We start from the raw sequence: 72,089 nt of genomic DNA on the forward strand, positions 1-72,089 counted from the left end.
AATGTCGAAGAACGCAGACGCCATTTGTTCTTTGCGAGCATACGCCAGCTGAATATCTGTTGAAAGCAACGCAAGACAATCATTCGTCCCTTTGGCACGGCGGAAGCCAAATTGAGTATCTGATAGTAGACCATTTGATTCGACCCAATGGTCTAAACGACGGAGTATCATTTTTTCCAGCAATTACATACAGGATAGCATTGCAATCGGCCTATAAGAGTTGTGATCAGAAGCTGGTTTCCCTGGTTTTTGGATGGCGATCACCTTCACTTGCCTCCAATCCTGCGGTACAATGTTTTGCTCCAGGAACTTATTGAACAAGTTCAACAAGCGCCTCTTGGCATTGCCGGGTAGATTCTTCAACAAGTTGAATTTGATTCTATCTAACCCAGGCGCGTTATTGTTACAGGACAGGAGGGCAACTGAAAATTCTGCTATCGTAAAAGGTGATTCTATCGCGTCGTGACCCGGAGACGTATCGCGAACAAAGTTTTGCGCAGGAACAGAGTCCGGACATACTTTCCTGGCAAAATCAAATATCCACCGACTTGAAGACTCCTCGCTTCGTTGACCGTTACGCGATTCCGCATTCTTCGGGCTGTGTTCCAAAGAGTGCTCATCGATGTCTCCCTCGACGTCTCGTTCACGAACCGACGCCAATATCCGCGTTTCTTTGCTTTAGCCAGGCTTTTAAGCTTGGTATTAAGCTTCGAATACCGTATATAGTCGTCGGGTATACCTCCCTTCTGGTAGGCCAAAAACGCGTCGGATCTTTGCGTGTAGACATCGGAGCACTCTTTGTCCCACCACGGAGTTGGAGGCCGCTCTTTGATCGTTACGCCGGGATATTTCTTCGTTTGGGCTTGCAACGCGGCGTCGAGGATTAAGCCCGCGAGGATGTTGTATTCTTCAAGTGGTGGGTGATGTTGAATCGACTCGACCGCTTTTGAAATCATTTCCTCGTATAACTTCCAATCGACATTCCGTATGAGGTCATACGGAATGTCAATTGGTCGCATGCGAGTTGAACCGTTAGTAATTGAAATAAGAATAGGCAGATGGTCGCTACCGTGAGGATCGAGGATTACCTTCCATGTGCAATCCAACCGTAGCGACGTCGAACATAAGGATAGATCCAAAGCGCTTGGGCGCGCTGAAGGTTTCGGGATACGTGTCATTTCACCGTTGTTCAAAATAGTCATGTCGAAGTCATCGCAAAGGTTATAGATTAAAGAGGAGCGGTTATCATTGTAGGGGGAACCCCAAGCCACACCATGAGAGTTGAAGTCTCCCAAAATCAAACGTGGCGAGGGAAGAAGTTCTATTAAATCAAAGAGCAACCGTTGCCCAACCTGTGCTCTGGGAGGAATATATATTGAGGCAATACAAAGCTCTTTTCCTTGTATTGTCATTTGACATGCGACAACTTCGATGCCTGGAATCGAGGGGAGGTTAATACGATAGAAAGAATAGCACTTTTTAATCCCTAAAAGTACTCCTCCAAATGGGGTGTCTCGATCAAGGCGAATAATATTAAAATCATGGAAGTTGAGATCAATATTTGAAGTAAGCCAAGTTTCACAAAAGGAAAATGCATCGCATTTGTTTCTATTTATTAAAACTTTCAATGAATCCATTTGGTAAAATACTTCTACAATTCCACTGTAAGACAGAGATAGAATCCTTCGTATACGCAGATGAATTAGGCATCGAAGGATACAATCGCTGCAAGGAGGGGCCATTGGGCAGTCAACTGCTTCAAAAATGATCTAACTGTTGGGAGGAATTCTGTAAGGAAAATTTTAATTGGATCGGGTACATTGAAAGTTTCAAAAATCCAGTCCACAATGTCAGAAAATTTCACTAATCCAGAGTTTGTTTCATCAACTGGGAGTGCAAAAGGAACAACTGGGGTTTTAGAATTTCCTGGCAGTGCTGGGAACTCCTTCTGGGACTTTAAATTTGCAAGCCCAGGAGGAGTTTGCTTCGGTTTTTCCGCAGCACTGTTTGGTTTGTTTGTAACTTTTATTTCACTTTGGGAAATCTTAGGACCTTTTCGGGGAAGTTTAGGAGAGGAAATATTTTTCCTCTTTCTAGACGCCCCAGGATTGGCATAAGTTGTTCCCGCTGGTGAATCGTCAGAATCGGTTTCATCAGAGGACAACAGATCAAAGGGGTTCGATGTTATGGTAGAAGTGGTCACGGTCTTCTTCAGCATCTCAGCGTAAGATCGCTTTGAACGCTCCTTAAGTGACCGCTTGATTTTATCTCTGCGCTGCATGTACACCGGGCATGTGGAGAGCTCATGCTGATTTTCCCCGCAGTGAATACATTTTTCAGCATTTACACTGCAAGAATCGTCCGCATGAGTTTCTCCACACTTGCTACATCGTGCCTTATTGCAGCAGTAGGCGGCTGTGTGGCCTAGCTGCTTGCAATTGGTGCAATTCATAACACGGGGTACATACAATCGCACAGGCAGACGAACCCGATCGATCGAGACGTGGCTACGGAGAGCAGATCCGGCAAACGTAACACGAAACGAGTCTGATGGAGTCTTTACCTTACTGACGGATGATCTTTACTTTTACGTCGTGACACAAAGCATTTCTGAAGCAGCCAAAACCGCTTGCCAAGATACACTCGACCGACAGACTCGAATCGGTTATGACACCGTCGATCTCCACGTCTCGTGCGGGTATATAAACGCGATACTCGCGTGTGAAAAGCTCGGAGCGAGCAATAGCGTTGGCCTGTTCCAGGTCGCTGACCACGACACGGAGCTTGTTGGGTCTGACCTTGGAGATTTCGGTTACGGCCTTGTACCCCTCCGTCAGGTCTTTTGAAATCTGCAGGATGTTTAACGGTTTCGATTTCGGTCCTGCTTTTGGCCGAAAGAAAACAGTAAAGCTGCCCTGAGATCCGTCCGGGTAAAGCCTGGGGCGAGGGGGGACTGGAGAATTAACAGAGGAAGGGTTGGCAGGAGGGACAGGGTCGGAGGGGTTCGGGGATGGTGGCACGGGAGGCGAGGGATCTACATCCATCGCGCTAAATCTAGCGCACTAGCGCCGACAGAACACGTACCTCTTTACCTCTCCTTTCAGCAGGGTTGGTTGTCCGAACGGTCGAAGCTGCAGCCGTTACAGCCAGCAGCACCAATACAGCTGCTCCAAACAGCCACCAGCAGCGAGCCGGGTGTGTGATCACTCAGCACAGCGACACAACTCGCTGTCAACTGTTGGCTTCTTCTTTTTCCTCCTTTGTGTTGAGATTCTCGTCCACTGCTGTAGCACAAATCACTTAGCAGCCAAATCGGCTTACGCACCAGCAAACAGCCACGATGCGAAACAGTTGCACAAAGGCGGGCGACCTTGAACCTTCACTCGACCAGGCAAACAATGCCAACACTTGCTCGCGCGTCTTTTGTTTTATATTCTATCGGAGCGATCACCAAACATGTCCTATACTGATGCGTGTTCGGCACAGAATGACCAGAGTCTTAATAAATATAACAATGTTTGAGTGTCAATTTAATAAAATGTTCGCTCTTTTTACTTTCTGCACGAATTTATCCAAGGGTTCGTTGAAGTCGAATAAATGTTCAACACGAGAAAAAATTCGAATACAGGCTCACTATATCCAAACGATGTACGATGGTATGGGGTCTGCTGAAATCCAATTGAACGCAAAGCGCGTTGTGAAGCTCGAAAGTTCACAAGAGACAAAGGCTTCGGTGAGTCGATTTCTCCACAGAGCAGTTTGGCTATGAACACTGCTTGATGCAATCTCCGGCGGTGCTCGAGAGTATCCATACCAATCAAGCGGCAGCGGTTTGGATACGGTGGTAAGTTAGCGGGATCACGCCAATGAAGCTCCCGTAATGCAATGCGGATGAATCGTTTCTGGATGCGCTCAGTCCGCAGGTTCCAAGTTAGCTGATAGGGAAACCAAACCAGGTTACAATTCTCAATCAATGGACGTACTAATGAACAGTACAGGGCCTTTAAGCAGTGAGGATCTTTAATATCGCGGGCGACTTTACAAATGAAGCCGAGCTGGCGTGTAGCTTTTGAAATCAACGTAGCGTGATGCAGGTGGAATGTAAGGCTACTGTAAAGTAGAACACCAAGGTCCTTTACATGATCGACCCTCTTCAGTTCCAAACCGTCGATGCGTTAGTCGAAGAAAATCGGTTTTAGGATACGATGAAAAGTTATAACTTCCCATTAAGAAATACTAACCACGTGCCAGTTCTATCGACACCAGAAGGAAAACACATTCAAAAATTCATGCAAACGGCGGCAGTCTTCAATAGCCCGAACTTCCAAAAACGATTTCAAATCATCTGCATACACACGCTTGCAGCCGTCTCCTAGCAGCAATGTCACGTCTTCGAAAAACAGTGCAAATAACAAGGGCCCCATGTTGCTTCCTTGGGGAGCTCCTGACTTGTTGATATATTGCATATGTCTTCCATAATATTGCTTAGCTTCACAGTTTTAAGAACGCTCATAAATTTGTTTTTTATTGACTTTCATAACAAACAAATTCATAACCTGTGGAGTTGCATGATAGTCCCTCTCGAAGCTAGGATAAATTTCCAAGCTGTAATTTCATTTTGAACAGAATTTGCTATGGCAACCACGCCATTAGGTTATGATTGGGGCTTGTATAAAACTTGATGATCGGAACATAGCCAGACGAATGCACAGTTGTCTAAACTCGAAAAATCGTGATCGTTTTAGATTTAACTGTGAAATATTGATTCTATGCGCCCAGTATCTTCAGCAAGTTTATTCTACACTAGCTGACCCGGCAAACTTCGTTCCGCCTATTTTTGTGTTTAATTTAATAATTTTCGACATTCCAAATTCATTTGTTTATTTCGTTTGAAATTATTGGCTTTATCGGAATGACAACATCCTCGACTTTTGCCTTTAGTACATCACCTCTATTCCGGAAATACTCATATTGGGTGGTATTCAGTTATTTTCGTTGTTTTCCAGAAACTGAAAGTGGTCATCTTCGAATTCAAAATGGTGTCCAGAGTTAATGCTAGGCTTCTATACATTATTTCGATTACGGAAATATTCGGAAATACTACATAGTTTTCGGCTGTTTCCCAGAAGTTGCCATCTTACAATTCAAAATGGTGTCTGAGGTCAATTTTTAGCTCCATGCATCATTCTGGTTTAAGGAACACTTATATTGGGTGGTATCTGGTCACTTTAGGCTATTTTTCAGAAACCGGAAGTCACCATCCTGGATTTTAAAATGGCATTTGGAGACAATTACTGGCCTCTGAGCGTCGTTCTGGTTTAAGAAACACCCATAATAGGTGTTATTTAGTCATTTTCGGCTGTTTTCCTGAAACCGGAAATCACCATCTTAGAATTCAAAATGGTGTCTGTGGTCGATTCTAGCTCCTGTGTATCATTCTGGTATCGAAGCATCTAATATTGGATGGAAATCGGCCATTTTTGGGTGTTTTTCAGAAAGCCATCTTGGATCTAAAAATGGCATTTGGAGACAATTTCTGGCCTCTGAGCATCATTCTGGTTAAAGAAACACCCATATTTAGTTGTTTTTGGGTCATTTTCGGCAGTTTTCCAGTCAGAAAAAGTCGCCATTTTACAACTCAAAATGTTGTTTGGGGTCGATTTGAACAATATTGGGTGGTATTTGGTCATATTACACTGTTTCTAAGAAACCGGAAGTCGCCATCTTGGATTTAAAAATGGTATTTGAAGACAATTTCTGGCCTCTGAGCGTCATTATGGTTGAAGAAACACTAATATTGGGTGGTATTTGGTCATTTTCGGCAGTTACTCATTCACCGGAAATCGTCATCTTACAATTCATAATGTTGTCTGAGGTCGATTTGTGGCTTCAGTGCATCATAACAATTCCGGAAATACCCATATTTGGTCATTTGCCGCTGTTTTTCAGACACCGTAAGTCGCCATCTTGGATTTCAAAATGGCATTTGGAGACAATTTCTGGCCTCTGAGCGTCATTCTGGTTGAAAAAACACCCATATTAGGTGGTATTTGGTCATTTTCGGCAGTTTTCCAGTCACCGGAAGTCGCCATTTTACGACTCAACATGTTGTCGGAGGTCGATTTGTGGTTTCAGTGTATCATCACGATTTCGAATAAAACAATATTGGGTGATATTTGGTCACATCCCGCTGTTTTTCAGAAACCGTAAGTCGCCATCTTGGATTTTAAAATGATATTTGGAAACATTTTCCGGATAGAAACCGGAAGCTTCCATCTTAAATTTAACAATGGCGTCTGGAGTCGAAAATTTTTCTTGCTCTCAAAAACCTCAACATATCAAATTTGGTTCTATTTGTTTGTTTATTTCTCGAGATATGCATAAATTTGTATGGAACCCCTCCTTTCAGAAGAAGGAGGGGTGTCAAAACATTATAGACATCTTTGTTACCCCTGAAAATATTCACCTGCCGAATTTGGTTCCATTTATTTCGTTAGTTCTCTAGATGTGCAGAAATTTTTGTTTCATTTGTTTGGAACCCCTCCCTCACATAAGAGGGAGGGGTGTCAAATCATTATAGACATATTTGTTACCTTAAAAACATTTACATGCCAAATTTGGTTCTATTTGGTGGATTGGTTCTCGAACTGTGCGAAATTAGTGTTTCTTTTGTATGGGACCCCACCCTTTTAAAAAGGGAGGGGTGTCAAACTGTTATGGATATATTTGATACCCCTAAAAACATTCACCTGCCAATTTTGGTTCCATTTACTTGGTTAGTTTTCGAGATGTGCATGAATTTGTATTTCATTTGTATGGGACCCTTCCCTTCCAGAAGTCTCGAACTATCTTAGTCACCTTTCTCCGCTCCTAAAACCCCTATGTACAAAATTTCACGCCGATCGGTTCGGTAGTTTTCAAGCCTATATGGAACAGACAGACAGACAGAGCTGCATTTTTATATGTATAGATAACTAGGTCTTTCTTTTGGCGTTTTCGGTTTTTTGATTTCCCCCTGGTAGTTAGATATAAAAACCATTTTTTTTCAATTTTCAAAATACCAGATTGCTTTCTGCAGCAAAGTTGTAGGAAAATCTCTAAGAAAAAGAATTGCTGAACACTGTAATCTTCTATCTGTAAATCTGATATGACGGAATAGAGTTTTACGAGGAACACTCCTCAAAATTATTTTTTCGTCCATAACTTTTTCTGTAATCGTTGAAACATTTCAAGAAGTTCGTTATGCTAAACCTCACATTTTTGTACAATATATTGGTTTGATAATTTCATTTGTTGTAAAGATATTTCTAGTTTTTTTGCTGAAAATAGCCATCGTGGTATGGTTTCACCATACATATTTCATGGCATGTGTTTTCACATGCACATAAACAATTTAAAGGCAACAATATATTTATTAATCAATCACAACACAACATTCACAACACTGTCGGAAATTTTCCGTGGATCAGACACCTACCAATCGATTTCTGAGACTTTTTTACTCAATATAAGACATAACTAGACTACCGCTTTTAGATATTAGCGCATTATCATTAATGCTCCGACATAATCGATATTATTCTGTTTTATGAAATAAACCATGCCAAAACCGGCTTCGTAGAATCACCGTCTTGAGCTCAGTTTCTGTTCGATTTAAGATCTGTTTTTTTAAAGATGGGTAAGAAGATGTTAATATGTGTATAAACTCTTGGAATTTCGATATTTGGTCGTAAAACAAAAAAGCGTTGAAAAAACATCGAAAATTTCCGATTCCTAAAAAAATTCAAAATGGCGCCATTGTATATATTCAAACTTGGGGAAATTATTTCCGCATCAAACTTCACTAAAAAATCAAACATAGAAATTTGTTGCACTGTGTAATTTTCCTCCGATTTCGATTGTTTTAGCACTACAAGATTCAACCATTTATCTACTTTGAAATCTGTGTCAGCGGTGCCCCAGAAGAATTTTCACATTTCCGGATATTCAGTTTCCCAGGGATATATTCCAAAACAGACAAATTTTATGAATATTTGAAAATAATGTTGGTGCAATTACAATTGATATCTTATGTGAATACTTTCGGAATCAGGACAATGCTAATAAAACCGACGAACAAAGGTACATTTAGTTATTTCATCTATAGTCATTAAATAACTCATTGAACCTTTACTCGTCGGTTTTATATCGTTATACAAATCATTTTGAGCGATTTTAAACAATTTTGATAGATCTATTTCGTTAAACGAGGAGTAATTCATTTTACTATCAACTAGCTACTCACAAAGAAAAGGGGATATAATTGTTCAAGTGATCACCATCATTTTTCTCTTGCCATAAATATCATCTCGTGATTCTTATACTTTGTATTCACACTTCGTTTCATTCAGTTCGCTGTTGGTAGAGCTAATGCAAATTTAATTTTTGAGAGAGAAGAAATTATCTCATCGAATATCCGAAATCGTTCACTCGGACTGGTAACGTACGATAATTGTAACAATCGACTAAAGACGAAGCTGTCTCACACGCTGAAAAAGATCAAATGTTTATCGTTGATCACCATCATTGGTTGCTATAATAACCCATTTCCCATTACTCATTACGATGTGATGAAAAATCACTCATTACGATGTGATGAAATCCTTTTTGCCGCCGAAATGGTTATTCACAGGCGAAAAAAAAGAGCTCAAAGTCCCTTGGCTTCAAAACATAGGAAACCCAAGTTTCTTTTTTTTTTAATCATTCACAAAACAAGTAGTCGTTTATAAATATCTTGGCTGGTGACAACTAATACTGAAGCAAATTTAGAAATGAGCCATTCATCAATTCAGTATCTTCGAAGGGTTTTGGCCTTTCATCGCATTCAAAGTGACGGAGCCAATCCCAGCATGTTGAACGTTATCGTAATTTTTTTTGACTCTCGATGCGCTTCAGCCTCTTTCTCTTTGAATCAAAAAAGAAAATAGTAACATTTTTCGCAAATGACATTTTTTTTGGTATAAAATCGTTCAACTTTTCACTTAACTAAAAGTAAAAGTAAAATAACTGACCTGTGTAAACGGTTTGATTACTATGTGTCTCAGTTTGGTTAATAACGTTTTAGATATATAACACTTTCTACTGACGCCATCCATTGACAAATAGTGACATGATATGCACATACCTGTGCAAAGCGAAGCAAAGCCTTGGTGCTACATTCCGATTCGGAACTCGACTGGCTTGTTAGGCCAGCATCGTACCTCGAGGCCAGCTGGGAAAACTGTGCATGTTAGTTGCACAAATTGCAATAATTCGGTAATTTTTTTTTGTTAACTCTCTTTTTTTTTGTTTTTTGTTAATTTTATTATTATTATAATCATGAAAATTCTGTTTCTGTTCTTGTATTTATTCTTGTACATTCTTCGAGCTCTGTCATTCGTCAGGCTCTTTTCTGCTAGTTTGGATACATATATAAAATAAATAAATAATAAAATTTAGTTAATTTTGTATGTTTTGGAAAGCTTTGCGCTTCCTGTTAAATCTATACATTCATTAGTTTTTTTTAATTAACAAAATTCTGTTTCATAAATGTTGTAAATTTCAAATCGCTGGTTGAACAAAAATATTCTCAAGTTTCTTGAATGCTGTGAGTTGTAAAATCGCTTCGTATTTTCTATATTTCATTTTATATCCTTTTTTTTTCATTTTTTTTATTTTCCATTTTATTTTGTTTAAATCTCTTTTCTTCGGTTCTTTTTCTTTCGTCACATTATCGCTATCCTCGCTCTTGTTGCAATTATAATGCAATTCTGCAGTCATTACCGATTCAGCTCGCTAACCTTAAGCTGAAATTCTATCCAGAACTTTTTCAATTTATTGCTCTACCACAATGATCCACAGTGGTGTCAAGGGAAAGTTTATTTGTACCCCTTTGCAATACCCTCAGTGAAATAAACAGAAGCCGTTCTGCTTCTGCACTCTAATTCAAAAAGTCTACTCCAGAGCATGTGAAGTGTTTTTTGGATAAAACAAATCCTGTTATTCAAATCACATCAAACTGACACTGCGAGGCTGTTGAAGGAACACCACTATCCCGGCAGGACCAAGCTTCCAAAACAGAGAACGGTGGGATTCGTAATTGTGTTAACATGTGCCCATGGCCGCCTGGGAAACGGCAATGTTCATTTGGTGAATATAGGCAGAATTGAAAAGTTGGAAAAACTCATTTAAATTGGAACACATTCAGCGGTGTTGTTGCAATTGTGCTTTTTGCACGCATGGGAGCGAAAGTTCTACTCGTACGCTACCGCTTCAGCTTGGTCTGGTGGTGAAACATTTTTTTTTTGTGAATTGCACTTTAAAAATCAATGTTTACTCAAACCATTTTTCGTCAAGGTATTAATTTGTTGAAATATATTTTTATAGTCACTATTTTTATAGTTCACTCGTTTTATAATACACTTTTCGATCACCACAACATCATTAGAACTGACTAGTTCCGTCCTGCAGGTGGTGTTGTCATTTGAAGCAATAGTGAACCATCGGACCAGCAGAAGCAGGACAGTAGAACGCTTTGATTTTACCTTTTTGCATTTTAATAGTGTTGCTGTTTATAATTATAAAACAGTTTTCCGGTGCTCTGTTTTTTCCTCTTTCAACTGTAAGTGCTCTCCAAATAGACGGGTGAGTGTAAATCTGTGTATTCACACTCGACTGTGAAGCACTGATCCGAACAATCTGCCAACAGCAATGATGGAAAGTGTTGTGGAACCAGTGATGCTAACCTTTTTAAATATTCTGCAGTTTCTCTATTTTTTGATGGATGTCTAGTGTTGATTTGTTGGGAGTAGTTAAATTCTGGGAAATATTACAGACCGCTAGGCAACGTTGTGTTGGTTCAGCAAGCAATTTCCTTTGCGTTTATTAATCCGTTCGCAGGATACTGTGGGAGATTTCGTTCTGCTAGATGCATTGTGCTGTGTGCGAAATTGAAGAATAGCTTAATGACATTTACATAATTGATATTAAGACTCAGCACTTGTACAGCGTTCGGTGAGGTTTGACCGATGGTGTGGCCGGATGCAAAGCAGCATGTTTCTCGTGCTCTCCGGGCTCAAAATCATCTGTTCAAACTGTCCGGTTCAGGTTAGAGGTACGGCTCTGCCAGCTCTGGTCAAACTGACGACAGGCGGTTGGTATTCTGCAATTATGCTGATTGTCTGTTGACGAGACTATCAGAATGTCCTTTGCAGATATCCCGTACTATCCGTTAATTGGTGGTATTGCTTCTTTCAAGTTAAGTGCATTGAAGACTTACAGTATAGTATTATTGAAAATCACAAAGTGTAAAAACCACTCGGCGTAAATTAAATCACTCTCGTAAATTTTCTTGATGTGCGCCTAGTCGTTTAAAACGAACCACTTTTCATTTCAAATCATGAATAATTCACCGTTTAACTAAATTATTTTAGTTAAGGTATTTTTTACATTTGCGTTTTTACCAACTTATCGTAATGTATCAGTGTTCATAAATTAGCTAATTAAAACCTTCACAAGCTCTTATCCTTAGCACATGAATTTTTTCTTCACTTTTTAATAAATATTAGCAAGAGCATGTTTCTCACCGCAACACAAATGAAGTGAACCCCTGCCTCGTCTACACACACCCACTTTCGATCTCCGTAGCCTGATAAATTAGTCCAGTTGTCTGTATACATGCTTCGTCTCAGTTTACTTAAGCACGGCTCCATCCATATGCATATCACCTGTAAGCTTGTATGCTTATACAGTCATTAGCATAAATGTTGTTGCAGTTAATGCCTTTTACTCGCGCAGTGAACCGTTTATCCTGCCACCCTCCCACACCCCAACACTGGGGTGACACAGCACAGCAGTAAACAAACCGTGTGACAAGTGCTAATTAGTGCTAATTTTAATCATTTACGGTTGATCCGGTTACCATCACGTCACACGGCAACCGGTGTCGTCTCTATGCGGCGCGTTGGCGTTGTCGTTGTGGAACGTATGTTTATTCATAAGAATCTTGCCGCATGAACTGTGGGAAAAATGTCGAACAGTCGATTGCAAGGATTAGTGCTAACACAACGCTCTAAACGTTACACGTGTACCATCATGGGTAATATTATATTGCTGAATGTAATGTCCACATTTGGTTTGCACTGAAACACCGCGATCGCCTATTTAATTAGGGATAATGTAGGATATAGCTAGTGGGACGTAAATAGGAAACCTTTTTTTATTGAACGGCAATCGATTGGTGTAAAATTGAAAACCTAATCCAACGTTAATACGAATGCTGCCTCCGGGATTGGATTTAAATAAAATAAAAGATTTCAGTGTGATTTAATGGCATTTGCTCATCAAAGGGTACTTTTGAAATTGATTTAACGCAGATAAATATTTGACTTGGGTTTCTTGCCACCAATGGACGAATTGAAAATCTCAAATGCAAGTACAAAGTGCTACGAACTTCAAAATCTCTATCAATCTAGTAAAGCGGGCAATGCAAAAAATATAACAAGGATGCATAAAAAACCCAAAACGTTAGTTCGTTAAAAAAGCTCTATCTTCCAAAATTATATTCGAAATCATAAATATAAAATCTGCAACCTTAGCTCGCAATCTTGCATATTCACTAGTTTAAAATCTCAAATTCTTAGCTCCTATTTCTCGGCCTTTCGTTCTGGACCCTCAAAGCGAATTGTTTTGCCCATGATGCAATTCCCGAAACAGTTTGTTTCGAATTTACTGTCATATACTAAATCAAATACAAGTATCACTGTTAGAGTTTGCAATTCCGGGAACGATTTCCCGGGAAACCGGATATAACAAATATTTTCCGCGTCCAATGCCGGCCTAACACTCAGTTTTCTCTTCAACAAACTGAAAGAATTGGACACCAGTTTTCAATTAAGTGTAGCAAAAGCTGTAATCGGTGATTTAAAAGTATTCTAGAAATCGAACATCTGCGATGATTCAGCAGACTTGAGCAAAGTTTTACAGAAGGTAATAACATTTTTGAGTTTAACGGAAAATTTTCAGCGGATCTGAAGCGATTGTTTGACGACATGTAGACCCTTAGCTCTCCTCTTCTGCAAATATATGCTACAAGATCTATCACGGATTTTTGATGTTAACTTGGTTTTGTATTTCATTTGTTTTTTGTTTTTCATGCGAATTGAGAATGAAATTTTAAACATTTTTTTCTTTGACTTATGAACTTCATTTAAAATCACATTTTTCGAAAAAATTTGTCCGTTCCCGGTTCCGGGGAATTCCCGGGAAATGCAATTTTTCATTTCCGTTTCCCGGGAAACCGGTTCCCGGGAATATTGCAAACCCTAGTGGCAAATCTGTAGGGTTGGTCCATGGAAGCTGACGAAGCGCGAATCGTATGAAATGCTTCTGTACTCGTTTTGGCGTGTTTGGCGACGCGTGAAGGAGATTATTTGACATGTCTTTATGTTCACGTTCATCCCATTTTCGTCACACCACGACAGGAGTTTGTCGATGTCAAGCTGCAGGGATGCACAATCCAGAACGGATGAAATTACTCGGAAGATTTTAAGATTGATGACAAACGGTAAACTAGATCGTTTATGTACAGGATAAAGATGAGAGGTCCGAGGATGCTCCCTTGTGGTACAACAGATGTGACATCGAATGTTACAGAGGCTTCAAGATCTACTTGGACAAAAGCTTTTCTTCCAGCAAGGTACGATCTCAGCCATTCAGCTATCCAGCATGGGAAGCCCATATATAGCAGTTTTGAAGTAGAATACTTCTCTCAGGAAGTTCGGCTACATAGGGATGTGACATGAAAATCTAAAACCGAAAAAAGTGAAAAATATGTCCAATCCCAAATGCTAATAAATCGGTTAGTATTCGATGGATTTCCTTCGTTCTTGCAACAATAGATTGGAAAATCTTCTAAGATTCTTCCCAAAATAAGATAATTGTAATTTTATTATTCACACTATTGTACTATTGAAATTAGTCAAGCAAAGTCAAAACGAAAAATTCGACCTCTGATTGGTCGTTATATGCTTGCTTCCCAAGCACGGTCGACAGGATTATATACCTTGCAATTGAAAACATGTTATTTGGCCTATACAAGAGCCTGTTTCAGCTGGAGCCGCTCATAATAGTTCTAGACAGCGACAACAGCAGTCGTCATTCCTTAGCAGCAGCACTAGCCCTGTGGTTGGTCACCACGTCTCAGGAGCAGCGCGGTTTTTCTCAGCGTGTGTCGCCAGACAGCCATTATTCCCCCGTGTTGTTTCCCCGTGCAGCATGAAGATTGCTATCAGGAAATCCAATTTTGGACATCAAAATGCTTTTTTCAAGGCAAAGAAAGAAGTCATTGAAAGTTAATAATTTTTGTTGACGCAAACAAGCATTCTGTGTTGCATCCTAGCAATTCAAATTTGTCGCACCCGTCCAATCTACTGAATGTGAAATAGCTTCCACAGTGCATGTTGTCCGTGTATCTTAATTCCCCCAATGTTAGGGCAGCTCAAAGGTTGTAATTAGCAACCGATTTTGAACCGCAACATAATTTTTTCAAGGCAAATAAAAAAATAATTGAAGGTTAATAATTTTCTGGCATCAACACAAGCAGACATTCTGTGCGGGATGCAATCAAATTCTGTTGTAGTTGTCTAATTTTCACTTTATTTAGTAAACCCCCCACGGCAGGGGCAGCGCAAAGGCTGCGATCAGCATAACCGACATTGAATAATAAACTGCCCTGTTAGAACGCATTCACAAAAGCAGTTAGTTCGAATGCAGAGCTAATATGAAGACGATTCAATCAATCAGCATAAACAGAATTTCATCGTCTCCCAGCTGCCAAGTTGCAACATGATGCAACACGCAACAGCGAGCAAACGAAATCGCTTGATGTTACAAACCGCAATAAGATACGGGTTAAAACCGTTGCGTGTGTGAGAGCACCATCGGTGTTTATTCGCTGGATACACAAATCAAATGCGAATTGTGGAATAATTCGTCTAAAGAACATAAGGAAATGGGAAACCTGAACTGAAAAGCGTGGCCTATTACGTAGCACCCTTCGGCTATAAAAGAGTGTTTCTGGGAAAACTAGCTACATTCATTAGTCGGAAGGTGAACTGGATGGACCGTCCACAACGTTGACAGCAGTAACAGCAGATATCGGCACTCAGCAATAACAGACCATAGCAGCGGGTTGCGCTTGTGGTTGCCTTCAAATTAAACAAATCACTTGCCCTGTGGTTGGTCATCACGTCTCAGGAGCAGCGCGGTTCTTCTCAGCGTGTGTCGCCAGACTGCCATTATTCCCCCCGTGTTGGGGCAGCATGAAGATTGCCATCAGGAAATCCAATTTTGACCATCAAAATGCTTTTTTCAAGGCAAATAAACAAGTCATTGAAAGTTAATAATTTTTGTCAACGCAAGCAAGTATTCTGTGTTGCATCCTAGCAATTTAAATTTGTCGCACCTGTCTAATTTACTGAATGTGAAATGGCTTCCACAGTGCATGTTGTCCGTGTATCTTAATTCCCCCAATGTTAGGGCAGCTCAAAGGTTGTATTTAGCAACCGATTTTGAACCGCAATATGCTTTTTGACGTAGAATTACGTCTTACGGCAACATATACAGGGGACCAATTTCATTACAGGGATCCAATTTCAAAAACCAAAAACATCGAGAGCGTCACAAAAAGCACCTGACTATCTGGCGGCTGTTATGGAGTTTTCGGTAGCTGCAGAATTATTGGAAATGGCAGGCAATTCTACTAGAGAAACCGGGAGATCTAGAATCATCGGCGAATGGTTATCCGGAATGATAATAATTGAACAAACTTGCCAGTGTTGTTACTGTTGTGAAATATAATAGTACCTTTTGGTGCTCTTCAACTATGTGATTAAAGTAGGTAAAATTTTTCATCATGTGTAACAGACGGAAACCGCGAATTTCAGCATTTGCAAGCGAGAAAAAATTCAACATTGCCTCAAGAACGTGTTGGTGGCCCTGAGAAGGACCGGTTATAATTTTTACTTGTTCTTGTGCTGGATGACAGCTGATAACAGAAATGCAGCACTTACGCTCTTGCGTCTTAAATTGAAACGGTTATATTTTGATACCTCAGCAGAATTTTGACCGTCATACTCATGTCTACCATCGGCAATGTCAAACACGCAATAATCTGCTTTCATACGACACGGGGACGGGAACATTTTCTTCAACCAAGCTGCGCAACACGACACAAAACATGTTATTCTGTTGCTTCAATGAGAGTGCTATCGGTCCGGCTCGACAGAATGTCCACAAGAAATCATTTTTGTACATCCGTGCTACGAAACTGAGGAAAAACTTTAGAAACTGAAAAAAAGGTCAAAAAAATATCATATGATCGCTCTGAGCCAGAATAAAGTCACACATATTTTTCAAGTTATATCATTCCACCACGTACGAAAAATAATTCATTCCTATTTTTCATTTCCCAATATAAGAGCCTGTTTTAGTCGAAGCCGCTCATCTCATAATAGTTCTGAACAGCGACGACAGCAGTCCTCCCTTAGCAGCAGCGGGAGTAGTGCAGTGGGTACCATCGATAGCGGCCACAACTGTGGCATGGCTGCGGATAAGCGCAGCAGTTCAGCGGATCTCAGCATCGATAGCAGCTGGGCTAGCAGATGCAGGTACAGCGGATACCAATGGCAGCGTATAGCGGCCACAACTGTGGCATGGCTATGCATAGCGTAGCTGTTACAGCGAGTATATCAGCATCGATAGTAGCAGGGTCAGCTGATGCAACGACACTCCCTTCACTAAAATGCTGTTTCAGTGTGGTAGCGGGCAGCATCAGCAGCAGGCTTGCATGAAGTGAATACATCAGCCAGCAACTTTCTCTAAGGCCTCTGCCACAGTAGACGCGGAAAGCGGCGCGAACCGAATCGCTCGGCCGTAGGTTAATGTACAGCTCTACTGATGGCTGACATTAACCTACAGCCGAGCGAATCGGTTCGCGTCGCTTTTCGCGTCTATTATGGCAGAGGCCTAATGGGAAAGTTGTATCATTTTGTTCAGAAGAATATTACTTTCGGTAATATTACAGAGATGCGATTGCGTAAATCCGATTTTGAATTGAACAATTGTTCTTTTGAGAACAAATTGAACACTTATTTGAAGAGTTAATAGCTTTTGGTACCAATAGCAGTATAGTGACAGCCTCAGCGGTAGATGCAGATGTAGCCGGTACTTCCCTGAGGCCGATGTAAAGGTAAATGGGAGCAGCACGGCGAAACAGTTCGGGTTATGCTTAGACGCGCGTCAGTTTTCGTTGTTGATATTCCCCACATGAGACGACGCGCTTTCGTATGATAGCGGTGGTATTAGCGGTAGATGCATTTGCCAACACTTCCTCCAGTAAAGCCGTGTCTAGCAGGGGGGATCTTTCTGTCAAACATCGTGTAACCAACATATACGGCAACATGGCGTTTGTTTTGGTTTTTTGTTCTTTTTAGTCATGAAATTGATCGATGTAAAATATTATAAAATTCGAACGTTTTATTTTATCAAAACTCGAGAAACCGCAAAAAACTTTCATGAATGTGTTGGTAGTGATTTTTCCCCCATTATTGTTCATAGTTACAAACATCATGGACCAACAAACGTCATGGACCAGAGTTGATCTGCGATAACGTACACATATATGAAATTTGACAACAGTGAATCCCCTCTGGTGTCTAGTTTTCAATGTGAAAACACCTTTCTTATTGTGTTGACCGTGCGCCTTAGTCCTCACTATCAAGGTAACACAGAGATGTAAGATAAACACTACATCCTATGATAAATTGAACAATTGTCCTTTATAAGGACAACAAATGAATTAATGAAGATTTAATTTTGAAGTAGAATACTTCTCTCAGGAAGTTCGGCTACATAGGGATGTGAAATGAAAATCTAAAACTGAAGAAAGTGAGAAAAATTTCAAATGCTAATAAAACGGTTAGTTTTCGATGGATTTCCTTCGTTTTTGCAGTAATCGATTAGAAAATCTTCTAAGATTCCAACCAAATGCATGAAATTGCAATTTTATCATTCGAACTATTGTACTATTGAAAATTCTCGAGCCTTGTCAAAACATAATATTCGACCTCTGATTGGTCGCATTCCCAAGCACGGTCGGCAGAGTTATGGACCTAGTAAATTGGGAATACATCATTTGGCCTATATAAGAGCTTCATCAGATAATTAACAGGCATTTCATCGGATATTAAATTGAACAACTGAAATTTGAAGAACACAAATGAATATTTGAAGAGTTAATATTTTCTCGTTTTGCGCTATAATCCAAAGTTATTTATCTTCATCTTCATGCATACTCTGACTATTATTACGTGTTTGCGTCGCTCAGTGTTTGGCTACGGTCATGCAGAACGCAAATAACGGCGCGATGCGATTCGGCAAGACGAAATCTGTTGAAATGTATAGCTCTACTTCGCCTTAAAAAGAGCTGTACATTTCACCACGGTAAGGCGAATCGCATCGCGCCGGCATTCGCGTTCTGCATAACCGTAGCCTTTGTTCCGTTCCCGTTCAATGATGTCGTATTAAATGTGCATATTACAATTCGGCAGCACTTCAACTTCTCATTTGCACAAAATTTGAAAATATTCAATGAACTTCATTCAAAATATCAAACAAAAAGAAATTACAATACTGTCAATGAACGGTTAGCGTTTATTAACTAGAAAAAATGACTGACACGCAAGCAGCCGTGTTATTATTCTTGTAAAAGTATTCTACTTCAACCTTGCGGTCGTGGCTTTGCATACAACCTTCTTGTGATTTTTTCGATTATTAGAGTGTGTGGGACCACATCAAAGGCCTTCGAAAAATCGACATAAATAGCATCTACTTGGCAACGGGCTTCTACAGCAGGGAACAGTGTGTTGGTATAATCCATCAGGTTGGTCGTAGTTGAACGGCGCGCTACAAAACCGTGCTAAAACTCGCTGATTAACGGCTTAGCGGCGTGTTCAGGAAACCGTGGACTATTGTTTCAAAGACCAGACCCAGACAGCAAAGTAACGATATTCCACGATAGTTTTTAACTAGATTAATATCACCTGATTTGTGAATTGGAATCATCTTGGCAGTTTTCCACATCGACGGGAACGTACGCTCAGCGAGGGAACGATTGAAAATTATCGTTAACGGTATAACTAGTCCGGGAGCACAAATCTTTAGCATATGTGGCGTCAATCCATCAACGCCAGGACCTTTTGAAGCATCCAGGTTGTTCAGTGCTTCGAAAACGTCCCTATCAGAAAAGCGGAATTCAGGAAGATGCACTTCATGAGTTGGTGTACGCCGAAATGTGTCCGGGTTGGAAGCGGGAGAGGTGGTTCGAAATACGCTTTTGAAAAAGCCTGTAAATGGGTTAGCAGCTTCCTCAGCTGTGCTTGCATGACATCCGTTTAACTTAACATTCGATGGAATGCGTTTCGATGATTTCTAAGTCCTAATAAAAGCCCAAAATTATGACGGGTTCAGTTTCAGATTTGATTGCAATCTATTCACGTACGTTGAATAGGTCGTCGCCAGGAGACTGGAATATTTACATTCGATGTGCCGAAGAAACTGGTTGTTTTCTTCGGACCTTGTCCTGAAGAATCGATTACGGGCTTTACGGAGCTTGTAGCGCAGGCGACGCAGCCCAGGAATCCACCAAGGCAAAAGAGGATGCACCGATTTAGCGACGAGGAACGAGTCTTTCGAATATGCCATGAAGTGTATCATAAAAAAAACAGACACAGTTTCATCTACAGAGGTACAACTCAATCGTTGTGCTCAGTTGATTGCTGAAATTTCATTGTTTGACAAGTTAGTGTTACATCTCTTTAAGCCGAATTCCGTGGTATTTACTGAAGCGTTGTTGAGAGCCGGTCCGATGAATTGCGTGTCAAGCTTTGAAGCAAAGGTATGTTATGCTCATCAAGTTTTAGGAGTGGAGTTGGCGCGCCAAAATGTTCTACGTAATCGGGAGAGTTGACGTACGCTAGGTCGAGAATTCTCACACTTGCATTTCGTAGGCTATTCATCTGGACAAGACCAGCAATGGACATTGATTCCGTCAGTGAAATCTCTCGCTCTGATGTAGCGTTCGTAGGGAGGTAACCGTTTATATCGTCGTCAAAGTGCCAGCTAAGCTCGGGGAGATCATAATCACCTAATGCTAGGATGATATCGTTGTTTGTCGCGTTGTTACATACTCTCTGGATTGCATTAGTGTGTGCAACATAGTTATCCGGACTGGACAAAGGCCTGAGATATATTCCTATAACATAAAGTGAACGGTGTGCTCAAGTTGATCGCAATTGTCCACCGAAACTGCTTTACACTGGTGGACTGCTTTGACGGCGACAAATACACCGCCACCTCTCGATGGTTCGCTTGTAAAGCCACTTCCATCGCAACGAAAGATGTGGTAGTCCGACACGGCTTACAAAAACAAGGCTAGCTACTGCGGGAAATTCGTTTTTTAGTGACGTCATCTGAATCGTTGAAATAAACAAACCAGTTGCTGCGATGAAAATGTATAATTCACAAAGGCATTACCACGTGGTTCATTGAAGATCATATTCAATGCAATGCATAATATGCATTTTAAGCGATATTCGACGCAGATCATCGAAGTGCTACCAACCGTAGCGTTCATTGTATCATCTGATTTAAAGTGTTCATTCGACAATTAAATTATGTACATCTGTTTCAATATGAGCTTCTATAAGACCTCATGCGAACAGCTTAATTTAATGGAAACCGAACCAAGTGTCCAAAACCACATTGGCTACATCCGGTCATGTTCCGGATTCTCTCCAGGTAGTGAGGATTTTCAGGATTCAACCAAAATCGATTTTATTCTCGCTTATTTTCCGTCGGTCTAGTTCCGCCACTGTTGTGGCCAATCACCGACGCCCAGGGAGGCGACTCCACACCCAGGACCCTAACTCACGACCCGTTTATTAACGGACCGGCGCCAACGGCTTTACTTCCTCATGCGATGGAAGGCGTGATCCCAGAGATTTTTCGCCTCAGAAAATCTCCCGGTGTCGGCTAGGATTGAATATAGACCAGTTGGGTTGGTTGTGAGAGGATCACGCCACCTCACAACCATCGACACCTATGTCGGCGGTGGGATTCGAACCCAGGCGTCGAGCGTGGTTGGCGGAGACGTTACCAACCACACTAGGCCCCCGCTCATTATGCAATACCTCCAAGTATGAAGAGTTAAAAAACAATGTTTTAAGGGACAATCAAGTGTCATCAATATCAATGCAAAGTCAGATCTCATTATCGTTGGACATTTCCTGATATTATTATTTTGTTTTTTATTAGTACAATTAGGTAATATATTAATAATGTAAACGATTGATTATGTAATTGTTTTATTTAGTTCTCTTCTTTGCTTTTTCAATTGCTCAGTGTTGGCTTTGTTGAGTGTTTTGATTTTGTTATACAAACGAGTTTTGCAATAAAGCTGTTTAACTTTGAGCGAAATATCTGTGTCTTGGCACTTTCTCAAGCATTTCTCTATAACTCTCTCTTCGCAATTCAGCTTATCGCCATGAACAGAAATGAAGCAATGTTCCAAACATATTAGTTGTTGCTTGAATTCTAGGCTGGGTTTTATAAGGCCACCTATGCAATTCCATAAAAACGAACAATTATTTTAATCGACTATTTTTTATCTGAATGAAACTTCACACAGATTTTCAACCGTCCTATCTAAACTAATCGTGACGCAAAAAATACTACTTATAGCACAAAAGACAGAAACATCTGTACAAAGTTTCACCCAAATCAGAAATTACCGTTAAAAAAGTATTAAAACTAGGACATATTTTGTGGAACTGCTCACTTTCCGATAACTGATCTACCCATGTGAAGCCCGTCGAATTATCTTCAACTTGATCTGTCAAATGCAACTTTCTGATAATGTATTCTCCAATATATTCTATAGCATCTTCTTCGAACTCAGTCAAACTAAAAGTATCATCTGTATCATCTAACTCCAACTCATCTATTGTGAAACTCGGTTCTTCAATACGTTCTGAGGTCTCTGAATCTACAACATGAATCAGCATCGTAGCCGTTAGTAGGTGATCATCCATCTTCTCATTTCCTTCTTCTACATTGCTCCAATCACTCACTTGCTGGGTGCAATCGGAACGGCCTGAATGGAATAATAAAACAGAACGATATTTCTTATACAAACAATTATTCTTATGCTTAGATAAAACCTAAAATATACAATCTCAACCGATACGTGAATTCCATTGCCGTGAGGTGATCGTATAGTCCGCCTTTGGCGCGAATTGTACCAAAAAAGCGCTCTAGATCATCCTGCCGCAGTCTCCTTGTCAGAATGTAGTGATTACCGTATGTTGCTTTTAATGTTTCGGCGAGTTGAACAATTGATGCATTATTGCATTATGCAGACGAAGAATTGAATAGATCAAACCAATCATTGATTAGTTTGATGAAGTCACTAGTCTCACAAGCGTTTGGTGAATCAATCATACCAAGACTAATTCCTCTTTTAATAGCTTGAGATACAGTGTTCGAAAAAAGCTGCACAGCATATTTCACCTTCTGTCGCCCAGCATCTTTGACATCTAAATGTGTGTTAGAAATTTTATGGCAGATTTTTAAATCGTGTTGTTGGAGTTTTATCAGATCTACAATAGGCCTTGAGTTGATCAAGTGGCCTTCGAGCATAAAACCACTGTCCAAAAAATTATTCCGTAAAAGTTTTATCAGGTGAGGTGTATCGGTAAAAACAAAGACCTTTTGACCGGTGTTGGTATGAAAATACGGCTTCTCAACATTTATGTTTAGCGCTTTTCATAATCCCATGTTGGTTGGACCCATATCACAAACCATAGCAACATTTTTGAAATTAATGTCGTTCAACGCTGCAACGATTTCTTGAAGAACTGTTGATGTCATGGCGCTGTCGAAGTCATAATATATGACTTGCTTCCAGTTCTTGTACAATCCTCTAATCATTGCCACTTGCACATACCTAGATGGTTTCAACACCTTATCAGTACGTCGGTTGTACTCGTAGACGGATCTCACTTTCATCTTATCAAACGATAAGACACAGGCTAGTTCTTTTTCAGTATAATCAGCTGATTTCTAAAGATTCAACACCGGCATTAAAATTCCTTCCTTCAAACTGATTTTTCCCGCCCATTTTCGCAGTGTTGACATAGCTGGTAGAGGAAATCCTTTCGAACGAAGAAGCCGATATGCCTTCGACCCAGCTGAGTACAAGGAAATAGCGGCAGATATGTCCTCAGCATTCCATTTAACCCTTTTCAGAGGATTTCGCAGTTTTCGCAATTGATCTTTGGAAAAACAGTGATTCACACTTCGGCACAACTCCCTGTCTTTTTTCAACAGTATCGCGTACCGCTGGTTCTTCATGCGTTCTTGTCGAAGGTCTCTTCTAAGAGAGGCAATTTCTCTACGATATGAAAGCTCTCTTAAAATTCCAGAAAAGATGATATTATGACTACGTGTTACAAGTCTAAATTTCCAGTTAGTTACTCGGATAGAACATCGGTTTGAATAATGGCATCTTTCGTTGAAAAGAAAAAGAATTATTTCTAAAAAATCCCATGTGTTGGTAAAAGTCAACACTGATAAAATTAAATTTTCCTACCGATCATATTCGGAAACAGTGTGCTGCACAAGCTCCTTTCGTTCTGCTTCTGTGATTATGTTTTTCTCTACATTGACAGGTAAAAACAGACTGGGGAATGCACTGTCTTTAAGCATGCGCTTACACAGTTCCGTCTGTAGCAGAATATCCTTCAGTCGATAATCCTCCTCTAGGAAATGATCAGAGCATATTTTGGCAGCTTTTTCGTTCGTTTCCTCTCCTTTTCCACATAGTTTCATCCACAATGCACATAATTCTTCCTGTTTCGGAAAGCGGAAGAACCTCTTCTTTGGTCCTATTTTATCATCCTCATAATTATTACAGCCGCGAACACTACACTTTACCATTTTCAGTTTCAACAACTTCAACAACTTGTAGCACAATTGAAATCTCTCGAATTTTGTCAGTTGCATACACATGAGCCTACTACATTATTTACTTTGACGATTCGGATGACGTCATAGCTATTTCTGTTCATACTCTAAAGAACTAGCCTTGTTTTTGTAAACCGTGGTAGTCCGATGTCAGTTCGCTATCGACGATGTCGGAGGGTTAAGTTTCAGTCAGAACAAGAACGTCATAATCGCAGCCTGAAAGTGCCAGTCGTAACTCGTTCGTTTTGGTACGCAATCCTCTGACGTTTTTGTAATATACCGACAAAAAGCGGTCGGTCGTCGTAAAAGTATACATACATGTGAGCGACGAGAAGTGACATTTTCATCGTTGAGTGACGAAACTGTTTCTGGTGGGTAGGGGCTTTCAATCGGCTTTCGCAGGTGCATCCCGGGTAACGGTGGATGTTGATTGGATTGCTGAACGATGTTCAAATCCTCAGATGGGTGTAAGATCGTTGCCCAGTGGATTGAACGCGGGACGACGAGAGTTTTTTGCTTGGTTCACAAATTCTCTAAAAATTAGTTTATCCAGCCAAGTCGAAGCCGTCATTGGACTGAAGGACTGAAGGAAAAGGTAATTCAGCACATTCTGAGATATGGACATAAAGTCAAATTTATAACTATTTCAATATTTGAAACTGTAAATTAATTTAGGAGAAAATATTAACTCTTAAAGAAGAAGGTATGTATTTAAGAAGGTGTATTTATTTTATCCTGAAAAGGACAATTTGCTGTTTAACTCAATCTCGGATAAGAAGCCGATCACATCTTTGCGTTATCACTGACAGTGCGAAAAAAGTATTCCTTGTGATAGATAACACAGTGAAAAGCCGTTACACTCAAAACTAGACGGCTCATTTATTTTAAACGCCAGCTTTCCACAATGTTGGTGTGTTATCAAAATGAGGCAACATTTCATTGGATGCCTTTACTAGTGCCCGCTATCGCACAGAAACAGCGTTTCACTAAAGGAAGTGCCCCACTGCATCAGCTGGTCCTTCTACTATCGATGCTGATACCAGCGGGAGCTGCTGCGCTATCCATTGCCATGCCACATCTGTGGCCGCTATCTGCTGCACTACTGCTGCTGCTGCTGCTAGGGGAGGACTGCTGCTGTCGCTGTTTAAAACTATTACACTGTGCTACAGCGTTTTAGAACTTTTATTGGGACCTAGTGTAGGTTGTAGGTTTTGTTGAGTGTAACATTTACTCATACTAGAAATTTTCCAAATACCCCCAAAACCTGAAGTTATGGTCAAAATACGGTTTTTTAGACCTCAGTGCATACAACTTTTTTTAACTCAGTCATTTCTTGACCGATTTTCAATGTTTTAGCAGTTTTGGAAAGAAGATAAACAGGACTTTTAAAACATTTACAGGCTTGTACTAATATCACTGAAACATGTTGAGTTCTTTAAGTTTAAATCTAATTTTTAAGACTTTTTCACGCATTTTTCAACCAAACTATAAATTTGCCACCTGTTTTTGTGAGAAAGATTCTACAAATACACTAAACTTGTGAAAGTATATTTAATGACGAATCAAATAAAAGTGGTTTTGTAAAAATCGGTGATTATTTAGCTGAGTTATATATTTTTTATGAAAACCAGAAATTTTGGATTCTATCACACAATTATTTCACGGTGCTACAAATGAAGAAAAAATGCAAGAACTTAAGTGACCTAGTGAAGGTTGTAAGTCTTGTTGAGTGTAACATTCGCTCATACTAGAAATTTGAAGTTATGGTCAAAATACGTTTCTTGGACTTCAGTGCATAAAATTTTTTCAACTCAGTCATTTCTAGACCGATTTTCAATATTTTAGCAGTTTTAGAAAGGGGATAAACAGAGTTTTTTAAAGATTTGTACCAATATCACTAGAACATGTTGAGTTATTAGAGTTTAAATATAAACGTTTAGACTTTTTAACGCAATTTTTCAACTTAACTTGAAATTTGCTACTTGAAGATCTAAAAGTAACATTATCATTTCCATAGAATGTTTTATTAAATATTTCAGTAATAATTTACATTGTATCCTCTTAAAAACGAAAATCCGGGTAAAAAAAACAAGGTTTTTTATAAATACGCGTTGATTCAAAAACTCGCACATAAAAACGTGTAATCCGAAAATCCGTGCGAAAAAGCAATAATTCAAAAACCCGCGTAAAAATCGCGTAGATTCGAAAGTTCGCGTAAAAAACCGCGATAATCAAAAATCCGCGCAAGGAGAACTAGCATAAACTAGTATAAAAATCCGCGTTGAAAATACCTGAAAAAACCTGAGTTTTCTCTCTTTACGCTTCAATCAAACTGTCTCGTTACTAGCGCTACTCACAGATCTTTTGGTTTTCCTATAAATATGTTTGTTTGGTTCCACGAAAGATATAGCCACTCTATTGACCGGCAGTGTAAATTCGAGTAAGGCGATTATTTTGAACAAATGATAAAAAATTCTTTTTCATATAGAAATATACTGCAACAATGTTTTTAACATTAAAAGAGGGATTACACAGTGCAACAATTTTTTTGCCTTGGCTCCTATGTATGATTTTTTGATGAAGTTTGATGCGAAAATAAATTTCCCTGAGTTTGAACATATTTCAACTTAAGGGGCAACAATGGCGCCATTTTGAATTTTTGAGAAACTGGAGATTTTTGATGTTTTTTCGACGCCATTTTGTTTGAGGCCAAATATCAAAATTCGGACAAAAAGCTGAGCTCAAAACGGTGATTCTATGAAACCGGTTTTGGCATAGTTTTAGTATATTTCACAAAGCAAAATAATATCGATTATTTCTGAGTAATAATGGTAATTTGCTAATATTTTAAAGTGGTAGTCAAATCACATCTTATTTTGAGTAAAAAAAGTCTCAGAAATCGAATGGTAGGTGTCTGATCAACGTTAAATGTCAGCAAAATATCGATTTTGCCCCAATTCCCCTACAATACTAAAATAGGTTTATCTGCTGACATTTTACGTAGATCAGACACCTACCATTCGATTTCTGAAACTTTTTTACTTAAAATAAGATATAATTTAACTCGGGGAAATTCAGTTTTGCATAAAAATACACAAAAAAAATTATATATAAAAGCCAAGACAGAAAAAGTCAATTTTTGTTGCACTGTGTTATCAATTAATTTTTGCCATTATTTACACTACTTTTAGATATATGATTTGGTTCAGCATTGAAAAATATTTTAAAGGAGTATGTAGAATGGTGAATAAGAGTAATTGAGTTATTAAATGCCCTAACATTTTCGGAGCGCGTGCTTTTTACGTGAGCAAAATCATCAGTTTCACCATAGATTTTAATTTGCATGTCAAAATTTTGTATAAACACGAAAAACCACATTTATATGACAAGGACATGCTGGTGGAATTTTGAAATATGTCGCGGATAAAAGCCAGACAAATATGCTTGAGAAATTTGTTGAATCGAAACTTTCATTTGACCAAGAAAAGTTTCATGATATACATCTGTTTCACTGCGATCGATATGTTACAAATCATGCTACCTAATGGTCGAAAAGAAACATCATTAGTAACAACTAGACTGGTTGTATAAAGACTTCAAACTTGCGCTTTTCAGGTTACATAGTAGTTATCGTGTTTGTTGCAGAGGCCGCCCATGATTTTTCTAATTTGTCGCATAATGCTTATTGACACTTAGATCTAATAAAGTATGTCGCTTGGGAGCGAAATTGGTAGGCAACTCTTTGATATTAAAAAAATAGTTGTGTTATATCAATTATATATTTTATCAAAAGCTTTGGAGTAATGTCAGTAAGCGAAAAAAAAAATTTGAGGGGAAAATTCAATTCCTTTTTGGAGTTAAGTGTTCAATTTAGTGTCAATTGAAATTACTATTTCAATTGATTAACATTATTAGAAAACAAATGTTTTGAAAAATACTGAAACTTCATGTATTATTAAAAACATATCCTTCCATAAAAATTGTTTTTCATTTCGCCACCCAAGCTTGTTGTTCTCCTTAATATGTGGGAAGAACAGAGTGAATATTCACCGCTCATTTTTTGCCTTGCATTATTGTTGCGGGTAGCAATTTTTTCACCACCTTTTATCATTCTGCCTTGTGCGGTGTTTCTGCTACTCTAAAATTAATACACTGGAGTGGTGAATCACTCTAGTGAGAATACACAGGAATACACTGCGGCGTACACTGCTGTGATGAACTCGATAATATTCGAAAAGCAAACATGCGTAACGGGCGGCTGTATTTTTCGTCCAGTTTCGGGATGCAAAGCAAACAGCGCAATCTAATTTCCTACCTCGATACACCCCATATTTGATATATGTTTTTTTCCTGTATGGACTTCCTCACTGCGACCAGAATCGTTGATCTATTGTGAGATATGCCCGGGTGTCTGCTGTATCCCGTACTTCTATTATTAGCAATACCGCTATTGAGAAGTAGCACGCTTATTATTATTTTTTATCAGTGCTTGTGTGTAATGTGCTACCTTTCCTTTTACACGCCTACTCTGTAACCTTGCGGCTACGCAGCTCCTCTTGATATATGCGAGACACACAGTAAAAGCACCGCAGTGAACTTTGCCCTTTCGTGTGAGAAAGCTCACATCAGTGTATTATTTCTCTGCAGAGATTTTTCACCGCAGTGTTTTTGCATACTCCTCAAATAGAAACGATTTTATTATATATATATATATATATATATATATATATATATATATATATATATATATATATATATATATATATATATATATATATATATATATATATATATATATATATATATATATATATATATATATATATATATATATATATATATATATATATATATATATATATACATATATATATTTTTTTTTTCTGTTTATTTTTTTTATTTTTCGATTCTTTGCTCTCTTCAAGCAAGTGCGAGAGCAGTTGTTTTCACAGTGAAATAAATTCTTATACGCGCTAGTGAGTCTTTGAGGAGAAACAACAAACCTGTTTCCATCCTAGAGTTCTTATCAAAAGTTGTGTTATAACTTTAGGTTTGCTTAAATTGAAAAAAAAAATCAACTTTTTTTTATTTTAACTAATTTCAAGAAAAAAAAAATCGCTGTATATTTCTTTCAATGCATTATTAATTTTCTTCAACTAGTTCACAGACAATATTTCTATACAATCAACAGTTCCTGAATTACAATGCTTTGAAAGAAACCTATGCAAAAATACATACGTCTTTTTAGAAAACCACTCACGAGTTTTCTTCATCTGTCAAAAATACTCAGTTTGCTAAGTCACATACGTGTGCAAGGGTTCATTGAAATCAAAAATGGTCGATATTTGACCGTAGTTCATTTGGCGCGATTTAGCTCCAATGAACTTTTTTTTACATCAGATGCAGAATGTATGAATTGCATTCTGAAAAATATCTAATTCGTCGGTTTATATTATTACTTTCAGATTTTTTTAAATGAAGGAAATCTCGTATACCTATTTGGGTGGGACAAAAAAAATTTTAGCTCCCATGCACTTTCCCTGTTGCTTGTGGGTATAACAACTGTGCTTTTCAAATCGATCGGTGGAACTACATTTTTGCGCCCGATTTTTGAAGTTTCCATACGATTTCATATGGGAAAATCCACTTTTTCATTATTCTCTATAGATGTCCAGTTGGCTCCTAAAAATATATCGATGTATGATATTTGTAGCAAATTTCCTGGAAAAAACTCTTCTGAAGACCGTAAGGCGCTATGATGCTTATAGAAAAAGTTATTCATCCCAAACTGATTGAATGTCTAACAAACGGCTCACCATTGAACTTTTCTAGAAACACTGCATGCTGCTATTGCAAATAAGCTTAAGGATGAAATATAATTCCGCGTGCAAAAAAGCTTGAAAGTGTGATTTTGGCCCATTGTATCTGCTGAGAAGCCTCCAAAATAAATTTTACGCGGTATCATTCCCTATCACATGGTTGAATTTGCAGTAGCAGCATGCTGCATCAGGATTGCTAGAAATATTCAATGGTGAGCCGTTCGTCAGATATTCAATCGGTTTGGGGTGAATAACTTTTTTACAAGCATCGTGGCGCCTTACGGTCTCCAAAAGAGTTTTTCTTAGGAAAATTTTCTACAAATATCATGTATTGATATATTTTAAGCAGCCAACTGGCTATCTCTAGAGAATAAGTTTTGAAAAAAAGGATTTTCCCATATGAAATCTTATGGACACTTTAAAAATTCGGGCGCAAAAATATAGTTCCACCGATCGATCTGAAAAGTTACACAGTTATTATAGGACTTATAAGGAACACGAAAAGTGCATGGGAGCGAAAAAATAACACCATCGCTTTTTTCTCATATGATTATGTCCCAGTCTAATACATATACAATATAAAAAAGTGGTCCCAATTGGAAGCCTAGGGATACACCCAAAATGGGAAATCAATGAAAAAACCTTGCAAACGCACGACTAAGAGAATTTAATTACAATAATAATAAATTTTAAAAAGGAAAACAAACTACCGATATGAATATCTAATTTTTTGAATTAAGAAAAAGCCCAGTTTATTTCTATTACGTTTGCACCTTTCATGGTGGAAGCAGCAGCAGCGTTTGTTCAATCGGTCATGGATACAAGTTTTCATGCAAGTCTTCGTTTTGTTACAACTTGACTTTTCTTTTTTTTTTCTGTTCCAACTTATGACGACCGGTTTTGGAGGCATCGAAAATGTCACTTCGAACATTACACGTCGTTTTTACACTACCAAAATTAGGTTTATCCACGAGCTGAAACAGAATCGATTGTGCACTTCGTAAAGCATGAAATAATCATAATCCAACTTCAAAAAAGGGATACACCCTTCGTCCAAATCTCCATACCTATCGGATTCCATACCGAATTTTCATTAAATTCTCTTCTTTGCTGGCGAAAACAAACATTCTGCAGAGCGTGTTGTTGGCAAGTGGAAACTAACATGGGCCGCCTTTCAATTTTACTTTACGCAGGGTGCTGCAAATGAGAAAAGCGAAATGCACTCCACTGCTTGACGGCTTCATCTGTGTCGTACGGAATAAATGTTGAACAAGCGAGCTCATCCTTGACAACACGTAGACTTTTCGCATTATCACATCGCTCGAGTTTCAACACCGCTCTAGAGCTAACTCGGCGTGTCACATTTGTGACTGGTGGAGGGGGTTGGGGCAATGCTTATGGAATGTGTAACACAGCAGTTGCAAACTTCAGTTTTTCTCATAAGCGGAACCGATAGGATGCATCGGGAGGGTTGATTTAAAACAATCCACACCTCCAAGAAAAAGTCACTCATTTCAATAGTTTACAAAAAAACAAGCAGCAATTTTTTTAAAAGCCCCGCCACAGCTCAGAGACTAGGAACGCCAATGATTTTCCTCCATAATTTTCTGTCCATGTACCCGTCTGTCCAGCGCTGACTGCAGACAAGTTTCAAGCAAGCACTCGGAATGAATTAGTTCAAGAGAACTGCGTTTGCTTTGCTAGTTGATGATGGAGGTAAAATGTTCGGCGAACTTCTCCTATCTGCTTTTTGTTTCAAATCGGATTCTTAAAGCAATTGCATATTTGCGGAATGAATCGTCTGGGTTTGTGGCCCCGAGAGTCTTTCGTTGTAATAAAAAAATAAACGAAAACGAAATTTTCAGAATACCGTTTAATTTCCGCATCCTCCTGTCCGTCGTGATTCAGTTGCAAATTAAATTGTTTGTATGCACTTTTGCCCATCTCACCACGTCGTCTGCTTCTCCCATCTACCCCATTTCATTTCACTTGGAAGGTATACTAGCAGACTTAAAATACTGCGGTAAAATGTCTTTGTTTGGTTTGTTTTATGTTTAAGTGGAAACAAAGCCAGACAGCTTATTCGAAGAAGGGTTGACAATTGATCGTTGGCGCAGTACCGTAGCGCTACACATTCACACCTGTCAGGCACTCCAATTAACTCAAAAAAAAAAAAAGAAATTCCACACGCTGGAACACACTAGACTGCATGCATACAAAAGAGGAGTGTGTGAAATGCGAACGACACCGAACAAGTACATGGGAAAATTTTTCTATCGCCAAGAAAATTTCTCGCTTGCAAGGCAGCGGCGCACAGTGTTTCCAAATCGAGAAACGGACGGCAAAACTATTTTTTCAAGTCCTATGTTATCCATATATTCTAAAAAGTTGCTTCGTTTACTGCTGTCCTTCATATGCTTCAATGGAATCAGTTACAAATTTTGTCGTATAGAGGGCGCCGTACCAAACTTTTCAACGTGACTTGCTAGACGAATAGTTTCTTCTGCAAAGTTGTGTAGAATTTTATTACAAAACTGTTTGCTGAATACCTCAAACCTCTAGAGATTAAGATCTCAGAGCAACAAGATGTTTTCTAAAATGGCTTTTTAAAAGCAGTTTTTCATCCATATGTTCAACTCTAAAGCCTAAAACATGACTTCATAATATTGAGAGTAACGTGGTAAATCAAGATGAACAATTTCTAGTGATATATTGTTTATTATATACAGTATTCATGAATAAAAACTGAAAAAAAGTGTTTTTAAAGCCTTTTTTTATTTGAGTTGAAACTCGAAAAGGCGCAAACGAATCCAAGCTTCAATGAAGCCATTCGATAGAGTACCTTTCTGACTAACAGAAAAACACAAAACTACAGTGGGTTATTTGTAGTTTTGAATATATGGCCACTTGAAGTTACCGATTTTTACATGCATTTGTGCGCTCTTTATAGCACTAAGTCCGGCGCGTACACTACGTTTCCGTTTCCATGCCCAATGAACAGACACCACAATGGGGCTAAATCTAGAAACGGAAGGAAATAGGAAACTTCGAAATCCAATGTTATCAGTATCTTCTAGAAAGTTGTTTCTTTTACTATTGTCCTTTATATTCTTCAGTGCAACCCGCTACAATTTTCACCAGATAGAGGGCGCCACACCTAACTTTTGAACGTGACTAGATAGACGAATAGTTTTTTCTGCTAAGTTGTGCAGAATTTTATTACAAAATTGTTTGCTGAATATCTCAAACCTCTAAATATTGAGGTTTGTTTTTAAATTATTTATTTTGTAAAAGGTGCTGTATCTCTAAAACCTTAATTCCGAGAGGTTCAAGTTACTCGGCAAACAGTTTTGTAATAAAATTCTGTACAACTTTGCAGAAGAAACTATTCGTCTAGCAAGTCACGTTCAAAAGTTAGGTGTGGCGCCCTCTATATGGTGAAAATTGTAGTGGGTCGCATTGAAGAATATAAAGTAAAAGAAACAACTTTCTAGAAAATACTGATAACATTGGACTTCAAAATTTCCTATCTCCGTCCGTTTCTACATTTAGCCCCATTGTGGTGTCTGTTCGTTGGGCATGGAAACGGAAACGTAGTGTACGCGCCGGCCTTTGTAACTACAAATAACCCACTGTAGTTTTGTGTTTTTCTGTTAGTCAGGAGTCACAGTCAGCTTCATAGAAGCTTGGATTCGTTAGCGCCTTTTCGAGTTTCAAATCAAATAAAAAAAGGCTTTAAAAACACTTTTTTTCCAGTTTTTATTCATGAATACTGTATATAATAAACAATATATCACTAGAAATTGTTCATCTTGATTTACCACGTTACTCTCAATATAATGAAGTCATGTTTTAGGCCTTAGAGTTGAACATATGGATGAAAAACTGCTTTTAAAAAGCCATTTTAGAAAACATCTTGTTGCTCTGAAATCTTAATCTCTAGAGGTTTGAGGTATTCAGCAAACAGTTTTGTAATAAAATTCTACACAACTTTGCAGAAGAAACTATTCGTCTAGCTAGTCACGTTAAAAAGTTAGGTATGGCGCCCTCTATACGGCGAAATTTGTAACTGATTCCATTAAAGCATATGAAGGACAACAGTAAACGAAGCAACTTTCTAGAATATATGGATAACATAGAACTTGAAAAAATAGTTTTGCCGTCCGTTTCTCGATTCGGACACACTGTGCGGCGTTTCGAGATGAGGGGTCGAGAAAGGTTCTTCCCCTGTATGCATCATTCACTAGTTGTATTTTTAAAGAAATAGATTCATGGTTTAATACTGTCATCTAGGAAAAAAAATTATTGTGTATTGTTTTCGACTTCACTAGCTCACTATAATGCTATAACTGTAGTTTATTTCGAAAATTTTTCTTTTCCTGTTCCTGTGCCAAAAGATTCGTTTCGAAAACTAACGATGCTCATGAAATTAACCTAAATTATCAGCGCTTTAAAGCTGACCGTTCAAAGACTGAACAATATTTCGCCATTTTGAAATAGCACTCAAAGAGTTAAAGTAATATTTCACATTTCAATCGGTTCATGCAAGTTAGTTTAAGTGAAACGCATTGTGGATCAAAAGTACACATCAGTACGATAAAATAGACTTTGAAACACTCGCATCTAATCATTTCTCCTATTTTATTTGACTGACCCCATAACTATGGAAGGACTTTAAATGCAATATATAAATTCTCGATAAAATGTGGCGAACACGAGTTCGGCATGCTGATGGCCTAAACTGAATCTGAGCGTAAATTTATGTCTACCCATTTTTTATCGCATTATTTACATTCGCTATCTACAACAGTGCTTACCGACTAATGCAGCCAAAAACTAGTGCGATTCGCAAAAGAAGGGACTTGCAAGTGCCAAGATTGTAGTAGAAGTGAAATCAGTATATTTCAGTCGTATTGTTTGGCGGAAAATATGGAAGACGAATGGGCAGAGCGTTACTAAAACTGATTAATATTGGGGACTCCAAAAATGCCCACAATCCGGAATTATACCATTTTTTTAGTCACAAACGATTGCGTGCAAATATCAACGTCACCAAATAATCGATTTTTTTGCAAGTAAACAACTAAAAACCAAGTTTATTTAAAAATGAACTGTAAAATTTTATTCTGACAACCCTCGCTGCGGTATTGCCTTACGCCGACGGTAAAGTTTGACTCGAACACAAAACTCGCCGAGACGCTAAATTATACTATAATAAATGAAAATCACACACAGACACGCGTGACTCCGAGAAGCTATTGCTGTTTTGTTCGCTAATGCTGGCAAAAACATGGGCGGAGGAGACATCGCTGTAAAGCATGCTGTCGCCAGTTTATCCCAGGTTATAGTTTGCACTGTAGTAATGGAATTTGATAAATCATATTTGCTGCGAAAGTATTCAATTACTGTTTGGATCGTTGTTTTTTTGTGTTTTGTTCTATGTGACAAAATTTATGAGTGAAATTTTATATCACTTTAAAGTGGGACTGATGATATCATGTTTTTTGCAAACAGGCAACTACAGTGAAACCATTGTGACCATTGTTGAAGGTGTCAGGGGAATGATCCTAAATAATGACATTGATATTGTTAAACAGAAGGCTTCCAGGATGGTCGATGTTCATGTGTCATTTACATATTCATGATACAGTTTTGTTGCTTATCCTAACTAAATCTAGTAAGTATTGAAAATATCTTTTACCAGTGGCGTTTTTTGAGTTACTGAGTTGCTTGTTATGAAGGGCATCTTAACCTAACTAATTCTGATGTTAATCATACAAATCATCCACAGTAGCCCGGGGGTTTCAAATATACTCCGGCAATTTTTCACTCCACTATCGTTGCTACAACCCCACTTCAAATTTCAAATGAAATTCTGTGAAATTGGTTTCATCGATAATTTAAGCAACTCCAAAATTTTAATCGACAAATTGTTCAAATAAAAAAAGTAACCATTTTTTTCAACAGTCTATATTGAAACAGTTGAAAATGTTGTTTATGAGACATGACCGCAAAGTTAACGTAGGATTAAAAACAGCCTGTCTCATGTCAATGTGACTCTCGCAATAGATTTGGGAATACAGTCGGTTCGGGGTGATCAATTTGATGGTGTGCAGCGGTAAATTTCAGTATTATTCCGCGTTCAACTCTCTTTCTTGCAAAATTATTAGTAATATTGAAGACAAGCGTTGTTTAATTGATTTGAAGTCATTCGAAAATAAAGTTGTAATGAACTGGGTTTTGCTTGATGAAAATGTTAATTCAAACTTTAAATTTTAACCAAACTAATTGAAAACTTGTGGTCATCCTCAAAAGGACGATTGGTTATACTTTCCGCAATGTTGGGAATTCAATGAATTATGTCTTCTTTCCCGTTTTCTGCGTGAGCAGAACAGCTGGGATGTTTGACAGAACACTGAGCAATAATGAAACCAGATAAAAGCTTGTTCAATTTATCGTCATTGCGGATTGCGAACCGCGGATGACGCGGGATGATTCCCGTTTTAATATCTCTAGCAACGTTTCCCGCCAATTCCTACATTTTTGTACCAAAGTTCTCCATTTAAAGTCGCCAAACAGTCTAGCACCAACGCGCATAATCTCCATTATGCAACAGACAGCTAATTAAACCTACCGTGAACAAAAAATATACCGAAGGAGAGGACTCCAGGGTGTTTTATTGTGTTTAAGTACGACTTTAAATAAATGGTATAATACTATTCGAGAGCAAACTAAATTTTTATTTCACTACTATTTTTTTCTAAGGTCTTCTATCACAGTTCATTGATTCAAAATTTGGTTCAAGTCAATCGAATTTTCAATCGAAGACTACCCATCAGGTTCAGCACAGACTGATTGGCGATGATTTGGCCAATTTTTCCCAGTTATTTGCGAATTTTGGGATGGAATCTACTGGTTTTACATATTTTTTCAAACATGACTTGGTAAAAGCCAAAAAGTCTCCTTTGGCCTTGCCTGGGACAATTTGGCGGATTCATCTTTTTTGAGTAGTGCACTGATGCCAGATCTGGCCATAACAGTACTGGGGACCACCCACGAAATTTACGGGTCATGGCGGCAGACGCCGATTGAGCCACTCTCGGACGTAAACAGCGGTTTTCATTGTGTCTGTTATAAAGAATGGGTCGGAAAGCCTGCCATACTTACTCGCCAAACCTTTGCTTATTACAAAACTTTTCGGTAAACATTGACGTCTCCGCCTGGCCAAACATGGCATAGGTCCATCTCCCATTTTTACGCACACCGATTTTCCACAAAGCAGAAGTGAAGATCAGCTGTCCAAACTTCATATCAATTGATATCAAAATCGAGCTAAGAAATAATAAAACACCCTATAACACAACAAGCAGGCAGCGTGGCGTACGTGATAGGATGAGGGAATTCGGAAATTGTAGTTAAACAGATGAACGTTGTGCATGAAGTAGTTTTTCGTCAATTGTATAACCAACAACAAGCATATCATCAAGATGGCATCAAAGCCAAGCAGTGAACCAATCAAAGTAAAATGCAAAACGTTTGCTATTGCCAGGAGAACAAGCCAAGTACGCTGCGTCGGAAGCTGAAGCTACATTAGATGCTAACAAGTTTTGAATATTAGGCTATTTGTTATTATGTAGATTGAAATTTGTTTGTGGTTGTGATTGAGTTATTTAGTAATGTGTAACACATAGGGAGCTGCGTAGCCGCAAGGTTACAGAGTCCGCTTTGTCAAGCGGATTGTCGTGGGTTCGAATCTTAGTAGAACCAGGCCATCCGATGTCAAAAAGGACTTAAGCATGGGTTTATTCTCAGGCTCCCCACCAGTTATCCTTTCTTAACGCTGAAATCTAACAAATACCTTTGCGTGACTTCCTCTTAACGAAAAATAAGGAAGAGTAGCACATTACACACAAGCACTGATGAACAATAATAATAAGCATGCCACTTCTCAATAGAGGTATTGCTATCAACAGAAGTACGGGGTACATCAGACACCCGGGCATATCTCACAATAGATCTACGATTCTGGTCGCAGTGAGGAAGCCCATACAGGAAAAAAAATGTGTAACACATTCCGCCAGATCGATGTAACTACACTACTTGGTAAAACCATTGAATAAATAAGTTAAATGAAATATACTGCTAAAGATATGAAGAAAAAGAGAATCATCCCGCGTTTTCTACAGGCCCGGATTTAAGCGGGGGCAGCGGGGGCTAATGTAACACATCCATCCCTCTAGTTCTAAATCAGACATGCAACCACCACTCAAAAGACGGAAAGACCTTTTTTGCTCGTCATTTTCAAGTGGAGCATGGAATAATGGATCCTCTAAACCGCCCATAAGAGCACAAGAGGCCCATATGGAAGTGCTCACCGTTGAGAAAATTGCAAATGAAATTCTGATCTTGAATTGAAAGTAAATAATTATGATTCAACTTAAAGTATGTTTTGTTCAAATGTATGTACATTGGGGGGAACTATGTATATTTCCATGAGTTCTATGAGCTTTTCGTGAATTCTAGGCTTGGAAATAAATGATTGGACTCGTTTGGCTTTATTTTTTCTCTATATACAAAAAATAAGAGTATATCAGTCTCCACGCATTCAAAGACGGCCAAGGTAGTTATTACCATTGTTACTTCATTGTATCTGTCATGTAAACAGTTTGATTCAATCCAATATTTTTTGAAATGGCCGCGTTGAGTTATACGATTTTTTTAATATAGCGATTTGGTTTCAATGGATTGCAACATGGACTGGTGGATGTTACTCACCAAAAAGCATCTAAAGCTGATGATGAAAGCTCGTTCGACATAGTCTACGAAAAAAAGTTACCGAGAAATCGATACAGACAGTAAGGCCACAATCCTGAACATTTTAATTCACCCATCCCAGATACTAAGAAGGATTCCTGGAAACATTTTTTGTCATAGAAAAATTTCACTTTAACTTTCGATTTTCTTCAAAAATACATATCAATTGCAATCAGTTTTAATGTCTCAAGCTTATTTTTGATTGAACCTTGCAAACATGAACTGTGTTTTCATTTTTAAAGTCAATGATATTTTTATGTGAATATATTTCTTCATCGACAACAAACGTGGAATGTTGTTTTTGAAAGACAATTGAATATATATTTAGGATGGGACTCGTATGCCTTTTTTTAAATATGGGACAAAAAAACAAACTTTTTTCAGTATTTTGAAAACAAACTTCTATATTTTATCAAGGCTTACGAAAATTTGAACCAAACTAGATACATTGACAGCACAAACTAAAATTTGCCCGAAAGTCATATGGGGCACTTATGCTTTAACGGGCAGTAAATGTCTTATGGAAAGAGGGCCCATGAAAATATCTACCCTGGGCCCCCCAACGCCCGAATCCGGCCCTGGTCTTATGCCATTGGCAATTAATAATGAACAAAAAATTAACAAACTTGCCTAGTGTCACTTTTGTGGCAACACCAATGGCACTATTTAGCGCACCCAAAATCATTTATTTGAGGTAGTTGCCAAAACACTGCGAATAGAAAACGGCAGCGAAATGTTTCGTTTTCTCTTCAAATTCGTGATTCATGAGGCTCCGCGAGGCGTCGCCTTGGATTGCATCATTGCACAGTGGTCGGAGGCCGGAAAAAAACCTTGATTTTTCAAGTCAATATGTTTGATGTTTTGCATTTCTCCGAAGATTCTTAAACTGTGGATGACCTTTTCCCAAAGTTTTATGATAATCGGTTGAGACATCGATTTTTTGTCGCACTTTAAATGTTGCTATATGGGTCAGAATTCGTGAAACGGATCACTAAAAATCGCGATGTCTATTTTTTCAAATAAGTATTCAAAACTTCAAATGATTCTCTCGGGAAGTTGAATTTTTATTGAATTCGAGTAAGTTTTCAAGTTGTTATTGTCATTTGAAATTTAGGTCAAATTTGTTTTTAAATAGACATAGCTTTAAAAATACTGCATCAAATTTGATGAAATTTTCACAGCCGATGCATCCTAAATTGTACTTACGTTACCAATCAGACGAGAGCGGTGGTGGCCAATGCTGTATCAAGAATTTGTCGCCATGTTGCTCAGTTTTGGGCTGTGTTTCGCCAGTTCCTCAGGCGTCTCATCACCCGCAAGTCTCCTTCGAGCTGGTCGAGCTACGTGCACGCTGCGCCCATCTATTTCTGGTGCCGGCAGAGTTGCTGAAGAGAAGTGATTTCACAGGGTTGCCGTCCGGCATCCTTACGACATGACCGGCCCACCGCAACCTATTAACTTTCGCCAGGTGTGCAATGGGATTCTCCCCAAGCAGCGCGTGCAGTTCGTGGTTCATGCGCCGTCGCCATTCTCCGTCGTCCGTCTGTACTCCACCGTAGATAGTCCGTAGCACCTTCCGTTCAAAAACTCCAAGAGCGTTAAGGTCCTCCGCGAGAAGCGTTGTTGTCTCGATCCCGTAGAGGACTACCGGTCTCATCAGGGTTTTGTAAAGCGTCAACTTCGTGCGTCGTCGCACTCTATTCGATCGAAGTGTCTTCCGAAGTGAAAAGTATGCACGATTTCCTGCCTGGATGGGTCTGCGGTCACCAGTGACCCCAAATACACGAACTCATCGACCACCTCAAGCTCATCACCGTCTACAGAGGCTAGAGTTGGGAGGCTGTTGTTGTTCTCCTTGGAGCCTCTCGCTCGCATGTATTTTGTTTTCGACGCATTTATCCGCAGTCCGATCCGTCCAGCTTCGGCTTTCGGTCGGGCGTAAAGTTACGTGATATGATGTCGAAGTCATCCGCGAAGCCCACAGGCTGAACAGACCTTGTGAAAATTGTGCCCCTCGTGTCGATGCCCGCCCTCCGGATCACACTCTCAAGGGCGATGTTAAACAGCAAACAGGAAAGTCCATCACCTTGTCTCAACCCTCTGCACGATTCAAAGGGACTCGAGAGTATTCCCGAAACACGCACGTAGCATATCACTTGCGCCATGGTGGCTCTGATCAAACGAGTCAGTTTATCCGGAAATCCGTTGTCGTGCATGATCTGCCATAGCTGTTCTCGGTCGACTGTATCATAGGCCGCCGTGAAGTCAATGAAGATGTGACATGTGGGCACATTGTACTCACTACATTTCTGTAAGATCTGTCGGATTGAGAAGATATGGTCCGTGGTGGCACGGGCACCCATGAAACCCGCCGGGTACTGACCCACGAACCTCCTGGTTAAAGGTCATAGACGACGGAACAGGATCTGTGAGAGTATTTTGTAGGCGGCATTGATAAGCGAGATACCGCGGTGATTGCGGCACTCCTGCTTGTCGCCCTTCTTGTAGATGGGACAGATGACTCCCTCCATCCACTCGTCTGGCAGTTTTTCCTCCTCCCAAATCCTGGAAATGACCCAGTGCAGCGCTCTAGCCAGCGCCTCTCTTCCATGTTTCAAGAGCTCGCTCGGCAGTCCGTCTTTGCCTGCGGCTTTATTGTTTTTCAGCTTCCCGATCTCACAAAGAACTTCGTGAATATCGGGGGTTGGTACTCGGTCATCCGCTGCTGGTGCTCCTAGGTCAGTTCCTGCTCCGCTTCTGTTTACTGTTTCGCCATTCAGGTGTCCATAGAAGTACTCCTTCCACCTGTCGACCACCTCACTGGCATGCGTGAGAAGGTTCCCATGCGCGTCGTTGCACATGTCAGCTTGCGGCACATAGCCTCTGCGGGACTGGTTAACCTTCTCATAAAATTTCCGCGTTTCACTGGCACGATATAGCTGCCACAAATACTCCGTACCTTCTCTCCTTTTCGGCAAAGCTCCTGGAGCGCAACGATGTCAAAGTGGCGGAGTTCAGGCTGATCCAGCAGAATCCGGTCGCCACCCGGGGCGTTCAGCGATCTACAGTTCCATGTACCGAGCTTCCAATCGTCGTCCTTATTTCGTCGCCTAGGTCGTTGCCAATTGTTCCGGTCCGTATTCAATTCTTGATTGTTCGTAGTATTTTAATGTTTCGGCATGCTGCCTTACTAGGGCTGCGGATGCCTAGTCTCGCGACGGGGCTGCCGTCTTAGGTGTAGCTGGCGAGACGCCGCATTTCATAATTCAGTCGTCCGCTCCGGATCAGACGCTGTTTGAGCCGTCCCTAACATGGGGAACAGACGCTCGGACAAGCTGCCCTCCTAGGAGAGCAGCTCTCCCTTCCCTGTCAGCATACGACCAAGTTCCCACCGGTTCACCGATCTTCCCTTGGTTGCTCGTATCCCAGTCGGTACCACGAGGAGGAAGGGATAGGAGTTGCTGGGCATTATGCTTTGGACACTGGGGTCTATTTTTTTTGCCCAGCCGTTCATCAATCCTAAGTTGTAGTTTACGAATTTTTTTTTTTGAAGAAAAAACTATTTTTTCAATAGTAACTATTTAAAACAATATGTTGAAAATCTATGTTCAGGGGCACTGAAAAATCTGAAAAAAATCACAAGTATTTTTGACGAAATTTCGAAACTTCCCTAAAAATTTCGCGGTGGTGTTATTTTTTCATCAAAAGATATGGGCTTTCAAAGTTGGTGCCGCAACGCATAGATTTTCATCATATTGTTTTAAATAGTTATTATTGAAAAAATATTTTTTTCTTTAAAAAAAACATTTTCGTATATTACAACTTAGGATGCATCTGCTGTGGAAATTTCATCAAATTCGACGCAATATTTTCAAAGCTATGTCTATTTAAAAACAATTTTGACCTAAATTTCAAATGACAATAACAACTTGAAAACTTATTCAAATTCGATAAAAATTGGAAAATCAACTTTCCGAGTGAAACTCTTATAGTTCTAGTATTTATTTGAAAAAATTAGTCATAGCGATTTTTAGTTATCCGTTTCACGAATTCTGACCCATATCAGACATTTTCGATGATTTTCATGTTTAAAATCACAATTTTTAGCTTAACATTTGTAACTCCCTCAGTCTTGATTCGATTTTGATTCAACAACTTTCATTTCACAGGGAAATCTATATACTTTTTGATTGATTTTCAAGACTTGCCAAAAATACAACCAACTTCTCAATCGAGGTACACTCCCCCCACAATTATGAAATTACGGATCACTTTTGTGTCTCATGTTATTTAACTCAGTTAAACTAACGGTTCAAAGGCATGTAACATTTTTGCAGTAAAATATGCCATATTTGCTATCTTTGAACCCAGAAAACATCGTTCTTATTCCTAAATTGATGTGTTTTTTATAAGCGTGAATAATTGTCTTCCAGAATCCTTATCATGGAACACTTAGAAAATAACTAGTTTTTGCAGAAAAATCCGATTTAAGAACTGTTTTTTTAAAGAGGGATAAGAAGTTGCTATTATGTGGATATATTAATATTTGGTCTTAAAACAAAATGGCCTAAATTAATCCACCTAGCGGTCAGACTAAGCCTTTCTCATTCAAACTGATTATTTGTAAAAATAAATTTACATGAACGCTTCAATCCAATTAATATGTATTCACTTTTTGGGTTCTAAATCAATGATGTTGTAATATAAGTATAAAATATGAAATTTGACGTAATGTAAATTCTCAATAAATAGCGAAATAAAAGTAATGATTCTTAATTTCGAACAATTCAATCACGAGCGATACCGGGAACATTCAAATGGTACGATAGCATATTTAAATTATATTGTGGCCACACATATTGATCATAGCAGGTATAGTTTTTAATAGCCTTTGAATTTCTTTTCTTTCCATAACTTTTGAACCACATATCAAATTGTTATGAAGTTTGTTATTTGTAAGTTTGAGAGATGACTCGTTCGTATGACACTACCCGGGCAGGAGAGCATAACAAAATCATGACTCATCAATAGTATATTAAGCTATGAGGACTTATCGTGTTATTCGAAAGATATTCACGTCTCAAACATGCATATGAGAATATCATAACATTTTGATATCATATCTCGATATGCCTTCAATAAGATATTTGAGTTGATTTTAAATATCTGATTAAGAGTAAATTTTTAAGTGAAAATTGTTCCTCATTGATTATTTATAATATATTCAGTTATGCATTCAGTGTTCAATAAGTTGAAAATATTGAATCGGTCATTTTCGAGATTTTCAATGCAAATTATTAGTTTGTTATTGAAATATCAAGCTTTGTTATTCATATAGTCTTGGAGGAACAATATTCTGGTATTATTTTTTGTTATTTTACCAACTATGTAAACCATATTAAGATCAAAATGAGGTGTATTTCCAATATCTGGTTGTGATATTATAATGATATTTTGTCCTGCTCGGGTAGCAATGTTCAAATAAGTCGTGTAATCTTTGAGATGATAGAATTTCGTTGTTTTATTAACAATTCAATACATAACGGTTGCTTAGTTCGATCCGTTCGATTCGAAATGAAATGGGAACGTATAGGGCAGCCAAACTTTGAAACCACGTGTTAAATCATAATTCATCAGTTAACCCTTAACAAGCCTGTTGATTTGGTAATACAATTGATCAAATCGGTTGTGTACCTTCTGAGATAATGAAGTTTCGTGATTTTCACATTTCGGTACATTACAGACGAAGTTACAGTTCGATTACAGTAAAATTCAATAGGGTGTTATGAGTAGGCTAGACCTTTCATTCGACACTTATTTCGTGAAAATCGGTTCAGCCATCTCTGAGAAAAGTGAGTGAGTTTATGTATTCTTCGGAATATGTTTCTTTTCATAGCTAGATTTCACATTTTCAAACATAACAGACAAAGTAATAGTCCCATTGCAAAAAAATCAATAGGGTCTTATGGAGTAACTAGACCTTTCATATGACACTGATTTTGTGTAAATCGGTCCAGCCATTTCTCAGAAACATTAGTGAAACTAAACAGTCTTCAGAAGACGTTTCTTTTCATAACTTTTGAACCACATGTTCAATCTATATAAAATTCAAAAGTTAAGGGTTTTTAAAATAGCTCGTTCATTCGAAACCATAAATAATGGTACAACGCCGGAAATATGCTGATGCTCGGAAAATAACTCAAAGTTTGTGTTCTATTCATTACAAAACCAGCCCAACGTGGTGTTAGCCTGACATTTTTTTGTGCAATCTCAACACCAAATTACACGCCGGTGCTAACAATTGCAACTAAAACCGGGTGGTCCCCCGCAGTCTAGGTTGGAAAGACAATCTTGTTCCACTTTCGTCCGTGCACACAATACTGCTAGAGCTATGATAGCACACGAAATTGTATGCTTCTGCGACTCTTTTACCGGTGAGCTTCGGGCTACGAAGCAGGATGCAGAATTGCATGCGGCTGCGAAATAATTCCTGTCAACATGCTTACGTTTATTTACTGCTCTCGCTCGATGGTTGTGAAGATTCTTTTGCTTTCCGTTCGGAATTCCACCGCCCCTCCGTGCGGGCGAGAGCTTACGGTTGCCTGGACCTCACACTGTGGGAAAATATGAGGCTCTTGGAGGGTAGGTATACGAGCACATAGTTGAAATTGTGTCAACCATTTATTTTGGGCTAAATTTTAGTATCGTTTATTTACATGTTTGAAATGATTGCCACCTTCACCATTGTTACACCATTGTTAGGCAGCCAAGTACAGAATCATCTCGAAAACGAACAGCAACATTTTATGCTGGCGGTCTGCATAGAGAAGTAGACCACTTTGCCATTAGGCATTTGGGACATGTAGTGACCCATTTACTCTGGCATGCCATCAGTAGCACCAAGAGACCAGCCAAGAAGGACCACAGTAGCCACTAAACCGCACCGGCATTGGTCAAAAGCGACGACGACAACGACAATGTCTCTGATGACGATGGTAAAGGGGTTATTTCTTCTAGGGTGTTGTCTCAATGGGTCGCTTTCCACATACAAGCACGATGCACACACCGAGGGTCCACGTGGCCATGAAGGTGGTTTTAGGTTGTCGTGCGTGGTACGGCAGCCCAAAAGCAAGCATTTTTTTTCTGTTCTGTAGCCCCTGAATAATTGCAAGCGTAAATTTCGTTCCACAGTTCCCGCAGCGAACGACGGTGGACTAGCATTGGCAGAAAAAATGTACTGCTCCGGCGGAAAATTTTTCTTCTACCGTTTAACCGTAGAACCGTACAACACGCAGCGTGGATGCCAAACCCAGCAAGCAATATTGTCGTTCATCATGTAGGCCTGTGATACACCTATGTATATTCCGCTCTACACGTTCGAGCCCCTGAACACCTAATGTAAAGAAAAATGATCTTTATGACTGTGCCGTTCCCCCTAGGGGGGCCACTAAAGTACGCTCCTACATGAAGGATCGCTTGCTTGCTTGAACCGGAAAGAATTTGCTGCGCTGCGTTGCACCTCTGAGAGCGGTAGCAAATACGAAAACTGTTTTGTTTAGAATTCTGACGGGTGCAATAAATTGTGTTTTCGTGAAATTGCTACCGTAATGGTAAAAGTGCCGCTCACGGCGGTGGTTTGCGATAGTTTAAGCATCCCGTTGATATTCGGTTCGTTAGGAAACACGTCCGGGCTGAGACTCTAAGAATTCTTTTTGTAGTTTCGCCCAAACCGTTATGTGCCTCGTACACCGGGAAGTTGTTGAATTAATAATAGTGAAAAAGAGGCTTGTGTTGGATTTTAGCCTCATGCTAGTTTGCTCTCATACACTTCACTGGCCTCGAGTATTTTGTTTATTGTGTTGAGATTCTTTGTAAAGTACTTATCCTTTGAGTTGACTAAATGTTTTCGAATTCCCGGCACAAAACGAAACAAGGCTTTTCTCTTTTTTTTTGTTTTATTTTTGGAGGAAAAAAAATCTTATGTTATTTACATAAATACTTTCCATAGTGTGTGTTGTGAGAGAGAATTCGATCCGCCAATTTTAAAGTAACAACTTTTATAGCGGTGAGTTTCCCAGAAAAGATTAGAGCTCGAATATCAAACAGTTGTATTGGCCAGCTCTGATAACTGACAACTGGCAGAAAGGAACCAAGCCTGGTTATAGTTACTGGGTTCCTAGTCACTGTGAAGTGGAAGGTAATAAAAAAGCTGATACGTTAACCAGACAAGTGTCATGTCAAGTGTCAATGTTTCATTGGCCCAGAGTCAGAAAAAACCTAGGAAACGCCAACAACTGCAGTTTAAATGGAAAGGAACTAAGGACAATTAGAGGGCTGGAATCTTTCGAGGTAGGGTCTGCAAATCCCAATGAAGTAATACATTTCATATGAAATTCAGTACCAAACTGGGAGACAGGTAGCGATTTAACAACGACGACCACTTTCATAAATAGTAATATGTCTGCTACGGGTACCTTGACTGAACAAGCAGTATACCACAAAAGATCAAAATAATGGTTGCAGTGGCCCTAAATCTTACAAAAAATTGCCATCTTTTCTTGTCTTACTTTCAATTTAGTGTAAAATGAAGAATTAATGATGAGAGTCCCTCCTCTTACTTATACAAGGGTTTGAGTTATGTATTATTTCGATTCATCTTTGAAATATGTATTATGAAACAATACAACCAGATATTAGCGATGAAGATAATTCGTCAATGCTTTGCAGCGATTTTAGCCGTCATGTACTCGGCAATTTTAACACACGTAAGTAGTAGACAGATTTTCCAATCTTTTGACAGGCTTAGATAAAAAATCGGACAAGAAATAACAGAGCAAGAAGCATTTCATTTTGTGGGTACCCGGGTATCCTGCCGAGTACTCATGGGGTAAAAAAAATAGTAGGAGAGTGGTATCCGTGATACGACCGCATAGTTGACGTAGGACTACAATAGTTTAATATTTCGCTTTGAGGCTCTGTTTGATTTGAGCTCGTTTTACTTCTAGCACGGTTCGATTTTGGCACACATGTACCAAAACGAGCGATTATGTCTAAACACATTTCTTAGTCTTTTTGATTATTTCAACAAATTTAAGCTTAACATCCTCCAAAAGATAGGTATTTTGGTTCTTTATGTTGCCAAAGCGAATGACCGGAATTGGTAGAACGGTTCCTGGAACATGACAATACTAAGCCTCTAATTACTCGGGTAGTAATATCAAGTATCTAGGTTATCAGCCTCAATTCATCAAGCTTGGAACTAAAACTAGTTCATTGGCGGAAATATCTATGAAAAACGTTATGAAAAGAGAACCGTTCATTTTTGGCAAATTCTGCCATGTCGTGTTTGGCAAAATCAAACGGCGTCTGTATTTTGATTATTTATTTGAAGCACTCTATTTTAGAAGAAAAAATATTCTCTTCAACATTGATGAATATCTTTCATTCTAATACAGTCAATTTTCTCCAATACGCGAAAAGGCAAGCTTCTATACAAACCTAAATTGAGTACGATTTTGTAGAAATTAAACAATATTTATTTGTTGTTATGGCTCACTCTCCAATCACCAAGCGGCAAAGATGTCACATAATAAAATTTTCCTGCAATTACAAGTTCGTGGAAAAAATAACGATAAAAAATTACAGTTTTTGAACAAAAATGTTATTCACAGAAAATTTAAAATGGACATGAGAAAAACAGAATGTAGAGTTTAAAAATAAACAACGCATTTTATCTGTACAATGAACCTAATTTATATACCCTGCTATCTGCCTCTACCGACACGTACAGAACTTTGCTGTCCCCGGTGGCGCAGCGTATTTTGCGAATAATCATATTGAATTCTGATATTTGCTACTACATATACGAAACAAGAAGAAGAAGACAATTTAAACGGCAATTCGATTGTATTCTAGATCGCCAAACGATACCTACGCGCTAACCCAACACGCCCCATTGTGCGTCGACAACCGCAATGTAGTCTAAACTTGGCTTGGCTGCACACAAATGGATATCGAGTTCTACTGTACTGATAGACGACGAGTGACCAGTGCTCTATTCATACATTGCTCGATGCAGTACTGTTGCCTGTGCCAGCATGTTTTCCATCAAGACATCAGTTTTAATAACATTCTGACAGCAGAACGTGAAACTGTCTGAGAGTGGAGGTGGTTACGAACTTTCCGAAAAAGCTTCACCTTCAAGACAGCAATATAGTCTAGACTCATAGAAGCAAACGTTAGTTGACCTATTGAGACGGGGAGATTCTGTCAAATTTTTTTTTGCCACTGCTATACGGGATATCACAGCAACCAGTTGGTGTCTATTCATGAAGTCTGTGCCAGGGGTGCTCGCATGTGATTGGTACATTGTTCGTGAAAATTCGACCTTGAAACTTTTATTCAATTTTCACTGTTAAACAATTCAATGAGAATGATAACTGAAGAATCACAAAATTGTCCATCATTTTATCAATCCAACGACATATTGATTATTGTAATCCATCATGTGGTTACATCAGTATCACCGTTTGAAATCTTTCATTCCAACGTTACACTTTGGTTTTAGTTTCCGCAGAATGTATCTCGATATAGTGCGGTTAGACGTAGTCCTACGTCAAAAATCGAAGGCCCCATATCAAGCGACTATCGGGCTGCTATTCGAAGACTATCAACATGCGCTAATTCGTCCGTCGAAGACCGCAAAAAAAGCCTGGAAAGCACTCCAAGACCACCATCAAATGGTGAGCCTCACGTCAAAGGTTTCGTTATTGAAGCGAATCTGCAACAAACAATACTCGGAAGGAGAGGACATGGCGGAGCACGTTTTTGCCATGGAGGAATTGTTCATCAGCCTTGCAAATTCCGGACAAAAGCTGGAAGAAAATCTCATGGTCGCGATGATCCTGAGGAGTCTTACTGGTTTATTTAATACCTTCACCACCGCCTTCGGTCGGATGAGGACCTGACCCTGGAGCTTGTCAAGCGAAAACTCTTGGACGAAGCCTCGAAACGGCTGGGTCCTGGGACGGACTCGGCAATGAAAATCGGACAAGGTAGAAAGAAACCACTGGCCTGCCATTACTGCAAGAAAGTAGGCCACCTACAAAGGGTTTGCCGGCAATTTTCCCGAGACAACGAGGCGAAACAGTAGACCGGAAAACCAGGGAAACCATCATTATCGCCATCAAAGAGAAAGGTAAATTCCAATTCGCTTTCTTTCGCATTTTTGGCTAAGCGAAACGACGATCGAGGCGCGGACAGACCGTGGATCATGAACTCAGGAGCGAGTAGCCACACCGTTGCTACTGTTTTTCACGAATCTTCGCGAAAGCGAGATACAACACGTCATACTCGCCGATGGAAAGCGAGCTGTCGTCGAAGGGGAATGCCCCGTTGTGATCCAGTGCTACAACGACCAGGGTAGGCAAACCGAAATGACTGTGAGCAAAGCGCTCTACACACCAATGCTGGCGATGAAACTTTGGTCCGTTTCTGGTTGGTGCAGAAAAATGCAACTGTTATTTTCGACATCAACGGTTGCGGAGTGATGCGTGCAACCAAACGGCAGCCATAGCGATACTCAAACAAGGCCTCTACTACTTGAAGCAGCCGAAAGAAGTTACCTTACTGACAGGTGAGAGCCATAATAAGGGTTGCAAACACGAGTAGCACCAGAAATGTGGCCACCGGGACCTGAAAGCGATTTGCCGAATGAAGAGAGACGGTTTAGTCACCGGATTGGAGATTCACGAGTGCGGAGCAAAGGCAATCTGCGAGTGTTTCTGTAAGGGTAAAAGTACCCGTACACCCTTTCCCGAGGAATTGGTATCGAGTATCAATGCGCCATTGGTCCTGGTGCATACGGACGTGTGCGGTCCAGTGGAGGTACCATTCGTGACCGGATTCAGGTACTTCATGACGATAATCGACGACTATTCAAGATACTGCACGCTGTTCCTGTTGAAAGAGAAGTCGGAAGTAGCCGACAAAATCCAAGAATATGTTAAGGCGGTCAACTCGCAGTTCGGTCGTAAACCAAAAGTGTTACGGTCCGATCAAGGAGGAGAGTACAGCAGCGAAAGGTTACGATCGTTCTACCGTCGACATGGCATACGGGTGCAATACACGGTGGCCTATAGTCCGTAGCAAAACGGAGTAGCAGAGCGACGAAACCGGTACTTGGTCGAGATGAGCCGGTGTCTACTATTCGAATCAGGACTGAACCAGTGTTATTGGGCGGAAGCATTGAACACAGCTGTATATCTACAAAATATATCACCATCGAGATCCGTTTCAGTCATGTCATATGAATTGTGGAATGGTCGCAAACCTGATGTTGGCCATCTCCAAGTTTTTGGTACTAGCGCCTGAGTACACATCCCAAAGCAGCAGCGGAAGAATCTCAGTCCTACATCCCAGAAGCTAACGTTCGTGGGATATTCTCAGGACCACAAGGTGTATCGTTTCCTGGACAAACCCACCCGGAAAATCTACATTAGCAGAGACGCCACATTTGTCGAGAGTAAACAATATGGGCCTAAAAAAGCGTTCAGGAGGAGAGCATGGTTGAACTCCTCTCTAGCCTGAAGCCAACGATAAAAGAGACACCCGATGATGGTAACGACGATGAAGAAGAGGAAGTTGACGACGGCGATGAAAGCGACAATACCATTGTCGGAGATGATTCGGATGGCAACAATGACGATAATGCCGAGCAATCAAATCAAGAAGACGATGACCAAACCGTTGTGAACATCGAACCACCAAATGGTCCACGACGTTCGGGGAGATCTATCAAGAGAATCCAGCCACAACGATATGGAGAGGTCACTGGTGTCACCAGCAAAAGCACCAACGAGCCAAGAAACTATTCCGAGGCAATCCAGTCTTCAGAAGCAGCAGCCGTGGGAGCTAGTGTCTCTACCGCCTGGAAGGAAAAGCGTAGGTTGCAAATGGACCTTCAAGAAAAAGCAGGACAAAAACGGTAAGACGGTGCGATATAAGACCAAGTTGGTCGCACAAGGCTTTACGCAGGAATACGGGACAGACTACGACGAAGTTTTTGCTCCCGTTGCTCGTCAATCTACGCTTCGAACCATCCTAACCATTGCCGGTCGGGACAACATGCAAGTGCAACACATGGACATAAAAACCGCTTACTTGTATGCCGGGTTAGAGGAAGATATATATATACATTCGGCCCCCACCTGGGTTAAAGACGGATGGTGACAAAGTTTGCCACCTGAAACGCAGCATCTATGGGCTGAAATAATTGGCACGGGCATGGAACCAGAAAATAGACAACGCATTTAAGAAGATGGAGTTCAAACCTGCCGACTCGGATCCTTGTCTGTACGTGAGGATGCTAAATGGTAAGCGCAGCTACTTAACATCTACGAGGATGACATGGTCGTTTGCTGCTACACATAAGAAGAATTCGAGACATTAAGGAAGCTGGGAGAGCTGCGACTGTTCCTCGGAATTAGAATTGAAAAGCAAGATGGTCACTGTGTTGAATCAGTCCGGATACATCGCCAAGATCATGGAGCGGCTTGGACACGAAAATGCCAAGCCGTCCAAGATTCCTATTGATCCTGCTTACGTTTAGCAAAAGGAGGAGGAAAAGCTGCCTACCAACGAATCGTACCGAAGCTTGGTGGGTATTTTGCTGTACGTCGGGGTCAACATCCGGCCAGATATCGGCCAGAGCACATCACTGCTGGGGAGAAAGGTATCCAAACCAACTAATCGTGACTGGACAGAAGTAGAACGAGTGCTGAGGTACATCAAGGCAACCAAAGAGTTTTCACTGCACCTAGGCTCCAGAAACGAAGCTTTGGAGTGCTTTGTGGATGCAGATTGGGCTGGAGATGAAGGAGACCGAAAATCCAACTCCGGTTACCTAATCAAGCTTGGTGGCGGCCTGGTAAGTTGGAGTACCCACAAGCAAACCTGCTTTCTCTTCAACAGAAGCCGATTTCGTGGCGCTGGCACAAGGATGCCAGGAGCTGCTATGGATGCGGAAACTTCTGAAGGACATCAACGTGGAACCAGTCTATCCAACCGTAATTTACGAGGACTATCAATCGTGTATCAAAATGGTGGAGTCTGATCGTCTGGAAAGAAGGTCCGAGCGCATCGAAACAAAACATGCGTTCACCCGAGATCTTCGCCAAAAACGGATCATCGACCTGCAATATTTACCAACCACCGAGATGGAAGCCGATCTGACGACCAAACTTTTGAAGCGATTTAAGCTGAAGAAACATCGATATGTAATCGGTGTCCGGAGAGAGATCTAGAAGGCAATCGTTGACTTTGTTGCGGAGGAGTGTTGTATGCAAATCTCAATTGCATAACAACGAAGCAACCAAATCACATATAGAATTCAATCACAGCAGACATTTGATATTAGAGAGATTAAATTATTCATTCGTCAGTTAGTAACCGTTCAAACCAGTTGACTTTAATTTCAGTCCCACTGCTGCTATTACAATATACGTGGGATTAGTTTGCCATCTTCAGTGTACAACAATTCAGTAGCTACCGCTTTGTCAAGATCGATATCGGCGCCGACCACGACCTTACGATCGTTAGGGTTAGGAAGGATGTTGAAAGGATGTTGTAAGGAAGGAAGTGTAACAGCCGTTGTTTTTGAAGACCGAGTTTACCTCTGCATCTCCACGACTGCGACAGAAAGGAAGAGTTGTATCACCGTGGTAAGTGACGGAATCGAATGATGTTGCGCGCGAAGCTAGCTCATTACGAAGACGAACGAGGAGTATCTCCCTCGTCAAACATCGCGAACGCGGCCTGCCCGAAGACCATCCATTTCTAGAAGCAAGTGTTTAATAATCTATCAATTAGCAATCACGATTTTCTTCCAGCAAGCAAACGCACTTGGGTAGACGCGGTTCTTTGAAAAGCATACATTCCATGGCTTTTAGATTAATTACGATATTTGCTGAACGAACGAAACCTGGAACCTCCGTAGAGTTTCCAAATTTCCACGAAATAGTTCTCATTTTGTGCACCCAACAGATCACACGTTCACACCACTACACACAAAGCATGCATTCTCGAAATGTTGAAACCAAAAAAAAACATATAGGGTAGGGAACATATCAACTGTTTTGTTGATTGTTCACATATTTCTTTGTGATTAAGAAGAAAGCTAGACAATCAAAGTTTTCGTTTCCAGCCACCAGCATTACTGGTGAAACCGGCACGAGATGACCAGTACTATTTTGTCTTTCCTCCTTTCAGCTGCTAACACCTAGCGTCCGTATGTCACTGGTGCGGTTTCAGAATCAAAATGATGAGGTGAAATGTTCGAACGGTACCTTTTATATCAAGGCTTCGTCAGTTAGTTAGAAAGAAGGAGGGGCATAGTAGAAAATGGAATGACAAGGAACGTAAATAAGCATCGGAAACATTGACGAAAAAAAAATATTTTCCTTGGAAAATACTTGGCTGTTTTCGGGGTACTTTTTTTCTACAGAAAACAGTCCAGAAACCAAAGTTGGCATTTTACAAAACATCTAAAGAGCTTAAGAGCATAAAGGCTAATTTTGTTTTATTTTTGACTTTCTCCTAGAAAGGTATAGCAATCACTTGCAAAACCGAAAGTATAAAAGTGCTCCAAAGGGCCGAATGGCATATATCACTCGACTCAGCTCGACGAGCTGAGCATTTTCTGTATGTGTGTGTATGTATGTGTGTGTGGGTGTGTGTGTGGGTGTGTGTGTATGTGCAGATTTTTATTCTCACTCACTTTTCTCAGAGATGGCTGGACCGATTTTCATGAAATTAATTGCAAATGAAAGGTCTTGTTGTCCCATAAGACCCTATTCAATTTCATTGTAATCGGATTTTTGGTTAAGAGGTTATATATCAAAATGTAAAAATCATGAAACATCATTATCTCGAAAACTACCCAACCGATTTGAACAAAATTGGTTTTAAAAGAACGTGCTACCTAAAATACCCTTAATTTTTGAGTTTCATAAAAATTGAACTCGTGATTCAAAAGTTATGAAAAAAACGTGTTCTGAAGACTGTTTAATCTCACTCATGTTTCTCAGAGATGGCTGGACCGATTTTAATAAAATCAGTGTCAAATGGAAGGTCTAGTTGCCCCAGAGGACTCCATTGATTTGTTTTGCAATCGGACAATAATTTTGCCTGTTATGTTTAAAAATGTGAAATCCAGCTATGAAAAGGAACATATTCCGTAGACTACGTGAACTCAGAGATGGCTGACCCGATTTCCACAAAATTAGTGTCAATTAATAAGTTTAGATGCCTCATAACAACATATTGAATTTTACTGTAATCGAACTGTAACTTCATCTGTAATGTACCGAAATGTGAAAATCACGAAACTTCAATATTTCAGAAACTACACAACCGATTTGATCAATATTATCAGATGAGCGGGTTAGTTAAGGGTTAACTGGTGAATTATAATTGAACACGTGGTTTCAAAATTTGGCTGCTCTATACGTTCCCATTTCAAGTCGCCATCTTAGAATTCAAAATGGAATTTGTGGTCGATTTTAGCTCCTGTGTATCATTCTAGTTCCGGATATTATAATATTGGGTGGAAATCGGCCATTATTTGTTACTACTAAAAACATTTACCTGCCAAATTTGGTTCCATTTAGTTGGTTAGCTCTCGATCTGAGCAGAAATTTGTGTTTCATTTGTATGGAAGTTCTTCCTTCCAGAAAAGGGAGGGGTGTGGAACCATTATGGACATATTTGTTACCCCTAAAAACATTCACATGCTAAATTTGTTTCCATTTACTCGGATAGTGCTCGAGATGTGCAGAAATTTGTGTTTCATTTATATGGAACCCCTCCCTTTCAGAAAAGGGAGAGGCGTCCAACTATTATGGACATATTTGTTACTCCTTAAAACATCCACATGCCAAATTCGGTTTCATTTGCGTGGTTTGTTCTTGAGTTGTGCAGAAATTTATGTTTCATTTGTATGGGACCCCTTCCTTCCAAAAGAGGTAGGGGTCTCAAACTATCATAGGAATCTTCAGTGGCACCAAAAACCCCTACATACAAATTTTCACGTCGATCGGCTCGGTAGTTTTCGAGTCTATATGGATCAGACAGACAGACAGACAGACCGGACTGTATTTTTATATGTATAGATTACAACATCAATACTTTAGAACCTAAAGAGTGAATATACATTTATTGGATTGAAGCGTTCGTGTAAATCTATTTTAACAAATAAAAGTTTGAATGAGAAAGGCTGGGTCTGACCGCTAGGTGGATTAATTCAGGGTTTTCTCTTGGTTTCAAGAGAAGTATTAAACCTGCTAAAAGAAGTTATCGATAAGATGGTTACTGAAAGACTGCAATATTTCGAGTTTTGTTAAAGCAGATGAAGTAAGTTATTGTTTGAGTTTCATGTTCATCTTTTTAATTTGATTTACTTTTAAGTTTATTGTCATCGGTCTCATTCTTCGCTTTTTTTCCAGAGTTTTCGCCAAAAAATTTATACTCGTGATGTTTTTCAACGTTCATCAAAGCACCATCTTCCTTTACGCTAAGTTTTGCCTATATAAATATTGCTGGAAATCGTGCAAATAAGTAGAAACTCGGTTGGAAATATTTATTTTCGCAACCGTATTATCGATAACATCTTTATTATCGATGCTTTTCTCGAAAACTAATGAAAAAGTCAAGAAAAACATTTGTCCTTTTTAGTCAGTTTCCAAATGATGCATCTGGATTTTATAACAAGTAAAAGCTCTTTAGTTGTTTTATAAAATGCTAATTTCGAGTTCTGGACTGTTTTCTGTAAAAAAAATAGCACTCCGAAAATCGCCGAGTATTTTCCAAGAAAAATATTTTTTTTTTTTGTAATATAAACCTATTTGTCACTTTTGTCATCTTGCCCTTAAGTTAGTATATTAATTTTCAATAAATCTATTATGTCTAACCCGAATTCTTGCAGTTTTGGTGATTCTGACGGCATTTTTCGAAAAAAAAAATCTTCAAAGAACGTTTTACCCCAAATGGCTTATCTTCTGGTAAAGAAGGTAGTTCTGGTAAGAAGAGGCAATTCAAGAGACAGGGAGTAAACTAAATCAATTATTATCATGTTATAAAACGCCATTATAAAAACAGTGGATTGGCACGCTTTCAGCACGGGTTGCGTTGAGTAGAGAAATGACTGCGAGAGAATATTGAAGAGAGAGGATAGGAGAGAACAACTTAGGAAATGAAGTGTTTTTCAGCTATCATTAGCGATGCCACTGACCTTGCAACGCGCGCGCTGCTCAAGTTAACCGTTGCATAGTTCAGTCAACGATCAATTCGAAAACAACATTTGAAACACTTTTTGGAATTTCGTTTAGCAGTTGGACTGAAAAGTTTTGTCTTCTCGAAAACAGCCCCATGAAAAATTCCAACTCAATCGTGCGGCAGCCTCTCTTTGCCAAAGGTACAGTCACAAAACTCCATTCCCACATACAGACATTTGATGCAATCTTCTGTTGAATTGTATAAAATTGTACATGTTCCCGACATTCCTTTGCCAGAATAAAATACTGATACAAGACACCATGTTTTCCACGGGAGAAACAACGACAACCGCATGGCAGTGCAATGAGTAGGCAACAAAAAAAGAATAGCGATAAAATTTTCAAAGCCAAGAAATAAAAAGGTATAAATGACAGGCGGAAATTTTGGAAAAGAAAATAGGTTCAATAATTTCATATCGACATTTTTTCGTCGATCATATAAGTGAAACTGTGATCACTTTGAGGCTACACATCCCGAAGTTCCATTAAACGGTAATTTTGCATGAGGACTTTTCTCGAAGAGACGAAGTATTTCAACTCTACTGCTAAAGGAATGCAGAACCCTAACATTGAAAAAATAGTTAAAGAGATTGTTTATACGACACGACCGCAGAGTTAACATATAATAAGTCAGCCTGTCTTATATCTATGTATTTCTTGTAAAAGGTTTGGGAATACACTCCATTGGGGTTGCACAAACGCTATATAGCTAAGGGGTGGGAATCGTTATATGAAAAAAAAAAAACGAAACTTGATAACAGAAAGCCAGAACCAAGTTTTTTTTTTATTCTATTTGGAGCCCCGACCAATCCCAAATTTATGGGAAGTCGATTGGCGCGTTGCATTTCAAATTTATATGGAGATTTGTATGAAAAAACCAACATTTTTGCATTTTTCATGCTCATGAACTCAAAATGGCTCAAACCATAGGTTTAATTGTTTCAAATGGTAGGTTTTTTGATACCCAACAACTTAACCAAAGACACTAAAGAGCTAGGGTGTCCCAAAAAATACTAGAGCTGTTCAAAGTTGAGTATGTCGTAGTTTATGTTGCAAATCATTTTTTCTACCAACACTGCCAGTGTACCGGCGTCAGTCAGATTTACATCAGGAGTAACCTCTGAAACACGTTGTAAATTCTATCTAAGCCTAGAATATTGACCTAAATTTGTTTGCTTGATCCAGCTGAGTATATAAACTCGTTACGGCAGGTTACTTCTGATGGGAATCCTACTGACGTCGGTCGGTACATTGGTAATGTTGGCAGAAAACAAGATTTTCTGCATTGAAATCGACACACTCAACTTTGAACAGCTATAGCTCTTTTTAGGGACATTCTAGCTCTTCAGTGTCTTCCGCAAAGTTGTTAGGCATCTAAAATACTGTACTTTAACATAACGTAGTGCATTATAAGAGTAATATTGAGCTCTCTAGAAAGGTAAATGCAAAAAAGTAGGTTTTCCCATAAATATTTTCATACAAATTTGAAATGCAATGCGCCAAGCGGAGACAAAACCAATCGACTAGAGGTTAAAGGTTATTTGGGGCCCCAAAAGGAACCAAAAAAACTTTGTTCTGGAAAATCAATCACTTTGCCCCACCCTAATATAGCTAGCCACTCACGCTATAAACATGCACACACACGCTATATATCTAATATATCTACTGAAAGAGGTAGAAACGGCAGCTAATCACTACCGCCGTCACTGTTGCTCCACGCCGCCTTCGCCCACTGCCATCGCTGCTGCTGCCTGCTGCTAGTAAACTGATTTACTTGAGGAGAAGCAGTCTCTTATATAGTCCAACGAGTGCATTCCCGGCTAACTTGGTACTCCATTCTGTCGTCCTTTTTAGGAAAAGGCAGCAAGCGACCAATCAAAGGTCGACATTTACGTTTCGACTAGGTTCAACAATTTTCGATAGTACAATAGTTCGAACAATCAGATTCATCAGATCAGTGCTTAAATGACATTACAATCGATCGCTGCAAAAATGACGAAAATCGGTTGGAAACTGACTCAGTTTAAAACATTTGAAATTGGACAATTTTCGTGACGCTCTCGATGTTTTATTTGAATTTTATTTAAAATTACTAGGGAAATCATATTGCATCATATGAATTTGATTATTCTCAAAAAAAACTTCAAAATTGAAAATTTGCGTAAAACCTAATTTTCAAGTAAAAGTTTGTCTTGAATGTCTCCATCTAGTACTATTCATCAAAAGTTTTGAAATAATGTCAAGTTTCAATAAAAATTAAATTGGAAAAGAAAATCTTCTCCTTTTTTGATTCAAGTTCAGGATTTCTTTACTAATTTTCTCAAGTAGAATTCAAAACAACTTGAACGGATGCAAATACGGAGTTAACCATCATTAGCTTTTTGATTTAGAATAAGTGCTCTAGTCATATAATATCATTGAAATTTCTTTTTTTAAATGATGGAATTGAAAAAATGATTTAAAACTTGACCGCTCTCAAGAAATTACTTATTTCTCCATCCTAGGCTTTTTACTAAAAGTTTCGTTTTCGTTTAAAGATAGAATAAACACTGCATTCGTATCGGATAAAAAGTATGCTCTAACAAAGCTAATCAGATTGAGCAAACCAAATGGACCAATTGTAAGCAATTGCATTTTCCATGTTTGTTTGTTGTTAATACAAAAAAAAAAATAATATGAAGGAATTGGTAACATCAATGCTCCCACTATCGGAATAGCTCCTAGCGACGAGTACACCAGGTCTGTCGTTAATAAATCCCAGAACGACCTTCGGATGGCAATAACAGTCCAGCATCTAGATTGAAACACAGCACAAATCAATCAAAAGTTTGCATGCGCAAATCAACAACGAAAAAAAGAAAGTAATAAACTGCCTGCCTCGGCACCAGAGCGTCTACAATATATTGCATCCGGTAGCATTGTCAGCAAACAAGAACGAATAAATTTGCTTCGAAAATGAAAATAAAATTGATTTATGTCGTATTCCCCCGCTAGATTGACACTGAGGCAGCAGCGGAACACCGCGGAACTCTGTGGTGCAGTCAGGTGAATGGAAAGATGGCTGGATGGGGCAGTATTTTTATTCCTGCAGGCCACAGGTGCTTGAAAAAATATCTGGTTGCTTACATTCATAAAAACGTTGTACTTTTATGTGTGCTGTATTTTGATGAAACAGTGTGGACCGAATAAAAACTGTTGAAATGTTCTTTATTTGTCATTTACGCCCGGAGGAAAGATGTCAAACTACAGTAAATTGAATATATCCGGAAATTTTATTTCCTGTACATCGGTACTGGAATATTTAATTTTGAAAAAATGGAAATATATTATTTTATTAATTTTCAAATGGACGCGTCATGACCTGCATGTATTTTTTTTTATTTTTGATCATGGATCATTGCACAATCAGAATAGTGTGAACCGAATTTTAATCCCATTCACCGGTACTCTTTGCTGTACGGTCCCGAATACCAACCAAAAATTCCACCGATTTTGATGTCTGTACTGGAATTGAATTGAGAGCTAGATAAGCATTTTTTCACCTTCTATCCCCATACACTCTGGCGAGAACGTCGTTGTTGGCGAAAATTTATAGCCGAATGCACTGGTCCGAAGACGACGGCGACAAGGGAAATTGCTGAGAAAAAGATGAAAATACCATTCGGTTTTTGGTTTTTCACTTTCTGCCGCAATTTCGGGACAATGTTATTGTTCCATTGTCCCTTAGAAATTTCTTGTTGCTTTTAATTTTAATTAAGTTTCAGGAATGTGGTTCCATTACCGGGCCGCTTGTTGGGGTAACAATTTTCTGCGATCACAGAACCGCTCTGTTTCATTTTTTTTTGCACTGGTTTAGAGGAAGAGTAGGATAAGAAAAGTGCTGCTAGGGTGTTGTGTTATCTTGCAATACACAATTTAAAAAAAGTTTGTACCAATCCAATCCAAATTGAGGATTATGTTGATATGATGATATATTGGTGCATATTTTACAAGCCATCGGCGATGAAGGGCAGAGATTACTATCCTTGGAAGCAACCCCCTTTCTATAATGTTAACCAGCATCATAAATCCTTCTCAAGCTCCATGAAGAAAAAAAAACAAAAAAGCATTCGATAGGTAACCCATCGAAGTCAACGAAACGTTTTAATCCGAATCCCGTTACAAATGGCTGGTCTCCGGACCGATGCCAACCGATTCGGACAATCCGCCAATCGAGTGGAACTAACGAGGGGCAAATAATACCGCACGGCCTGCAAACTGGCAAACTTTGGTGGCTCCACACTATTTCCAGTGGTCGTAGCAAAATACATCCAGCCGGTGCGGATGAGTGGAAAAATTATGTCAATTAGAGACGGCCCAGTGGTCCGCACCGAGAGACTGGAAGCACAAACACCAGGTGATTGATTGTTTTCGGTGAATCGTTAAATTATTTTTGTTTTATCGTTGTTTATTTTTTCCGCTTGCAGGCCCCGGCTGCAGGCTGAATCGAGTTAATTTATCAATCCAATGGTAAAAATTGGATTGCGAGGGCAATTAATTCAAATTGTGCGGCATTTGCATCCAATGGCGAACTGGCCAATTCCCGTTCAAAGGTGGACTGAAGAAGTTTAATTAACTGATGGTGAATGTCTGCGTGTAGCGATAAATTACAAAGGAGGCATGATTTCGAAACCGTATTTCATTTTTCAATCCAAATTTCTCTGTATATTGTGTTTTTTTTTAATTTGTATTTTATTCAGCACTGCTAACTGCTTGCCCGAAAATCAAACAAATTAGCTCCACTGTATGATAAACTCTTGTTGCTAAATTAATATCATCATTCTCACTATTTTAGTTGTAATGAGGGGTTCAGACAACCGAACAGTACTCCAATATAGAGCGAGATAATGCGCAATACAATGATTCAAGGCAGTAGATAGCCGTAATGTCTTTAGCGATCCTGAAGATGAATCCCAGATCTCTAGTGGCTTTATCGACAGTAAACGAAATGTGAGGCTTGGAAGTGAGCTGGAAATCCAAAAATACCCCCAAGTCTTTAACTTAGTTTACGCGCTTAATTTCAGTTCCTAGCAAAGCGTATTTTTAATGTATAGTCTGTTTTTTCCGCGAAAATGATATAATCGAGCTTTTGGATGGATTAACGTCCATACGGTTCAGATGGCACCAATCGGCAAAAATATCTAGCAGACATTGAAGAAAGTGACAGTCTTCAACTGTGTGAACTTGAAGATAGAGTTTTAGGTCATCCGCGTAAGACAATCGTGGTCCTTTAAAAACTAGATTCACGTCATTAAAATAGAGCAGGAATATAAGCGGTCCTAAGTGACTTCCCTGCGGTACTCCAGACGTAGCGTCAAAATAAGAGGATTGGCACTACCTAATAGCAACGGTTAGACGGCGATCGGTAAGGTACGATTGAAACCATAGTAATTGTCAAGTTGAAGATTGTCAAGTTTTGCAACGGCTATGCGATGCACACTGGGAAAAAATAAACCCAAATTCCCACAAATTAGAAGCCGTTGGGCCGACAAACTGAAATAAAGCAATTATTATGTAAAGTTGGGCAATAAATCGATTGGTGATGGTTTCATTTTGTGCACTCAGTACCGGGACGGCTCTGTTGGCGGGAACATCGATGCAGAACGGAGAGATTATCGATTCTTGAAGATGGTAGAATTGAGACAGAGTCAGAGGGGAGGACCTTATTGCGTGCATCCCTATATAGCCATATAAGTCGCTAGCTCGAAGATGATGGATTGGTCACTGTGGCATCTACAGGTTGGATAGGTAAATTCAGTGGTTCCTTCGAAGTGATATGATGATTGCTCTATCGGTTATGTGATTGCGAGGGGGAGTTCCGGGTTTAGCTCAGACCCATCATGGGTGTTACTGGGAACGAAGCCTGGGATAGCATCGATTGATTAAAATGAATGATTGATTTTGGTTACCTCCTTAACATCATCTGGTACATTTTTCGTGAAGTGTGTTAAACTTTTTCAAGAAATGTAGTCCTGGAGCCTCAGAACTCAGAGGTAAGAGCACGGCATTCTACGCTGGAAGTTGAAGTTCAATTCCAGTCGAATTTCTCTTTTGGGTTGAAACTTCGTTCGACTGCCCTGGAGCATAAGCGTATTTTTGCTTCCTGAACCCCCCATTTGCCAAATTTGGCTCCATTCATTTGATGAAATCTTGAGTTATGCAGATTTTTTTTTTATTTGTATAGAAGCCTCTTTATGTCAAATTTGGTTCCATTTGCTTGATTAGTTCTCGCGTTATGCAAAAGTTTGTGTTTTATTTTTATGGAAACCCTCCTTTCCAGAAAGGGGAAGGGTCTCAAACCAGCATAATAACATTCATCGGCCTAAAAAACCTCTGCATACAAATTTTCACGCAGATCCGCTGATTCGTTCTTGAATTAACTTCCGATATACGGTACGCGTTGCATTTTTATCTTCTTCCATTGAATAAAAATCAGTTGGTGTCTGTAAGCGCATCACTTAAAATAGAATCAACGGATTTGGATGATTCTTTTTGTGTTTGTTTTGTCTTGATCTCCGACGAGTTAATAAGCCATAATAATAATGATAGTCAACTGATAAAGTTTAAAAAAAATTTAAAATATAATTTCGCCTTTTCCCACCTTTTACTCTAAGAACAACGTCATTAGATTACTACGATTGCTGGCTATGAGCGGCAGACAAGCTGTTGTAGCGAAGTTGTTAATGATTCACATATAATGTGAAATACGTTTTCACTGCCTACTACACATTGTACAGTGGTACAGTGAAGGTGTAGTTTTGGTGTAGCTTGAAAGCCAAAAACGAATAAATTTAGTGCAAAAGAGCTATAGCGTGGTAGCATTACTGCATGCAAAAGTTGGATGGTGAGGAACCAGTACAAAATTGTGCGTTTTTAGCGCAATCGTTGATGTAATTTGGAACCAATACAATCATTGCGTGTTGGGCATAACGCAATTAATGCTCTAGCGTTTCTCAAATGTATTTGACAGCTCCAAACTACTACACTTAAACAGTTTCAACTGGTATCAAGCAGCATTGCAATACGAGCAAGAAGCAAAACCTTTCTCCTCCTTTCTGCTTGAGAACGAGACATATGCTACATTTCTCCAGTCTTCTGCACACACGCTTTCAAGATACTCTTTCTTCTTCATGCATTATCCTGAGTAGCAGCAAGCACGCACCGACAGCATGAGTGAGACTAACAATACTGATCAAGTATGTACTGCACTGGTGTGTCACTACCCTCCAAGTAGGGTAGCTTCCCGACAAACTTCAGCAGCACGAGACCTGGACTTAGTCACAAGGCCGGCGCGCTACTTGGCAAACTGGAGGGATTTCGCGATACTAAATTTCACTGAAACGCTCAACTTCTTTAAAAAGTGTTTTATTGAACGGTGTGGTGTGTGCTTCGACGGGTGTCACGACAGGTACGTACCGCTACTTCTCTCGACTCTCCTGGCTCGATGTGCGGCGTCCCGCGTCGAACGATGATTTTCCGCCGGTCAGCGACAGGGCGGCTGCAACTGCGTGGGTGGTGTGTAGGCGACCTGGAAAGGCGTTCCAGGCAAGGGTCTTCTCAGGCGCTTCCTTCGTTGGCGTGGATCGGTTGGCGACGGACGATACCGACTTCTGCCAAACCGAGAAGGGAATCCTCTCCTTTACGGTTAGGGCCGTTGCCCGAGAGCTCGTTGGTCTTTTACGGTTAGACGTAGGCAACTTAATGCTGCCTAGGCCGAAGCGGGTGCCGAGTGCTATCGCGATCGCCAATCGCAAATTAATTAAATGCAACAAAAAGGTCCTATGGGCGGGAAATTTTCCCAAAATTAGCCAGGTTCAGAGGTATTTTACGGTGGCGGATGAATTAATCACTTATTTCCGTGGTTACCTGAATAATTCTTAGGATTGTCCTCTTTTACTCCTCGGTTTCTCCGGTTCAACAATCATTTACCACCAATTACCTCTTTTTTTTAAAAACTCGCACCTCTTTATCACTCGCTCGCCTGAATTCAAATGCGCTGTTGGCGCGTACTCGATAGCCGCCAATGCTCGTAGTTCAAATTTGGTATGGCGGCTAGTCGACTCATTTCGCCCCGTATGCGACAGCCCATCGATTTTGTGTAAGAGTTGAACTGTGGAAGCTTAGTACGTTACATGAAAAATAGGTGAGCGTTTACTAGGTACATTTCATACAATTAAAAAAACATTTAATTTTACTGTAACGATCGGTTACACTATCCCCCACTCCGGTTAAATAATTGAACTATACAGTTCAATTATTTAGAACGGAAAGCTTCGGAAGCTGTCAAGTGGTTACTGAACATAAAACGAACAAATACATCGCAACACGTAGTAGTTAAAAAACATGGAGTCAGTGGAACATCACGACTTGTAGCAACTAAGAGTACATTTTTCGTTCGAAAATATGCCGTAATTGTACATGTGTAATATTTTTGTTCAGTGTAACTGAGTGTTCATTGACATCAGTGGTGAGTATTGTTCCTACTATTGTTTCGTTAAGTTCATCTCAGTTTCATCTTGCTTCCGCAAGAGAAGGAGATCACTTATCAGTATCTATTCGTCCGGGATAGCGTACGAACGCTGCGGTGCTATTAGTGTAAAAGTAGTTGAGTTTATAACAAAGATGGAGCAATTTACTAAAGAGCTATACTTGCACGTGACATATCTACATAATAAAAAATATGAGGATTGACCGACGCAACAAACAAAAATACCAAACTAAACGATAAGTATTAAAATTATGTATCGCTTTAATGTTAGGCTAAAAGAAAAGTTTATTTCCAGGTTCATTCGGCTGGTTGGCCTTCCAGCGAATTTCAGGTGTCCAAGGATGGAGTTCCTTTCGATTAAATGATGGTGCTTTCACGCGTAAAAGCTAATTTGTCACGTTATTCCACCTGAAGAATGAACCTGATAACCAACGCATTTCATTCGCCGTTTGCGATACTTTATGCTTCCAGAATGAGTGGTGAGTAGTTTCGGTATGTGGTTCCTATTTTTTTTTTTTTTTTGCTTATTCCTATCCCTAACCTAACTGCCTATCTTACTACTTAATAATTATTTCTATCAGTTTATCTACTAATTTTAATCCTATTTCTATCTTCATGCAATAAATTTATTTTAGTGATTCTCTTCCAGATCTCTTCTCAGCAAGGAGCTTTTCTCTCTTGCTGCACGAAGCTTTCATCGCCGCGGTCCGGGTTCATTTAACGCACGACGATCGATGAACATTATGACAGATTCATCAAGCACTCGATGAACTTGAAACACGTCAATAAGTGCATCTCGCTGTTAGCCTGCCATAATCTGAAGCATGCTTCTAGATACTCGGATTTTTCAGTGCTTAAATTTCCGATGTCAATTATCTGGCCGAAGATCGGCTGCAGAAAATACTCCCAGATTTTTACCGTTTTCATCTGCCAATTCATAACAGCTTGTACCTCTTCTCGCAACGACTACGCATGGGAGATAGAGAGGTCCATATTTGGCATTGTAATGATCAGCCGCTGAGGACAATCGAAAGTTCTTCTTCAATACGGTCTGACCCACTTGGTAAGTGGCTGCAAATTTTTTATGTCTCAGGTTATGAGTTTTTACATTTTTGTCGTGACCCTTTTTCAAATTTTGCTCGACCAGCTTGAAAACTCTTTCGTTCATTTGTTTCCGGTTTTCATCCCGCTGTACAATCGAGCATTCCTGACGATCGACCTCGCGTTTATGTTCATTTCCTCGCGTAAGTTTTTCATGGCCATACAAGATGCGGTATGGTGTTAAACCAGTGGAAGAATGAACAGTGGAGTTGATCATTTCCTCAATTTCCGCGATCCTGGTATCCCATATCCGTTGATCATCTCGCATGTATGTGCGTAAGCATGCGTTGATCGTCCTGTTGGTTCTTTCAACGGGATTTGCCTGGCTGTGATGCCGCGCATTTGGCCAGTGTTGAATTCCTCTTCGTTGCAGCAGTGCTTGGAATTCTTTTCCGACAAATGTTGTCGCGTTATCGGTAATGATTACCTCCGGAGTTCCCAATCTCCTCATCCAACAATCCTCCACAATACGGCACACTTCCTTAGCTTCTATTTTCCTAACTGGAACTAACTGCACCCATTTGGAAAATAAATCCATTAACACCAACAAATGGCATTTCCCTGACTTGCTTCTAGGAAGATTCTGAATGAAATCTAGTGCCAATATTTGAAACGGTTTATTCGTGAGTTTCTGGTTACCCATTGCCGGCGCAGTTGCAACTGTAGAAGGCTTACATTGTTTACAGACGGAACAGCATTGGATGTAACGTTTCAGATCAATTGCCATTCTCGGCCAATAATATTTTTGTTTGAGCCGATGGATGGTCTTCTCAAACCCAGGGTGCAACACAGCGTCATGCTCTCCCTGCAACACTTCCTGCCTTAGCTCTTCTGGCACACAAAGTTTCCACTCAAACTTGTAGTCCAACAGTTCGGTACGAGTCGCTACAAATTTGTAGAGTTTCGATTCTTCGATTTTAAAATCGGCATAGTTCTGCGGGAACTCTTCTACCTTACGATACAGGTTGGTGTACCAGCTATCGCCGCTTTTAATTTCCAGTGTTTCTAAGGACCGTGACAGTGCATCAGGTACTACATTCAAGGATCCCTTTCTGTGACGAACAACCATGTCATATTGCTGTAGCTGCATACTCCATCGACTGAGCTTTGATGACGATTTCCACTTGGTATTCATAATGAATGACAAAGCGGATGAATCGGTTACCAACGTGAATCGGTTACCTTCAATGTACGGTCTGAATTTTTCGATGGCTTCGAGTGCTGCTAGACCTTCTTTTTCCGCTGCTTTCCATGACATCTGCGGTGTGGTCAGCTTGCGGGAGAAGTAAGCAACGACATGTTCCACCCCCTGTTGTTCCTGAGTTAGAACCCCTGCAATAGCACTATCGCTGGCATCCGTTTGCACAGTGAACGGTAACGTAAAATCGGGATTTTTCAGAATAGGTGCTGATATCAATTTTTGTTTCAGCTCTAAAAACGCTTTTTCGGCATCATCATTCCATTTTATGATTTTCGGTTTTCCTTTCAATAAATTTGTTAGCGGAGCTGTAATTTCGCTAAACCCCGTAATGAAACGCCGGTAATAGTTTACCATTCCGAGAAACCTACGAAGAGATCGGACTGACGTTGGCCGTTCAAAATTGTTGATCGCCTCTACCTTATCAGGGTTAGGCCTCAATCCTGCCTTAGACAGTATGAAACCAAGGTACGGTAACTCTGGCACACAGAACTTCGACTTTTCAATGTTAATTGAAAGATTGGCCTCTCTCAATCTGCGTGCCACTTCCTTGAGGCTTTCTATGTGCTCGTCGAAAGTGTCGCTGGCAATCACGATGTCGTCTAAATAGACAAACACTCGTGGCTCTAATTCACCGTATCCTAAAACTTGGTCCATAAGTCTGGACAGTGTTGCAGGACTGTTAACAAGGCCAAATGGCAGTCTCGTAAATTAAAACAGACCTCTTCCAAAAACACGGATTGCGGTGTATTTACGAGAAGCAGGGTCTAACGGTATCTGCCAGAAAGCTTTCGACAGATCAATTGTCGACAAGAACCGTGAGGAGCCTAGCCTTCCCAGAATTCGGTCCTGGTGAGGCAGTGGGTAGGCGTCTCTACGCGTCCTATCGTTCAATTTTCTGGCGTCTAAGCACATCCTGAGCCTTATTTGTTTCCCGCCATCTTCGTCTTCTGTGCTCTTAAGAACTGGCACTATTAGAAGCGCCCAGTCGCTAGTAGACTTCTCTACCACTCCAGATCGAATCCACTTATCCAGTTCCTCGTTCACATGCTTTTGGACTTCCGGTGACCACGGATACGGATTCAGCCGAACTGGATCCGCTTCTGCATGGTCGGGCGTAAACTCAATTTTATGGCTTATCAGAGGCGTTGTTTCCAAAAACTGTCCGTCTACAAATCCCTTAAACTCCTTTTTTACTTCCTCCAATTGTTTTCGCTGTTCGGGTGACAAAGAGATCTCATCTTCTGGCTCCACTGCCACTTCCTCTATTGTATTTACACCATCCTTAATAGTGGGTTCTATTCCGAAGAGGTGCCAGAAATTGATGCCTAGGAGCAGCCGACGCTTTAATGTTGGGGCAATTATGGTAGTAACAAGCTTTGTTTCACCATTGAATGTGACTGGGAGATGGACGTATCCCTGTACGGCCAAATTTTCTCCGCCTGCTGCCAGAAGCTTCATCTTGGTTGGGAATTTTTTTAGCTTTAATTTTTTTAACAGCTCTTCCCCACCCATACCTAGAATCGAAACTTGAGCTCCACTATCCAGTAATCCGATCAGCTTTACACCCATTACCTCTATCCCAACAAATGGACGGTTATCTCCTTCAATCGCGACAGTCAACTCTTCGACATCTTTATTGTCTGGGACAAATATTCTTGGAGGCTTTTGAGATCGCCTTCGACGACCTCCTACGTCGATTTGGGCGCGTTTTTTGCACAGTATGGACAATTTTCACGAGTGAAATCGTAAAATCCGCATCTCGTACAAAAACGTTCTTTTTCTTTGAGACAACTTTCGTAGTAGTGATTTTCACCACGGCAGTTGAAACAGGTGTATTTGTTGGGTATCCGGTATTCTGCTACTCGCTTGTCCAATAAGCTTTTGCTGTTTCCTTCCAGTGGTGATAGTGGGGATGGGAGGTGCCTTTCTCGTTGCTCGGCAGGTTTGTTACGCTCGCCTCTGTCTCTGCTGCTCTTCCATTTTTCTGGTTCATTGCTACCTTTCTGCTTCCAGTCCTTGTTTTGATTTCGATTCCATTCATTTCTTCCATCTTTTTGCCAATTCTTGTTTCTGCCATTATTCCACTCCTTATCACTATTTTTTCCATCTCTATTGTCGTAGGGTACTCGATGGTACGGTTTTTGGACTACCTCGTGAACATAAGATTGTCTGTGAGTTGTCTCATTTTCTTTTTGCCGGTAGCGATACCAGTTGGCCGAGTCTAGCTTTCTCCCCCAGAACTGTAAGGAGCGTAAAGTGCTGATATTTTTGACTACCAACGCATTTTTATAATCCGATCGCAGATTACGAAATATAATTTCAAATTTCCGCTGTTCGGTTGGTGGAATGGACATATAGTCGAAAATCTCTGTTACTGCCTTGATATAATCAGTAAACTTTTCTGATTTTCGCTGTATTCGGTTTGCTGCTTGCTGCTCGTAATAGAAATCTAAATCTGGTGGCTGGTATTCTTGCTTCAGCTCAATGACCAACTCGTTCCAGTTACGAAAAATTGCATTCCGCTTTCCCTCCATATACCAAGTCCGTACATCACCCGCAAAAAGGTGAATGGCTTCATTAAAAAGCGTACGCTTGCTGATATTCTCAGCTTCAGCCAAAAACTCTACCTCAGCAATGAACTTGTTCAGTTTCCTCCCTTCATCTCTTCCGTCATACCTTAACTTCCAATCCGCCACCGGACGTGGCTGACGAGACGATTTCTGTCTTCGAGGCCCTTCATCCGAACTAGAATAGCTATTGGAACTACAATCACTAGCCGTATTCTCATCTGTCTCTTGATCGCTATCTTGCCTATCCTGACAACGTGTCCTTCTACTCAGCTCTTTTTTCTTTTTATAAGAATCGTGATTCGCTTTATTCTGCTTTCTGTTCTTACGTTCATTTGCACCATTCCTGTTCTCAGTTCTTATATCCTTTGCTTCTTTATCAGTTTTCTCCGAACTAACGTTCGAACGATTTTCTGCGAGGTTCAACTGACTAAGCTTTTGTTCTAAGTATTTGTCCACTTGCAACATTATTCGTGCTATTAGTTTATCGGAGCTAGTGGGTTTACTTTTACTATGTTTTCCTGCCGTTTTAGGCGTACTTGCTATTCTATTAACTTTCAACGTACCTTTCTTTTGCTTTTTCCTGTTCACTTTGTCTTCTTCAATTGCTGTATCCCATTCTACTTCATCACTTTCTTCTGATTCAGTGACATCAGATTCACTCAAATCTTTCGTGTTTTTCCTTTTATCCTTCGCGGTAAAATTATCATTGAGCAACTGGATTGCCAATACTTCTAATCCGCGCGTATCAAAGTTCAACAAATCTTTCAGTCTCATTACCCTGAATAGTAAATGTATTAACCTAGTTTTAAATGGTAGTAAATCTGTTTTTTTCTTCACCTTTCTCTCTAGCACATATTGAATCTTCGCAAGTTTTTCCTCGATCTGACGGAATTCTAGTTCCTGTGCTTCCTTAGAAACCAGCGGAACATCCTCAACTTCTGGCTGGAGCTTAAGTGAACTACGCAGTTTGCGCTTTTTTGCATCTCGCGAATCACCACTAGAAAATTTTTGCTGGCGTATTAGCAACTCGTGTTCAATTTCATCGTCCAACAAGTGCTCAGGATTCAACGACCGGTATTGTAATTTAAATTTAGACGTCATTGTCTTTTTAGAATAAGTACCGAAAGTTAAATTAATTTTACTTAAAAAAATATATATTTACAAGCAAATCTAAACTGTAATATTATAAGAAAATTCAAACTTAAATAATTTATTTAGGAAAAAGTAGCACAATAGTAAAAATAATAAATAATTGATGTCAATGTGTTATAGTGTGTGTTAGGTTTAAGTATATTCAATGTATAATGTGTATAAGTTTTAATGTATTCAAGACCTTTTAATTAACGATTTGACTCTTAATCACCTACGTGATACCTGGGATTTTTTTTGAAATTTAACTACTTTTCGGTGCACGTACTTTCTACCGTGACCACTTTTTTCGACAACCGTGGAAACTAACCACTTCGCAACTTTAAACTATTGTTCTGATTAGGAGAAGTGGTAGTGTAACAGACTACACAACAGTGCAACACTGATTGTGTACTCTCCCCTCGTTTCAATGAAAAACTAAATAGTTTTTTATGCTACTCGATCCTCCGTTTGCCTTTTCGCGATTTTAGTTGGGCGCCA

The sequence above is a fragment of the Wyeomyia smithii genome, chromosome 2 (assembly GCF_029784165.1).
Source record: "Wyeomyia smithii strain HCP4-BCI-WySm-NY-G18 chromosome 2, ASM2978416v1, whole genome shotgun sequence".
NCBI classification, from domain to species: domain Eukaryota; kingdom Metazoa; phylum Arthropoda; class Insecta; order Diptera; family Culicidae; genus Wyeomyia; species Wyeomyia smithii.